The 72,089-nt window shown below is 36.6% G+C and overlaps 1 protein-coding gene across 1 annotated transcript; it reads left to right on the top strand.

Annotated features, from left to right (window-relative positions):
- The first annotated feature begins 20,979 nt into the window (after nt 1–20,979).
- On the top strand, nt 20,980–49,967 carry LOC116132319 (NADH--cytochrome b5 reductase 1-like). Its single transcript, XM_031417972.1, has 9 exons — nt 20,980–21,329; nt 31,496–31,637; nt 31,787–31,877; nt 31,987–32,064; nt 41,301–41,381; nt 41,495–41,584; nt 47,837–47,902; nt 49,490–49,576; nt 49,651–49,967. The coding sequence occupies exons 1-9, from the start codon at nt 21,215–21,217 to the stop codon at nt 49,741–49,743; spliced, it is 843 nt and encodes a 280-aa protein (XP_031273832.1). The 5' UTR covers nt 20,980–21,214; the 3' UTR covers nt 49,744–49,967.
- The last annotated feature ends 22,122 nt before the right edge of the window (nt 49,968–72,089 follow it).

The raw sequence follows: 72,089 nt of genomic DNA, 5'->3' as shown, positions 1-72,089 counted from the left end.
ATAATACAATAGCTACGAATGTTTCTAGAATGGGCACCATAAGTGATCATAAGGATCTCACAATTAAGACTTATCACTGCTTGAGTCATGAGAAAACCATACCTCACGAGCTTAAGATACATTCTACTAGACCTACGTAACTCCTGTGTAATCTGAGGTGGTTCACTTTCTTCCACGACCTGTGGAGTGACCTCCTCCTAATATTCCTCTATCTTAGGTGGTACATCTGCCTGTTCTTCATCAACCGTATTCTATGGAGTCTAAACTTCATTGAGTTCGACCTTTCTACCTCCTATACTATGTTGGAGAAATTTCTTTTCTAAGAATACCCTAGTTTAAGCCATAAAAACCTTTCACTTTTCTGGCTATAGAAATAGTATCCCATGGTTTTCCTAGGATATCCCACAAATATACATTTTTAGATTTTAGGGCAAGCTTATTTGACATCAATTTCTTGACATAAGCACTACAACCCAAATTCTCAAATAAGACAATTTGGGCTTTCACCTTCCATAGTTCATATTGAGTCTTATCCATGGATTTAGATGGCACACAGTTAAGTGTGTGAATCGAAGTCTCTAGGGCGTAACCCTAGAATGATGCAGGTAGATAAGAAAAACTCATCATTGATCAAACCATGTTAAGTAAAGTTCGATTCCTCCTTTCCAATACACCATTATGCTGAGGTATATATAGAGGTGTGAGTTGTGATACTATCCCACATTCCTTAGGGTACTATCCAAAGTCCAAACTTAAGTATTCCCCTCTTTGGTCCAACTGTATAGCTTTAATACTTTTACCAAGCATGTTCTATCCTTCATTCCTGAACTCTTTGAACTTGTCAAATGATTCAAACTTATGTCTCATCAAGGAGACATACCCATATCTACTATAATCATCAGTAAATGTGATGAAGTAAGAATATCCTCCTCTTGCCTGAACTGTGATTGGACCACATATATCAATATGGATGATGCCTAACAGTTCTGTAGATCTTTCACTGTTGCTAGTAAAAGGTGACTTAGTCATCTTGCCTAAAAGGCATGACTCGTATACCTCATAAGATTGAAAATCAAATGGGTCCAAGACTCCATCCTTATGGAGTTTTGTTATACGAGTTTGATTACCATGGAGTTCCCTGTCAACTAAAGGGGAGCGACATTGAAATGATTCAAAACATCGGCAATGAAGGTATGAGGTGGGATGGACATGCCACATCTCAAAAGGGTCTCAAAGATCACCACCCAGTTTTTTAGGGGATCTTTTCACAAGAGCCATTCTGAAATGCGAAGAGAGTTTTGGGTCCCATAACTCTTCTTTATGCGCTTAAGGTCCTCTAAGGTGATTGATGAAGTCGAATCTTTCCTTAACCTAACTAATTGCGAGGCCCTCGCGTCAATGGCCTTCTTGCTCATACTCCATGAGATTTTAGTCCCACTACTTGTGCCCCTTTCGAGGACTTCGGTAACGAGCTCTTTCCCCGCAAGCAACCAAAGCTGCCAGAAAGCCCTCTTCAAATAATTTCTCGATGCTGAGGTCAAGGGACAACATGATTGGTCAACTCGCTTTTAGATACTTGAAACATGAAAAAACAATTGTTACTACCTATCTCAATGACAAGCGACCTGTACACACTTGCCTCCAGTTCAAGTATTTGGAAAGCTCGCATACAGGTGACCTAAAGCTAAATCCAGAAACACGAGTGAACTACAATGACTCCCAGTAGCCAACCAAGAATTCTGGTAAAAGATTTTGGCAGCTACTCATCTAAATGCTCCTAAAACCCAACTTAGTGGGTTTAAACCCTAAAACTAATTAGGCCATGGCAATGGCCATCCCAATAACAAAATGCAAGAACTCAAGCAAAAAAACAGGAGAAAACAAGTATAAAGCACTTACTTGTTAGAAGATGACAGAGAGGTCCATCGGAAAGTCACCGTGAAAAGAGTGAACAAGGGTTTACAAAGACAAATGGAAATGATAGCCAAATAACCTCAGGCAAATAATTTTTGAGCAAGGATGAACTGAGGCTGAAAAAGCCCATTTTATAGTGTCAAGAAGGTAGTCAAAATAGCGGGAAGTGATCTAAGCCGTCTATTTGCAACGAATCTCAACCCTCCATTCGTCAAGCTATCTGGACCGTTCAACAGTGACACGTGGTGATGATCTATGATGTGATCAACCGTCAGATCGAGTAACCATAATCGTCGGTGCACGTCGCCTTGACTCCATCAGTGTCAAACGCATGTTGCTTCGATTCTGCCCATGGCTAGCTGTCACAATGCACGAGCGGCAAAAGTAACTGCAAAAGCTGGCCACATTCTAGCTCAAAAATTACCCTTATGTCCTCCATTTCAAAGTTCAAATTTGAAACATTGCAAGAGAAGCTAAGTATTGGCCAATAGAAGCTCGTCATAACGACCAATCTTGACAACTGTTTAACAAATCAGATGATAAGCATCAATCTTTGATATTTCAGAGAAGATAAGACTAGCATCGATTGCAATGCGATCTTAGCACACAATCGCAGAAATCACAGGATGCATACCAAGTCTAATCGTAGCCCCGAAATTATTTCTCTTTCATTGTGTATAAACACCCCCAAAATCAATGAGAAAGAGGTTAGCAAATTGTTTTAGGCTGAGATTACTATTCTTTGTAATTTCCATACTCAACAAGATAATAGTGGATATAGGCTCAAGATCAAACTTGCCAAACCACTTTAAAATTGTTCTGTGTTCTTATTTCATTGCTCTTTATTATTCCTTTGCTGATTTTTGTTAATCACACACACATCTGTTCTAATTCCATCACAGTCAATCAGATCTCTCTGGTTGGTATGATTTTCATATCAACCGTATAAAATAAATATTTAAAAAAATAATCAGAAAATCCAACCCATCGCCCCACTTTCCCCATTGCGACACTTTTCTCACCTTCAACTTTCTCTTACTAGTTGCGGCTGCTTCCCCATTTCCACCTTTTCTCCATTGTGATTACACCTTGCCTAACTTCCCCACCCATCACTAAAGGTGGAAAAGCTCCCGACCTAGCCTACGTCAGGCCTGGGCAATTTGCAGGCCAGGCCAGGCCAAGTTGGGCTCGCCAAGAGGTGTGGGCTGGGTTCAACCCGCCCCCTTTTCAAAAGGGCCAGCCTAGCCCAGCCTAGTAACCCGAGCCTAGTAGGTTTTTTTGCGGGTTGGGCTGGCCCACCAAAAAATTTTAATTTTTTAATGTTTTTGTCTGTTGTGTAATTTTTTTAGTTAACTTTTCAAATATCAATTCAATTAAATTAATTTTTTTTTTTGTTAACATTTCAAATATTAATTAAATTGTAATATAAGAATAATTAGATTTGTTCATTTATCAAAAAATAAAATAAGAAATAAGAAATTACAACAATTATTGCCTCATTAAAAACCTTACCAAGAAAAACCCAATTGGGCCAAAAACTTGGTAAGGAAAAAAGAGTGCAACAATTGACAGTTAATTTACAAATTACAAAGTTACAATTTACAAAACAATTAATTTGAGGGTTGACTAGGACCTCCCTTATCTGTGTCATGTAAATTACAAAATTGAAATAATTCTATTGAAGTATCGTTGACAACCTCGTAATGATTCTGATGGCATGACCGTTCCCAATCTCGAACACATGTGAGGACTTCAATCATATTTGGTGAAAGTTTAGTCCTCCTTTCTGATAAAATTCTTCCACTTGCACTAAATGTTTGTTCGAATGGAGAAAACATCCACGGCAAGTCTTGATAGTATCGGAAAAATATTTTTTTCTTGTTTTCCAATAATTTAAGACATCAAAGTTGGTTATTCTTTGTGGATCTTCTGGTAGCAAGTTAGGGGTTCCCAAATATTGGTGAAGCTCATTACTCGGCAACTACAGGGAGAGATTATATTCGTTGCTGATGCTTTTGAAGAGGAGGAGGAGGTTGTGTTTCAGGTTTGGGTCTTCTTTTGCCTATCAAGTGCACTTCATAGGTTGAAGTTTGAACTTGTGTCTTCTGCTGGTTCTTCCTCGAGTATTGCACCTCTTTGCTAATTCCCATACCTACTTTCATATTGCAAATATACCTCTCCAAGACACTCTCTTATCTATCCTAATTGATTAACATAGTCTTCTGTAATAGCCACTTTCTACTCAAATACTCATAATGAAATACATATAAAATAATATAAAGAAATTGGGCCCAAAATTTTCTTTTTATTAAATATATATATATTCTTTACAAACATATACATTTTTACACAAAATTATAATGTGTACAAAAGTCATCAAAAACATAATGGATAGTGCTTCCCCTCGAGCGCCGACGTCCATCCGACCGTGTCCTCACCTAGATCCTGCAAAACATAGAAAATAACGGGGTGAGCACTAAAACAATGCTCAGTAAGTAAGTCCTCTACTCATCTATCCCCGTAACTCTCTCTCTCTAATTCTTTCCTTACAACGTCTCATTCAATTTCTCTTTGGTACTTCTCTCTATTTCTCTTTCTTAGAATTCTTTTCTAATAACTCTTTAGTAAGTCATGGCCCCATCTTACCGGGGGCACGGCCGGGACTCGCTCCCACTCTATGTGACCTCTGCTCGTTCTAGCCGATCGGACTCGGTTGTGCATGGATTCGGAACCCTTGGCTATGTGAGTGTATAATCTCTCTCTCGGGTACTCGGGTATAGCCCTCATCTGTATGCACTCTCACGGGCTACACCACTTCTCTATCTCATACTCGCGCCGCTCTCTCAATGCGGCGTACATGCAGGAATACTCTACCCATTACTCACGAGTTCCCTATCGCACAACCTACTGTATTCTCTTTCTCTTAACTCTTAAAGTAGCTTATACTCAAATTCTCTACTATGTCTCAAGCTACTTCTTAAGTGTATAAAAAAATGTGTATAGATAGCTCATGCTTACTAGTGCACTAATGAAATGCCAAATACAAGATTTCATCAAAATAGTCAGTTTGCACAGGTCACACTAAAAATGACATAACTTGCGTTATATAGCTCAGATTGCTACGATTTTGGTCTCGTTTAAAATCTTAGAAACAGGGCTACAACTTTTATTTTTTGGTCTAAACCCAGTTCAATCTGTAACTTGCCAAAAAATCACTTAGAAAGTCACGGCAGTGACAGGGTAGATTTCACCTAGGTATTTCATCAAGCAACTCATGTGCATATAAACATTCTACTAAAATTACTACTATACTTCATTCTCTAGCCATCCAAAATGGGAGAAAACTCCCTCATATAACCATAATCCCTGTCAAGAAAAGCACTTCCAAATAGGTTTAAACAACATCTCTCAAACTTCATCTCAAGTTCCATGTCTCAATATACATTAAAACACTTCTCATACATGAAGTGTATCCAACAACCACAAAAATAGCTACTCATCTCAACTCAATTTCTCATCAAGCATGCTACATACTTATACATGCATACATCTCTACTCAAAAGCTTATTCAAATCTCAACTTGGTTGGATTTACTTACCTTGTGAAAAAGTGACTTCTCTAGCACTTTTCCTTTCCTTTGTTGTCTTGTCTCCTCTCTACAACTCAAAACAACAACAAGAACAATAACAACCAAATAAGACTTCACTATAACTATAAGAAAACTCACATCTAAAGCATTAATCCTTACCTTAGGATGCTTTAGATGAAATCTCTACTCAAAATTACTCAAAAGCTCTCTAAACTCCTTAGAAATCTTGGAAGATTGGATGGAGAAATTGAGAGAAAGTAGGCAATGGAAGAGGCGGTGGAAATGAATGAATAAAGGGTTTCTTTACACTTTAACTCTTTTTAGCTCATATTATAAGCATCGTTTCCCGTTTTGCCCTTGTCCTTCCTTGAAAATTCCATCTATATCCTTTGATTCTTTACAAATACACCCCCACACTAACCTATTCTCCATGAAATTTCCTTACATTTTACTCCCCACTTTTCCTACTAATTAGGGGTAGAATGGTCATTGTGCCCCAAAAGAAGAATTCTCTAGAAAACTCAAGAAACTTTTTATTAGGCTCGTCGCCGCGGCAAAGAACTTTCCGTCGTCCCGGCGAAACAGGGCAGAACCTACCCGTGGGTGCAGCTCCTCCTCGCCGCGGCAAAGCTTTTTCTTCGCCCCGGCGAAGATTGGATTTCCAAACTTCAACAAAACTCAACCAATTTCAAGGCAACCATTTCAATTAAAGACTCACCAACGAACCATGACAACATACAAACCCATTTGAAGCTGAAACAGTAAACTTTTAACTAATACAACAAATCTTAAGTACGTACCTCAAGTGGGATATTACATCTTCTTCTTGTAAATTTTCACTTAACATGTCTAAAACTTGTTCTAAACCCCCTAATTTAAGCCTAGGATCAAATATGGCAGCTAAACAATAAAGAAAAGGAATGAGTTTCCAATATTTTTTAAATTTAAATTCCATTGCTTCTATTGGTCCTGCTAAAATTTCATTTTTCTGTTTCGAGCAATAAATTTGAAATTTCTACAATTGTATGTAGTATCAATGAACTAGTGGGATAATACGCATTAGAAAGTTTTAAAGTGGCAACATAAAAAGTTTTAAGAAAAGAATGAAGTATTTGAGCTATATGCCAATCACTTTCTATCAAAATATGAGGACCCCTCTTATTTGCTACAAAATAACTAATTAAATTTGTATAAGGCAATTATGAATCAAGCATTAAATAAATACTATTTCACATAATTGGTATGTCTAATGCAAAAGTTTTAGGAGAAAAAATTGAAGTTCTACTAGTATCTTTAAATTCATAATTTCTTTTATTACTACTAGTAATTCAAGCTAAACAATCTCTAATACTATCAATATTATTTTTAATTTTTTTCATACCACTTTTTACAATTAAATTAATAGTGTGAATGTACAACGTTGGTAAAAAAACTTTAAATTGTCATAAAAGGGAAAACTTAGTTTAAAAAAATTTATAGTTCTATTGTTAGAACTTGCATTATTTAAAGTTAGACTTATTACTTTGTTAACCAAATTATATTCTTCAAAAACTTCAACACTTTTAAAATAAATTTGTTCACCATTATGATCTACATCCATTAATTTAAATCTTAATAAAGATTTATTTAATTTACATTCGTTATCAAAATAATGACTAGTCACACAAATATAATATTGTTTAGCTCTACCACTTCAAATATCGGCTGTTAGAGTCATACTAACATGATAACTATGTATTTATTTCTTAATTCTAATTTCATTTTGTTAAATAAATTTATTAAATCATTCTTAGTTGAAGTTTTAGAATAAGTTTTAAAATTTGGTAAAAATGAATTTTTAACAGATCTTTCAAAATATCTTCAACCATATTAATAGGTTGATCAGTTGTAACAATATATAAAGCTAATTGTTCCCTATATATATCAAAATTATAATGCCAAATATTACCTGTACTAGTTATTTGAGTTTGATTGGTTTGTTTATATCCATGATGATTTATATGTTTAGCTTAATGCTTTTTTAATGTATTAGTACCATTATCAACATCAGCTTAATAAATATTTCCACAATCCTTACATCTTGCTTTCTTCACTTGAACTCCGTTTTCTGTCCCGTAAAACTTTATGAAATGCATCCAAATGTCTTATGTGTGCCTATTGTTGGTTCCGGTAGCTATAGTTGATGAACCCACTTTTACTTCAGATGGAGTTGGATGAGGACAACGATTACAAGAACGACCTCTAGAACCACTGGGAGCTGCAATAGCATGGGGAGAAAGGGGAAATATTATGAGATGTATCAGATTCTGAGAATGGGAAAGAGAGACTGTTTGAATCTATTACGTTTGTGTTAGTAAATTCAGGGGGAGTAAGATAATCTTCTTCATCATCGAAATTGATGGTGGGATTATGTAAATATTTATCCATTCTAGTTATTAAAAAAAAAAAAAAATTGGATATAAAAGAATTAAAGAAGGAGAATTGGAATAAATTGCAAAAAGTAATAAAAATTAAAATAAGAGCAAATTGACAACTAAGATTTGAGAGATTTTGGATGTGAGGAAATATGAGAAGTTTAGGCTCTATTTATAGAGAAAAATGGGAAAACAAAATGACCAAAAAGACCCCTCCAACGACTACAAAATGATTATATTTGAAGAGTAAAACTGGTTTCTTAACAAAAAAAAATATACTTACAGATCGAAGAGGAAATAAGAGTGTTTGTGGATTCCATTCACAAAATGGCGAGTAACATGAAAATAAACTAGAATAAGATTAAAAAAAAAAAAAAAAAAAATTTAATTTTTTGTTGCCAACCTACCGGGTTGCCCTTTGGCAACCCACGGGCCAACCCCACCAAGCTCAGCGAATTTAAAAAAATAAAATAAACCCGTCGGACCTACGTAAGTAGGCCCACCTCGCCTAGCTGGGGATACCAGGGCCCGGTTTTAGTTAGGCTGAGTTTAGGCTGATTCATCTAACCCGACCCATTTTTTTCCACCTCTACCCATCACATGTAATGTCTCATTAGGCAAGTATTCACCGAGTATCCTATAGAGAGAATCCAGAGAATTGCTAGCTTAAAAAAAAATGTTCGTCTAAATTTTTTATCCTTAATCCAGTTATAACATACTATTACACAATGACTATTTCTCACATATATAAATCCACATTAAATTCTTCAACGAGATAGTGTGTGTAATCCTCTCGCCAGCTTGACATCTCTTGACCACTACAATCTAATACCTGTAAAAATAAGGAAAGCAACGGGGTAAGCTATAAATGCTCAGTAAGTAAACCAAATCTAACTATGCTCTTACTTCGCTGTCCCCCTTTTCGTTGTACTACTTCTAAATTTCTGCTTGCTTTTTCTTTTTATTCTCAGGCGTACTACTTAGCAGTCTTCCATTTTTCTCAAATCTTTCTAGATCCTTCTAGTGTTGTGCTATTCTTTATTATTTTATTTCTCTTCTCTACTAGATTATAACTTTTTGTTTCTTTCTCTACTCAACAAATCGCTAAGTTTCCTTGCTATTTGTCATGTTTCTAATTTCTATTCTTTTCTAGCATGTATCTAATTTCTATTATTTTCTTGTATATCTCTAATTTCTTTTCTATTCTCATAGGCTTCTATTTTCTTTTCTTCTCTGTTTCCGTGGCCTTCTATTTTCTTTTCTTCTCTATTTTCATGGGTTTCTATTTTATTTTCTTCTCTGTTTTCATGGGCTTCTATTTTCTTTTCTTCTCTATTCTCATGAGTTTCTATTTTCTTTTCTTTATCTATTCTCATGGGTTTCTATTTTATTTTCTTTTATATTCTCATGGGCTTTTATTTTCTTATCTTGGCTAGTCAGACACACAATAATAAAATAAACTGTTTAATCTATGCATAAATGCATGAGATGCAATGCACATAAAATGTCTGATGCATATGCAAATGATCATGTTTGTATTATTTTTGAAAATTCTTTCTCTTTCTTTCTGGAATTCTTTTTGTTTTCTATTTCTTATTCTATTTTTTCTGTCTTTCTGGAATTCTTTCTATTGTCTATTTCTTATTCTATTTTTATTTCTTTCTAAAATTCTTTTTGTATTCTGTTTTGGTTTGCCAATCGGACTGGGCTGAGGCATGGATTTGGAACCCTGGCCGTGTGAGTGTATTCTGAAATTCTTTCTGGGTACAGTCCTCATCCACATGCACTTCTAACGGACTGTACCGATTCTGTTTTTCTATTCTGAGGCCACTCACTGATGGCGGCGTGCATATAGGAAACTTCTGCATCTCTGTCGCCACTAACTAATGCAGTGAATGCTCATAGGTTCCCCATTGCAACAGCCCTCTAAAAACATGCTCTATAAATCTATAAAATAACTAGCTAGACATTTTCCAATAATTTTAAAATTTTTGAAATATATGCTATGCTATGTCATGCATTTATATGCTGTTTATGCATGATCCCAAAAATAAGTGTCTTGACTCTGGCATGTACTCTATTAATTCTAAGGCTTTTATTTCTATACTTTTCTGGAAATCCCAAAGTTCTATTATAATAACACGCTTAACTTAAAACATTTTCTATTTTATTCTTTATTTCTGAATTCTATGCATCATGTGTACGTATGCGATTATATAATTTCTACATAATTCTATAATTCTTCAATTCTATTATGCTATAAAAAATGTACACGTACACAAGTACATTAGCTCCCACAAATTCTACTCTTCTTTAATTCTATTAGTGAGATATTAAAACGGCTAAATTCAACTAGGGAATGAATTCTACATTTTGGGCAATCTAATTTCTTCTATAAAAATTTATGCCACAACTTAGATATTAAGTCTACTAATTTGCCCAATTATGCTACTAGTTTTTCTCAAACTTATATGTCACATAACCATGTCATTAAACAACTCTCTAATATTTTTCTAATGTAACAAGCATACCTTGTACAACTTTCTAAATACAAATCTTAATGCCATAAATTTTCATTCTCTTAACATGACCATCAACATTGTTATACATGCCCTTCTTTCTTCTTTTCTTTTGGCTACATTCTATACATTAATCTATATTGCTATATTAATCATTGTAAATTCAATCTAACATATGGCACAACATATATACTTTGGCTAAATTCTAATTTCTTTCTAACATTCTTAACTAAATTTTTGGCCAATACAACCTATTTTCAAGATCATCTAGCACAATTATATTGTAAAACCCCATTCCTAATTTAGTTATGTCATGAATTGTATTTAGTTCATTAATTCTCTTTCCAATTGATTTTATGGTATTGTTGTAAGAAAAGGGTTTTTTTGTCAATTTTTAAAGTTTGCATTAAGGGGTGACAGCAAAAGAAATAAATTCTGATGGGTTTGCATGTATCAAGGGGGAAAAATCAGGACACTTTTGTAAGGAGAGGCTTATGTGGCGGGGTTAGATGAAATTTTGAGAATTTGGGGGGGGGGGGGGGGGGATTTAAAAAAAATTAAGAAAAGAAAGATTTTTATTTAAAAAGGAAAGAAATGGGCTGTTCACCCAAATGAAGAAGAAGGAGACGAGAGTAGAGGGAGAAAGCGAGAGCAGAGCAGAAAAAAAAAAAGAGAAAAAACGAGAGGAGAAGAGAAGAAAGGAAGAAAAGAGAGGCAAAGGAGAGAAAGAAGAGAAAGGAGAGTAAGGAAGAAGAGTAGAGACCGAGAGGTAAAGAGACAGAGGATGAGTGAGAGTGTACTGCATGCATGGGGTTAGGAAGCTTTTTCTTTAATTGTTTCTTCTTTGTTGTGAGAGTGGGTGTTTGATCTTGAGTTTTTAGGTGTAGGTACGGAAGAGAAGAGTGTTTGACAGTCCATTTGAGTTGTGGTTGAGCTAGAAAGTGAGTGGTTTTAATAAAAACTTTCCTTAAAAATGTCATATCTATGCTTGCATGTTAATTGTGGTATGCCATGTTTGTGTTTTGATGAGGTTTGAGCTAAATGTGAAGCTTGCTTGATTTACCTTCTCTGCATGTTTTCGGACAGATTTTAGAATGGCTGATTTGATTTTTAAAATGGAATGTAATTTGCTTGCTAATTGAACTTGCATGCATTTGGTTGTTTCAATAAATTGTGATGGTGGCTGGATACTTTGATTACATGTAATCGGTTGGAATGCCTTTGTGATAATTGATTGAATGGGTTTTAAAATGATGGGAGTTAAGGTAATTTGGTTGGAAAGTGTATTGGGTTATTGAGAGGTTGTCAACTGTAACGCCCACATGGAGGTACTTAATTTAATTTATGCTCTTATACCTTTAGTTGATTTTTTTTTTTTTTTTTTTTTTTTTTTTTTGCTAAAGTTATTTGAGAAAATGTAAGAAAATGCCTTAACTTGCATCAAGGGTAAAATGTCTTTTCACTCAAATTATTGAAAAAGTGAGGAGTGAAAAGAGGCAGAATTCATAAGAAATGTATTAAAAATGAGGGCATTATGGTAATTGACTAAGGGACATAGATGGAATTTTAAAGAAAGTACAAGGGCAAAATGGGAAAATATGCATATTAATATGAGATATTAAGAGTTCAAGCAAAAAGACCCTATCATTCTTTACTCCCTCTCATTCTACTTCACTCTCAATTTCTTTCATCTCTTCATCAAATTTCCAAGGGATTTTAGAGGGCTTTTGGTTAGATTTTGGTAGAGATTTGATCATAAGCATCCAAAGGTAAGAATTCTTGCAATAGATGCGAGATTAATTTTTAAAGTGTTGAATTCTTATAGTATTTATGCTTAGGGTTTTAGAGAAAGAACAAGTCTACCAAAGAAAGAGAGATTCTAGTGGAATTACTCAAGCACAAGGTAAGTAAATCCTACCCTAGGTATGATTTAAGTTATGTTGTGTAGAGAACTTTCTTTATGCATATATATGTGTGTGTGTGTGTGTGTGTGTGTGTGTGTTTTATGTAAAATTGTTGATGGATTTGGTGTTGAATAATAATTAGAACCTATCCATGAGAAGTTGTGTTGGTGTAGTTGTTATTTGATGAATGCTTGGATGAGATTTGGAGGAATTGAAGTGAAAATTTTGAAGCGTGTATTTTGGGCAGATTTGGTGTTAATTATGGAGGAGTTTATTCCAAATTTTTGGTGGTCTAAATTATAGATAGAAGTTTAGCCAAATTAGTGTTGATTTGTGCACATGAATTGTTTGATGAAATGCCAAGAAGAAGTGCATGTATGAGAATGATTATGTGTTACTAGAGGTAGGCATTTGGGACTGGGCCCAAAAGCCTAGCCCCAAAACCCGGTCCTAGGATCGGTCCTAAGAGGCTTGGTCCCCGCCCTCCTCCAAGCCCGAGCCCAAAATTTTTGGGTTTTTTTAAATGTAGTCCCCTGCCAAATTACATAAAACCCCTTGCCAATTTTAAATAAACATAAATTACGAGGGCTAAAAAAAATTTTACAAAATTTATAAAAAAAAAAAAAAAAAGTTTTACTAACCGTGGGCTATATTTTATTTTTTAACCGTTGGCTAGCAACGGTCACATGCCAGCCAACGGTTATAATATAAATTATAACCTTTTTTTTTCCATTCCCCCCCCCCCCCCCCCTACAACTACACTATAAATAACCCTAAAATCTTTCATTTTTTCCACACCAATCAATCTCTCATTCTCTCATTCTCTCAATCTCTCTACTCCAAATCTCCAATCAATTTCTCATTCAATTTATTTATATTTATATTTATAATTTATTCATATTATTTATTTATATTATTCAATTTTTTTCTATTTTTCAATATCATCATAATTTCATATTATTATTTAATTTCTTTTCATTTTAATTATTTATTATTTTATCATAAATTTATAATGGTTCCAAAATGAAGTTTATGTTCCACACCGAAGAAATGGAAGGCTTCAACCATTTTCACCATTTCCTCCAGAGGAAGAGTGTAATTCCACAACCACATTCGATCGGGACAAGTTGTAGCCAAACACATGCGAGCTGCGAGTCAACGAGCAGGGCATAGCCTAACCCCCTCGACCGTCAAAGGGTCGTGTCGATGTATGGCGATACTTCCCAAATCAAAACGGCCAAAGACAAAGGGGAAGGGGAATAATCATGTGGGATATGTAATTTCTGTGGAACCTATTGGCGAGAGAGGGACTTCGACGATGCGACGACACGTGGAGAAGAAGCACCCCCAAATAATGCAGTTGCCCAATGTATCTTCAAGCGGATTAGGTAGACAAATTCAAACTCAACTTAATTTTAATCCACAATCCTCAACTCTCTAATATGGCAATACAATACACTGTTGCACAAGAGGAAATAGCAAGATATATAGTTGCTACGGACTCTCCCATTTGTTTCTCTGAAAATCCTTTTTTTATTCATATGGTAAAAACTGTATTTTGTCCAGCATATACCTTGTTAGTAGAACTACAATAGAAGAGATTACTAAAACTTTATAACAAAATAAATAATAAACTTAATAACAAATTTCAAAATTTTAGGAATATATCTTGCACTTACATCAGATATAGGCTTGTAGATCAAAAACCGATTTTTTAACTGTCACAGTACATTTTTAGATCATAATTGGGGTTACAACAAAAATTGATAGTTTTTAAACCATTATATGAAAAACATAGTACTAAAACTATTTATTTACAATTCTTGAAGTTTTGCAAGAATATTTATTAACTGATAGAGTTGTAGCACTAACGCTTGATAATGTAGCTGCTAACACCGCGGCAATCTCTTTATTTGAAAAGAGATTGGATCCGCGTGGTGAATGCAAATTTTTTCACCAGAGATGTGCTTGCCACATCATCAATTTGATAGTTAAAGCAGGTTTAGATGTTATACATTCGAAGATCAATAGGTGCGCAGAGCATCAGATTTATCGTCAGTGGTAGCAAAAAAGAAGGCAGGAGTGCGTCAAATATTGTAAGCGAGGACCCACCGGTTCGACCTTTGAAGTTATGTACAGCCATGCATTCGTTGGAACTCTACCTACTTGATGTTGGAAAAAGCTTTGCCAACCGCTAAACAAATTACATATTTCGTCAACCGGAGACCGTCCAGAGGAAGTTGTCAGCTATGATGATTGGGCAGTTGTGAACTTTTATTCATTTCTTCAAATTTTTTATGATGCTACTAATACATTAAGTGGGATTTATTATCCAACTACTAATTTAGTGTTAGATATTTTACTTCAAATTGCTAAACTTTTGCTCAATATAGATATAATAACATTTTAAGTGAAATTGTTTTAAATATGGAAGAAAAATATAAGGGATATTGGTTAGATATTCTATTCTTTATGGATTAGGCCTGTTTCTAGATCCTAGGTTTAAATACACGTAGTTAACTGTATAATATTGAGATAGGCTAGCATTTAAGATATCATTATACGTCTTATTTGACTGACTTTAAACAAAAATTGGATAGCTTTTTTTCTTTATATGAGAACAGGTACAATGGAATTGGAAGTGGAAGTGGAACGTTCAGGAGAGAGGATCCAGACCTTAATGTAGCCCTCCGTCAAGGATCGAGCAAGTGGACGTATGTGGAACGTGGCGGAAGTAGCAGCTCCAGCTCATAACATAAGGACCAAATAAGCTGAATCGTTACCTACTAGTGGACTTGTCCTTTATAACGATGAAGGAGTAACATGATATGGATATTCTTCAGTGGTGGGACCAACATGAAAGTCGATTCCCCATTGTAGCCCAAATGGCACGTGACATTTTATCTGTGCCGGTTTCTACAATTGCATTCGAGTCAACATTTCAACGAGTGGTCGGATTGCTGAAGACAGAAGATGTTCTTTAACCGATGACATGACTGAAGTGATAACATGTTTACGGGATGGACTCATGTAGAAAGAAGACTACAACAGCACCTTGAAGATCCCAAACTACTCGAACTCTTTAGAATACAGATTTGAATGTTGTAAATATTGGTTGACTGAAAATGAATAATTTAATTAAAAAATATTTAATTATTTATTTGTGAAGCGTGAATGTGTGAAATGGAATTTATGTTAAAAATTAAATTAACTATTAATTAATTTATTATTTTTTAAATTAATTAAATTTTTAGAAACTTAGTAATCTACCCCTAAAAAAACTAAAAACCCCCTAAAAATTTTCATTTTGCCCCAAAATATAAAAAAAGATTAAGGGGGAAAAAATTGTCCAGGCCCATAGGACTGGTCCGGGTCCTCATTTTGCTCATGGGCTTGGGACCGGTCCCAGGCCCAGGCCAGGCGGGCCTGCTTGGGACTGGTCCCTGCCCACCTCTATGTGTTACTTTGGGATGAGTTTGTAGATGGTAGACAATGACATGTTTTTATTCCATAATGCATAATTGCATTAATATTGTGAATTTAGAAAGAATTATAAGCATGAAACCATCAACATGCATACATATTCAAAAGAGATGAAAAAGCCCTAAAATAGTTAAGAGAAAATAGAAAAAAGTGAGAATATTAAAGATATTCAAACTGAATTTTTCTTAAAGAAGTGTAAAAAAAAAAAAAAAAAAAAAAAAAAAAAAAAAAAAAAAAAAAGGTTGTTGCGATGGGGACCGTGAGTGACATAGTCCACATGTACGCCGCCTTTAGTGAGCGGGCTCAGAATTCAGAAAGAAGAATTGTACAATCCGTTAGAAGTGTGTGTGGGGCTAAGGACTGTACCAAGAATTAGAGAATTCACTCACACGGCCAAGGCTCCAAATCCATGCCTCAACCGAGTCCGATCGGCAAGAATAGAAAGAAAGAAAGAAAGAAAGAATAGAAAGAAAGAAAGACTAGAAAAGAAATAAAGAAACAGAAACAAAAAACAGAATAAGAAAAATAGAAAAGAAAATGCATAATTTATGCATTTGTGCATTTGCATCCTGAATATGCATAATGCCATGCTCATTATCATGGGTAGTGAAAAAAATTAGAAAACAGAGAAAGAACAGAGAGAAGAACAGAGAAAGAATAGAGAATACTCGGGAAATGAGTTGTAAGGAAAGAAAATTCAGGATTTAAGCAACGAAGAGAGAAGGGTAGCATAGCAGATTTACTTACTGAGCCATTAGTGCTCACTCCGTTGTTTTTAATGTTTTGCAGGTAATAGGTGAGTTACGGTCGCTCGGAACGTCATGCAGTGGAAGGGTTGGGCTACATTGTCAAGTTGCTATTTTTGAGAACATTTTGTAAATATTTGTATATAAAGAAAAATTAAATATGGGCCCATACTTTATTACTCGTATATATATGTGTATTTTCTTATATATATTTTTAATGAGTTTTAGCGATTATTTTACGAGTATACTAGCTAGAAAGAAAGCATTACATCAACTGAGTTATGTTTTGGGTAAACTTTGCTTGTCAAATGCTTGGAAACGTTAGTCTTATCTTGGTAGAGATGAATGTAATTGTTGGTAATTAGTTGAAGGAAGGAAGTGAATGGTTAGAGAAGGGATGTTGACGTGTGTAGTAAGCGAGTTTTAAATGTGCTTTTTCCTTTATTTTGTCAAAAACATGCATGTGTCTTTACCATTAATTGTCTTGTCTTGTTAAAAAAGAATCGGAAGAGAGGAAATGCATAATTAAAGGGAGGATTAGTGCATAATTTTTTTTTTTTTTTTTTAATGCGAAGTGTTGAGGCTAGCTGTCAAATTGTTAAATGGGTATGTTTGTATTAAGATGAGATATTACCATAATCTTAACCCCTTTTTTTTTCTAGAGATTAAATTATTGTTTTTGGTGATAATGAAATCGGGGCTTCATAATTGTATTGATAAACTTCCTAATTTTGGTAAAGGTTTCATGGTTGTGACATTTTTTTAATTTGGGAAGGTAGAAGCTAAGTAAGCAATTAAAAAGGGTTGAACTGTCAGTTTTTGAAACATGTTTAAAAGATTGCAGTTTAACCCCTATATGTGATTTTTGAATATTATGTCATATATTCATGATTTATAAGCACATATGTAATGTGTTCTTGACTTATATGTTACTTGAGATTATGCATGAGATACTTGTGGTGCTAAAACCACCCTATGAAGTACCCATCCCCCGGTGATACAGATTTTTGGCTCTACGCATGTGTATGACAACTATCAATGCTCTGCCTAGGAGTTGAGTGGTCTGCAGGTAAGACAGTTTCAGAGGCTCTGCCCGCACGATGATAGATCTTGTCAGGGTATGACAGGTACGTCCCTTGCTCTGCCTGCGTGTGGGACGCCCACCAGGTATAACAAATTTTCCCTAGGGTACTAGTTGTGGTGAGAGTTTCTAATACCAAATGTTGAGATTTTATTCAGAATCCGATACAGTTAAAGGAAGTAAGTCAGAGTATAGTTTACTGAGTGCAGGATGCTTAGAAATAAATCACATATTGCATACGTGAATGGGGTGGTTGTCTTCTTTGCACATTCATATAATTATGTTGTCATTAGGATTTGCTTAAGAATTGTTGTATGTTATCATTACTTCTTTTTTTAAGAACTTTTATAAACCTCCCATTTCCCCTACTCACTGAGTATTTCAGCTCATCCCTTTTTAAATGTCACCCCCCCCCCCCCTCCCCCTTCACCAAGACCTCCCAAAGATCATGCCGAGCAGTGACTCTTCGCTCAGGGTTCTACCACGAGTCGACATCTTTTTATGTGGGTTTTATATTTATGTTGTATTGTATTTTGGACTTCTGTTTCAAAAACTCATGTTTCCCATCATGTATTTCCTTGGTTTATGTTTTGGAATGTGTAGTATAAGTGGAAAACCTGATACCACAAGTTTCCCAAAATCTTTTCTTTTGTAAAACGAAAGATGGTTTATGCTTTTTTTTGAGATGTTGGAAATGGAAATACTTTGATGTTATTCAGGAAAAGTAAGTCTTTTAACAGGTTTCACAGTTTTTCTACATGGCACGTCTCGGGTATCTGAGTCTTGTCGGAGCGCCCGGATCCTACAAGATGAGAAAATTCGGGACGGGTCGTGTCATCTGTAGCGTGTATAACAAGGCATGAAAACTATACTCATATGAATCAATTTCTAAAATGGTCATGTAGTTAATACATAAACCAAACTTCTATTTCTTTGATGTTTCTTTTGATATCTATACTTGTGAAAGCTTTTCTATTCTTTATACAATAAAAATCACCTATTACATATTGTTTGTAATTAATCTCAAAACAAGAAACAACAATATACTCATTTGGCCAAGCCATTATTTGAATGATCTTTCTAAATTCAAGTACACAAACTTGAGAATTCATTATGGCATATTGATATGTCATGATATAATCTATCATTCTCTACTATCAACAATGCCATGTCAAAGTAACAATTTAACATATAAATCCCTTCTAACAATTTCCCAACGTCACAAGTTTCACAATTTCTAATTGAATAACTAAATAAAATGTGCTATTGAGGAAATACTAAAGGTTTAAGTAACTTGAACCATACAGTACTAAAAGCCATTTATCTCATTGAACTAACATGACCAAGTGATATTCTAAATTTTGGCATAACAAAATACACTCTTGAATACTAAAATTTACACTTGGTTAAGCCTAACATAACATTTCAACTCCAATTCTTTCATTTTTCTAATAATTTCTGCAATAAGATTTAACAAACTCATGCATGCATTTCTCTTTGAATTTTCATCAAACAATTCTCATGCACATGCAAATACTTGGTTGGCCACACTTCCATATCTCTCCAAATCCACCAAAATTGGAGCAAAAACTCACCAAACTTAACTTCAAATCTGGCCGAATTCAACACTTCCAAATTCCAACACCAACTTATTAAAATTTCATCCAAAGTTCAACCAAAACATCACATTTACATAACTACTCATCTTGGCTGTACTTCTACACATTATTCTCCATCAAACAAGCATCTAAACAGCCAATACTTCTTATCATACATCATACACAAACACTCAAAAATCAACTTACACATATACTACTCAAATTAAAGCTTAGATTGAGTTTACTTACCTTTTTTTTTGCAAGAATCATTTTCTTTGCTTCATTTGCTCACTTGCTCCATTGATTAATGCTAAAACACATAAATTCATGAGAACTCATACTTATAAAACACAAATCACAAACTTTTGCCAAAATTCTTACCTTAGAAAGCCACAAAATGAACATATATTCACTTAGGCATGAATTCTCATGTAATTTATATATTCCCATTTTGCCCTTGCACTTTCATAATAATTCCAATTATGCCATACATGCATTTACCGATATACCCTCACTTTCAACGGATTTAACACATGTTCTTGGTCATTTTCACTCTCCACTTTTTCATCTAGTTGTGAGTGAAAAAACCAATTTACCCTTATTTTTTACTTTCTTTTTATTACTTTACAAACACGTATTTATCTCGACATCACATCACGTGTATTGTCCATAACCTTTCTACCACTCTATTCTCATGGCTAGCACACTTAATGCATTATATCATATTCACTTTTCTCTTGAACACATGATTCTGTGTGAAATGACCATTTCACCCCTATTGAAACTTTTATAGAATTCCTCTATAAAACTAGTTAAATATATTCACTATGACTAGAAAATAATCCCTATTATTTTTCTGAATGTGGGTATTACATCACAACCCTATTCCACCTTGTCCACCTCATCCTCTCCCCCACACCAACAAATTTGGCGCACCCCGCTGTCACTGCTGCTCCCCTAATGGGATGGATGAGAAAGATTTTACATCTACTTAATTTCTTTATTCTTCTCATAAATCTTTGTTATATAATTTTTTTTTTTTTAATGGATTTGCTGTGGTATTTCGGGTAATGGTTGTTTGTTGGAATTGAGGTTTTGAATAACGGAGAAAATAAAAGAATTTGCTGGCTTGTATTTTACATGGGTTCGAAACTTTTTCAATGAGGGAGAAAATAACAAAGAGATGATCTAAATTGGAAAGATTTTACAGGGTTAGGATTAATGGAATCGAAGAAACAAACAATAAGAAAAAAGTTATGGAATGAAAGAGAAAATAATTGAGAAAAAAGATTTTTGGGTTAAAAATTATGAATTGATGAAGAAAAGATTAGAAGGAAAAGAAGATTTGGGTCTTGGAATTATCTAAAATTATAGAGAAGAGCGGAAGAGGAGAGTTGACGGTTCTTGTTAAAAAAAAATTATTATTTTTTAAAGAAATTATTTTATTTTAATAAATTTTATTAATTTTTTTTATTAAAAGGTACACTTGTACCCTTATTTTATTGAATATGTCATTTGGGGTTTTTAGTTAACCTAAAATTTTAATTTACGGGTTTGTGAAAGATTGAAATGTAATGAAAAATAAGTGTAATTAACTTAAAATGATAATTACAGTATTTTTAAGAGACATTCTATACTTTTTAATAATCTTAAGTATGCTTAATAATAATCAATCTTGTAAGGTTAAATTTAAAGAACTCACGGGTACGGAGACGTTACTAAACCCTACCTTAAGTTTGGAATTGAAAAATAAAATTGGGCAAAATGCAGAGCTCATCCGTGACGCCAGAAAGACTATGAAGCGTGTCAACCCATTACATGCTTAGGCTATTATCTTATGCTACCGAGAGAAACCAGTAGTTGCTGCAACCGAAAGTTTATATTGACCAAAGAGAAGAGACGGTTTAGTAACAAGCTGCTTCTTGTGATAAATAACCTCCATTCAATTGGCTGTTAGAGGGCGAAAATGGACGCATTACAGTCTCACAGAGTGGAGATGCTGAGCATAGCGGTGGCTCTTGTTGCCATTGGAGCTGGTACAGCTTACTATTTCTATGTCACCAGGACCAAGAAACCTAAAGGTTTTATTTTTACCTTTTATTCTTTATTTTCGATTTTTTTTATAATACTTCGGAACAATTATTACGACTTTGCAATTCAATTATGTCTTAATATGAAAAGTGATACTTTGTGTGATATATGTTGCACTCTGAATGCCGAATTTAGTTTGATGGCTTCGCATAATGAAAATTTCTTTTTTGCTCTTTTTCCAATTTTCACTAATTAATATAATTGTTTTGGGAGTACCAAGTGCACTTTTGAGAAGCATTTTATAGGTGCTTTTGCAAAAGCACTTTGTAGATATATGTATTCATATATGCTTTTCCAGGAAGTGCATCTAACTGTCTAAGTGTTTTTGTGGAAAGCTGTTCTAAGCTCTATTGCTCTCTAAAACACTTGCAATAAAAGGTCTCACAACTGCTCCTTAAGACTAGTTAGCCAGGTTTCAGTTCTAATTCTTTTCAATTGTGGGAAAGAAATTTTGCAGCCAGTATGAATTTTTCCGTAATCAAAATGATGTAAGTAGAATAAGCGGTAAGAATCTTGGTTCTTCTGTTTAAATCTGAACAATTGGATGCTCAGTATTTCTTAATAAAGAAACCCAGTTTTATTATGGGTGAAAGAAACAACTATTTGGAGTTCGAAGTTCTGCTTTAGAAATGTTTTATTATGCATTGTAGAGAAAGAGTGACAAGTTTTATATTACAATTCTCATCTAATACTATCAATTCTCATCCCTTTGCGTCACGTATGCTACTCCTTCATTATAACAATATAACAGATACCGCTGCCTAAACCTGAATTAGCTTCTGTGATTGAGCTGTCTCAGTTTTGCTAGTGTGTGGATTTCCACATCATTCTCATCTGTGTTCAAATATTGCATATATGCATGTGAACCCACTAGTAAGAATTTGGGTCCTTTCTATCCTTCAAATAACCAGTGGAGGTGCCAGTACTCTAGAATAGGAATGCGCCACAACATTGACAACTATTGAGATGCCTCTGGAATCAACCAGTTGCAGAAAGTAATTGTAGTTATTTTGGTTTATTACATAATGCCATTTGATTTTTATTCCAGTCTTCTTCTGTTTTTTTGTGAATTACCACCATTTCACAGATTCAAGAGATCATCACCCTCATTCTTGTATCATGTTCTTGGCATATATATCTATTTGTTAGTGTTTTATTTTCTGTTACATTTTTATTTTCAAAGGTTATGATTCTGCATATGCCTATAGCTACCTGCAAGCAAAAGGATTTCATGAATCAAACTTTCTCTTCCTCTCTATTAAATCTGGAGAGAAATTGTCTATAGGCTGTATATCTTCAAATGTTGCGTTTTAGGGGGGGAATTCTATTGTTAATGCTGCAGAAAAGTGATATCCCTCATTGTCTCCATGTGCATTACTGCCACAGGTGTAGTGGTATTGAATAGTCTGTTGGGCAGTAAGTTGGAGGAAAAGTGAAATCAATCACATATTGTTTCAGATAAAATGTTTAATTATGATTTTACCAATAAATAAATTAACATTTCAACTTAAAAACCATTATATTTATTTCAGTTGAGCTAGAGCATTGCTGTTTTAGTTGGAATGGCACCTCATAATAACTGAACAGGAACTCCACCTTGTCAGCAACTTTTTACTTCATACATCTTTCTTTTTGCTATTATGAATTTCCATTTCAGTGTCATACTACCTTCCAATTTCGTAATCAGCTCAGTAGGTTCTTCTTTTATGGTTTCTGGATTTAAAAAAACTTGTGGTTCATATGGTTTCTTCGAAACTTTATCATTCCCTATTGCCTTTGAAGGAGTTTCCTATTAGAAAAGCCTTGGGGGTGTTGATATAAAGCTTATTGTGTAATCAACAAAAGTTTAATACTTGGATTACACTTAAACCAAAAAAAAAAAAAAAAAAAAAAAAAAAAAAAAAAAAAAAAAAAAAAAAAAAAAAAAAAACAAACCCAATATGAAATAAAAATTAGATAGAAAAGGGAGAAGGAAAAGGGAACTTCTCCAAATCTAAAGAAACTGAAGCAAAATTTGATTGGGCCATAACAGCAAGGCCTTCGATCCACTGACATCAATAAGTTCTTGTTTCTTGTTAAGATCCCCACGAATGGTCATTTCATTTTTCTCTGAAGCACTAAAGCTTACTTTCTAGACCTGAAATCAGAAAGCCTTTCAACCAATAAATTTGAGATGAATCGAGGCACCGCCAAGAAATTTTTAAGGTTGAAATCTGAGTCTTTCCAAATTCTTATTTTGTTCTCCTACCTACAACTAGCTTCGTATAAGATGAAAAATTTTAAGCCTTGAGAATGTAACTTTTATGAGCAGTTGCCTGACCTCATGATCTTGTATGGAGTCTGACCTTTTTTGAGGAGCATAATCTAATAATGTCATGCCAATGAGGATTTTACCAGTAGAAATCACCAAAACCTTTTCAAGAAGAGCCAAGTTCTCTTATAAGGGGCTTGATGCATATGACAACAATATTTGGTAGTGATCAGTTTAGGCTATCTTGGAGAATTGAAGTAGCATATCCGTCATATCCTGGTCTTACTGTTATTTCCTCTCTTTTTTGACAGTGAGATATTGTTACTTTACCTAAGGTGTATTCAAGATGATAAGTTATTGAAGTTGTGCAAAAGGAAACAGAATCTCCTGTCAACTATCTGAGCTAAAGGTAGCTCATGCTTTTTGCCCTGGATGCTTATTTAATTATTATTTTTTTTTGTGCTTCTTGCTCATTAAGTTCTGTCTTTTGCATACGGACACATACACGTACACTTATTTGTGTGTGGAGTGGGTATGTATTTATGTAAGAATAGAACCCTAAACTGCCAACCTTCTATTTAGTTAGTATCCTACCACGTTGTTTTGGATAAAAACTCCCTTGTTTCAATGTCTATAGTTGAGGAAAATGATGTAATCCTTCTACACACCTTGACCATATGTTATTCATTTTCAAATGGACTACCTCGTTTGTGCAACTACAGCTATTGGTTAACAGCAAAACCAGTTCTTTTTCAATGATGTTAACTCGAACTTGCCATAGACCTTGCTAGTTTCCTTCTTTGTTATTTTTTCTTTTTATTGCTAAATAAAGTCGAATCTCTTATTTGAAGAGGGTGTTTTCCATACAAGCTTATTTATTTATTTATTTATTTTGAATTTCACAATATCAGGTAAGTTTTCTTTGCTTAATAGCTTATTGGTTGGCAATGACAAGTTTGCTGTAAAAAGATGTAGAAAAGTAAAAAATTGCCAAATATCAGATTTATTTATTTTCTTTTGTGTAGGATAAAATAGAAATCAATGATTTAATGTATTTCTTTGGGATTTTTTCTTTATTATTTGGTATTTTGTTTATTTTTATTCCTAGCCTATATGAACACATTGGATGATCTTCCTGGAGACACCTTTTAGAGGATGATCTCTTGCCTTTTAGATGGTAGCATTCTCTAGGATATTTGATTATCATTTTTACTTTTGGTCTTGCTAATTTAACAAAGAGAGACACTGAATCCATTTCAACCCTGTTTCCGAGATTTGTTTTCACATACTTACATGTTTATAAACTTTTACTTTTCTTCCAGTTATGCTTTTCAATTGATGTTTCTCTTTTTCCTCTCTTTCTATATGATTGAATCTAAAGACAAATTAGGAGATTAGCTCTTTATGTTTGCTACTTGAATAAGACCTTGATATGCATTTACAGGGTGCTTGGATCCTGAAAACTTCAAAATTTAAACTGTTAAACGTATCCAACTCAGTCATAATGTTGCTAAGTTCACATTTGCCCTTCCGACACCAACTTCAGTGTTAGGGCTTCAATTGGACAACATAGAGCTGCAGGTTTGTTTCATGGTTGGCTTTGGTTTCTACTATTACATCAGAATACAATCCCAATGCTCCTTTTTGTATTTGTGTTATATATTTTATTGGGTTCTTTTATGGTCCACAATGGAATATGCTTATAAAATTATTTTCTCACCCAGAGGAAAGGTAGTTTCGGTGAAGAAGTTATCAAAGCATACAATCCGACAACTTTGGACTCAGATCTTGGCACTTGAATTGGTTATAAAGGTTCACCACTTCTAGACTTCTTTGCTGCGTTAATGATAGCCAAGAGTTAATTTCTTCTTTTCAAATATTAGCACTGCAATTAAGATTTTCTTTCATATTTAATAGAGGATCCACAAGGAAGAATGTCTCACCACTTCCGTGAGATGCGTGAAGGTGATTACCTTGCTGTGAAAGGACCCAAGGTGAAATCTTTGACTTGAGTTATACTACATATTTAAGTCAGTTATTTTCTCATTTTGATCTACACAATTGCGTAATAATAGGTGATTAAAAATAAGTTTTGGTCCCCTTTCCCATCCCCATTTATTGTTATGGCTAATGCAAATGCCACCAGTGGTTATTGTCTACTACTAGACCGCTTGAGCTTTGGGTTTCTTTTTTATCTTGGGGTAGAGCAACTGGAATTCACTAAGGGTGTGTTTGGTTGGGGTAATCTTCCATTACCGAGGAATGTCATCTCTTAATTACTTGAAGTGCATGTTTAGTTGTCAAGTATATAATTTCGGTAATCTTTCAAAACCAATATTAGTTACTGTTGATAATATAGGAGGTAATTTGATAATCTCTATTTTCTTAGTATTTTAAGATTACTTGGTAATCTTATTTTTGTTACAATTTTACCCTTAACTATTAAAATTTTGGACAATAATGCCTTCAATTTGAAAACAATTTACAAATATATTCATGGATTATTTTATCCTCATATACAAAATTTTTAGGACATAAATACCCTTGGACTTGAAAAAAATTATCCAAGGGTGAAGGTCAAATGTGGCCACCACCGCCAGTCATCGGCCGGGGTCGAAAATGGTCAGTCGTGCACCGATCTGGTCGTTTCTACCCAAATCTATGGCTTCTGGCCATTAATGAAGGCTAGATCTTTGGCCGTCAATGACCAAAGTTTTGGCTCTTGATGGCTAGAACTGATGTAGGGAACTAGGGGTAAACTTGTCTCTACACAAGGCAGCGCATTCAACGGAGCTAAAATGGCGACCAAATAAACAATAGGATAGACACCTACTAAGGACAGCGTAAGCCCACTAAGGATTTACGGCTTGATGAATGCCCGCAAAGGACAGTAAACTCACAAAGGATTCTAGTTTTAGAGACCACGAAGGTTTCTGAAAATATTCTTTGTATATTTCTTCAAAAGCTGTGTTAACAATGTGAAAAATGCCCTTATATAGGCGCACAAAACCCTAACAGAAATCTGGCACTTGCCTTAAATCTTATCAACTTTAATGACAAGTGTCCCTACCTTTGAATCCCTATATACACGTATACTATTCTAGAATGAAGCAAGATAAAGCATTTATACGTAATTTTCTCTAAGTTATTCACTTCCTTAGTTGACCACATTCAGCTCTTTATAGCTCGCAGGTCGTTTCTTAGTCAGATTGCTTAACACTCAGGTCGTTCCTCTGTCAGATTGCTGATCGTTGTAACGACCTGTCACGATGCTCCTATGTCATTATCCCCTTCTTGAAAAAGATTCGACCTCGAATCAACGTCGTCTTCTTCTGTTCGTTCTTCGACGTTCTCTTCCTGGTATGGTGATAAATCAGACACATTGAAGGTACTTGAGACTCCATAGTTACTTGGCAACTTAATCTTGTAATCATTGTCATTGATCTTTTCGAGCATTATGAAGGGTCCATCAGCTCGCGGTTGTAGCTTACCAAATCTCCTTGCTCGAAATGTTTCCTTCCTCAAATGAATCCAAACCAAGTTTGCAGGTTGAAACACCACTTTCTTACAATGACAATCTGCCTTCTGCTTATAGACTTCATTTTGCTTTGAGATTTGTTGCTTCAATTGGGCATGCAGATCCTTGATCATCTCAGCCTACTCTTCTCCATTTGAAATGTAGTGATGTAGAACTGGTAATGACGCTAAGTCAAGGGGTGTAGATGGATTCCTCCCATTGACACGACCTCAAATGGACTTCTCTTCGTGGTTCGGTTGGGCGATCTGTTGTATGAGAACTCAGCTTGTGGCAACACCAAGTCCTACCATTGCGGACTATCACCAACTAAACTTCTCAATAAATTGCCCAAACTTCGATTTACAACCTTTGTTTGTCCATCTGTCTGGGGATGATAAGATGAACTAAAATGTAACTTCGTTCCCATCTTTCACCACATCGTCCTCCAAAAATGACGCACAAACTTCACATCACGATCTAAAGTAAGCGATCTTGGAACTCCATGCAAACAAACAACCTTTTGCCGGAATAACCTCGCGATTTGTGATGCATCAAAGGTCTTGTTACATGGAATGAAATGTGCCATCTTGGAAAAACAATCTACTACCACCGTGGTCAAGTCTTTGTTCCTCTGTGTCCTCGGCAATCCCAACACAAAATCTCAACTTAGATCTTCCCAAGGTGCCATAGGAACTGGTAAAGACCGCTATTGGTGCTCTGAGTCTTCGCTAGTTGACATGTCTGACATTGCTCGACGTATCTCATCACGTCTCTTTCCATGCGAGGCCAAGAGAAGTGTTCACTGATTAGAGTCATCGTTTTGGTGACCATCTAGATCTCCCCCATGAGTCTCCTCAATGATTGCTCCCCTCAAAGTTAGGAACGCAAAGCTTGTTTCCCTTGAAGAGATAACCTTCCTGAATCAAGAACTGTTGATAAGGTCGCTCTTGACATTTCTCCCAAATCTCTCCAAAATAAAGATTATCGTGATACAGCCCCTAAAACTCGTCAAACCTTGTCACCTGAACTTCCATAGTTGCAAATAGAGTATGTCAGTGACTTAAAGCATCAACAACTTTGTTCAGTACTCTAGACTGATGTTTGATAGCAAATGTGAAAACCTGCATAAATTCTACCCACTTTGCATGCCTTGAATTGAGCATGTGCTGCCTGTTAATATACTTCAACGATTCATGATCAGACTGTAGCACGAACTCTTTGGCGTAAAAGTAGTGCCTCCAATGTTCTAAGCTTCTTACAATCACATAGAACTCTTTATCATAGGTCGAGTACCTTCTCTTTACATCATTGAACTTCTTGTTGAAAAATGCTATTGGTTGGGTATTCTGACTCAGTACTCCCCCTATTCCCACTTCTGAAGCATCGTAATGTACTTTGAATACCTCTTTGAAGTCTGGCAATGCGAGTACTGGTGCTTTTGTTACCTTTTCCTTTAACAGACAAAAGCTTTTCTAGCCTGTCTGGTCCACTCAGATTTTCCACCCTGTAAACATTTGGTGATTGGTGCGATAATTGTACTAAAATTCGAATAAACCATCTATAACATGATGCCAACCCGTGAAAGCTTTTGACGTTGTGGATACTCTTCGGAACTGACCAACTTAAGATCGCCTCTACTTTAGTTTCATCCGTTCTAATTCCTTTGTGGACATTACATACCTCAGAAATGTTACTTCGGTAGAGCAGAATTGACACTTTTTCAGATTTGCGAACAACCTTTCCTTTCACAAAATCTCAAACACTTTCTTTAGATGCTCCAAGTGTTTTTCCTAGTTACTGCTATAAATGAGAATGTCATCAAAATATACAACTACAAATTTCCCAACGTCACCCTTCCCATCCCCATTTATTGTTATGGTAATGCAAATGCCACCAGTGGTTATTGATCTACTACTAGACCTGCTTGAGCTTTGGGTTTCTTTTTTATCTTGGGTTAAGCAACTGGAATTACACTAAGGGTGTGTTTGGTTGGGAGTAATCTTCCATTACCGAGGTATGTTACTTAATACTTGATTAGCATGTTTAGGTGTCAAGTAATATAAGATTTTCGTAATCTTTCAAAACCAATATTAGTTACTGTGATAATAGGAGGTAATTTGATAATCCTATTTTTTAGTATTTAAGATTATTGGTAATCTTATTTTTGTTACAATTTACCCTTAACTATTAAAATTTTGGACAATAATGCCTTCAATTTGAAAACAATTACAAAATATTCATGGATTATTTTATCCTCATATACAAAATTTTTAGGACATAAATACCCTTGGACTTGAAAAAAATTATCCAAGGGTGAAGGTCAAATTGGCCACCACGCCAGTCATCGGCCGGGTCGAAAATGGTCAGTCGTGCACCGATGGTCGTTTCTACCCAATCTATGGCTTCTGGCCATTAATGAAGGCTAGATTTGGCGCGTCAATGACCAAAGTTTGGCTATGGCTAGAACTGATGTAGGGAATAGGGGTAACTTGTCTTACACAAGGCAGCGCATTCAACGGAGCTAAAATGGCGACCAAATAAACAATAGGATAGACACTACTAAGGACAGCGTAAGCCACTAAGGATTTACGGAGGAAAAGGGAACTTCTCCAAACTCTAAAGAAACTGAAGCAAAATTTGATTGGGCCATAACAGCAAGGCCTTCGATCCACTGACATCAATAAAGTTCTTGTTTCTCTTGTTAAGATCCCCCACGATATGGTCATTATCATTTTTCTCTGAAGCACTAAAGCTTACTTTCTAGACCTGAAATCAGAAAGCCTTTCAACCAATAAATTTGAGATGAATCGAGGCACCGCCAAGAAATTTTTAAGGTTGAAATCTGATGTCTTTCCAAATTCTTATTTTGTTCTCGCTACCTACAACTAGCTTCGTATAAGATGAAAAATTTTAAGCCTTGAGAATGTAACTTTTATGAGCAGTTGCCTGACCTCACTGATTCTGTATAGGAGTCTGACCTTTATTTTGAGGAGCATAATTCTAATAATGTCATGCCAATGAGGATTTTACCAGTAGAAATCACCACAAGCCTTTTCAAGAAGAGCCAAGTTTCTCTTATAAGGGGCTTGCATGCATATGACAACATTATTTGGTAGTGATCAGTTTAGGCTATCTTGGAGAATTGAAGTAGCATATCAGTCATATCCTGTGTCTTACTGTTATTTTCCCTCCTCTTTTGTTGACAGTGAGATATTGTTACTTTACATAAGGTTGTATTCATAGATGATAAGTTATTGAAGTTGTGCAAAAGGAAACAGAATCTACCTGTCAACTATCTGAGCTAAAGGTAGCTCATGCTTTTTGCACCTGGATGCTTATTTAATTATTATTTTTTTTTTGTTTTGCTTCTCTGCTCATTAAGTTCTGTCTTTTGCATACGGACACATACACGTACACTTTATTTGTGTGTGGATGTGGGTATGTATTTATGTAAGAATAGAACCCACTAAACTGCCAACCTTCTATTTAGTTAGTATCCTACCACGTTGTTTTGGATAAAAACTCCCTTGTTTCAATGTCTATAGTTGAGGAAATTGATGTAATCCATTCTAATACACTTTGACCGATATGATTTATTCATTTTCAAATTGGACTACTCTCGTTTGTGCAACTACAGCTATTGGTTAACAGCAAAACCAGTTCTTTTTCAATTGATGTTAACTCTGAACTTGCCATTAGACCTTGCTAGCTTTCCTTCTTTGTTATTTTTTCTTTTTATTTGCTGAAATAAAGTCGAATCTCTTATTTGAAGAGGGTGTTTTCCATAACAAGTCTTATTTTATTTATTTATTTATTTTGAATATTCACAATATCAGGTAAGTTTTCTTTTGCTTAATAGCTTATTGGTTGGCAATGAACAAGTTTGCTGTAAAAAGATGTAGAAAAGTAAAAAATATGACCATAATATCAGATTTATTTATTTTCTTTTGTGTAGGATAAACTATAGAAATCAATGATTTAATGTATTTCTTTGGGATTTTTTCTTTTATTTATTTGGTATTTTAGTTTTATTTATTCCCTAGCCTATATGATACACATTGGATGATCTTCCTGGAGACTACCTTTTAGAGGATGATCTCTTTGCCTTTTAGATGGTAGCATTCTCTAGGATATTTGATTATCATTTTTACTTCTTGGTCTTGCTAATTTAACAAAGAGAGACACTGAATCCATTTCAACCCTGTTTCCTAGAGTTTGTTTTTCACATACTTACATGTTTATAAACTTTTACTTTTCTTCTAGTTATGCTTTTCAATTGATGTTTCTCTTTTTCTCTCTCTTTCTATATGATTGAATCTAAAGACAAATTAGGAGATTATGCTCTTTATTGTTTGCTACTTGAATAAGACCTTGATATGCATTTACAGGGTGCTTGGATCCTGAAAACTTCAAAGAATTTAAACTTGTTAAACGTATCCAACTCAGTCATAATGTTGCTAAGTTCACATTTGCCCTTCCGACACCAGCTTCAGTGTTAGGGCTTCCAATTGGACAACATATGAGCTGCAGGTTTGTTTCATGGTTGGCTTTGGTTTCTACTATTTACATTCAGAATACAATCCCAATGCTCCTTTTTTTGTATGTGTTATTATATATTTTATTGGGTTCTTTTATGGTCCACAATGGAATACTGCTTATAAAATTATTTTCTCACCCAGAGGAAAGGATAGTCTTGGTGAAGAAGTTATCAAAGCATACACTCCGACAACTTTGGACTCAGATCTTGGACACTTTGAATTGGTTATAAAGGTTCACACATTCTAGACTTCTTTGCTAGCTGTTAATGATAAGCCAAGAGTTAATTTCTTCTTTTTCAAATATTAGCACTGCAATTAAGATTTTCTTTCATATTTAATAGATGTATCCACAAGGAAGAATGTCTCACCATTTCCGTGAGATGCGTGAAGGTGATTACCTTGCTGTGAAAGGACCCAAGGTGAAAATCTTTGACTTGAGTTATACTACATATTTAAGTCATTGTTATTTTCCTCCATTTTGATCTTACACAATATGCGTAATAATAGTGTGATTAAAAATAAGTTTTGGTTCCCCCTTCCCATCCCCATTTATTGTTATGGCTAATGCAAATGCCACCAGTGGTTATTGATCTACTACTAGACCTGCTTGAGCTTTGGGTTTCTTTTTTATCTTGGGTAGAGCAACTGGAATTACACTAANTCTATTTTGATCTCACACAATTTGCGTAATAATAGCGTGATTAAAAATAAGTTTTGGCTCCCCTTTCCCATCCCCATTTATTGTTATGGCTAATGCAAATGCCACCAGTGGTTATTGATCTACTACTAGACCTGCTTGAGCTTTGGGTTTCTTTTTTATCTTGGGTAGAGCAACTGGAATTACACTAAGGGTGTGTTTGGTTGGGAGTAATCTTCCATTACCGAGGTAATGTCATCTTATATTACTTGATTAGCATGTTTAGTTGTCAAGTAATATAAGATTTTCGGTAATCTTTCAAAACCAATATTAGTTACTGTTGATAATATAGGAGGTAATTTGATAATCTCTATTTTCTTAGTATTTTAAGATTACTTGGTAATCTTATTTTTGTTACAATTTTACCCTTAACTATTAAAATTTTGGACAATAATGCCTTCAATTTGAAAACAATTTACAAATATATTCATGGACTATTTTATCCTCATATACAAAATTTTTAGGACATAAATACCCTTGGACTTGAAAAAAACTATCCAAGGGTGAAGGTCAAATCTGGCCACCACCGCTAGTCATTGACTGGCGTCGAAAATGGTCAGTCGTGCACCGATCTGGTCGTTTCTAGCCAAATCTATGGCTTCTGGCCATTAATGAAGGCTAGATCTTTGGCCGTCGTTGGCTGCCAAAACTAACGACCAAAGTTTTGGCTGTTGATGACTAGAACTGATGCAGGGAACTAGGGGTTAACTTGTCTTTACACTAGGCGGCGCATTCAACGGAGCTAAAATGGCGACCAAATAAACAATAGGATAGACACCTACTAAGGATAGCGTAAGCCCACTGAGGATTTATGGCTTGATGAATGCCCACAAAGGACAGTAAACTCACAAAGGATTCTAGTTTTAGAGACCACAAAGGTTTCTGAAAATATTCTTTGTATATTTCTTCAAAAGTTGTGTTAACAAAGTGAAAAATGCCCTTATATAGGCGCACAAAACCCTAATAGAAATCTGACACTTGCCGTAAATCTTATCAACTTTAATGACAAGTGTCCCTACCTTTAAATCCCTATGTACACGTATACTATTCTAGAATGAAGCAAGATAAAGCATTTACACGTAATTTTCTCTAAGTTATTCACTTTCCTAGTTGACCACATTCAGTTCTTTATAGCTTGTAGGTCGTTTCTTAGTCAGATTGCTTAACACTCAGGTCGTTCCTTTGTCAGATTGCTGATCGTTGTAACGACCTGTCACGATGCTCTTGTGTCATTATCCCTTTCTTGAAAAAGATTCGACCTTGAATCAATGTCGTCTTCTTTTGTTCGTTCTTCGACGTTCTCTTCCCGGTATGGTGATAAATCAGACACATTGAAGGTACTTGAGACTCCATAGTTACCTAGCAGCTCAATCTTGTAAGCGTTGTCATAGACCACATTTTGCTTTGAGATTTGTTGCTTCAATTGGGCATGCAGATCCTTGATCATCTCAGCCTGCTCTTCTCCATTTGAAATATAGTGATGTAGAACTCGTAATGACGCTAAGTCAAGGGGTGTAGATGGATTCCTCCCATTGACGACCTCAAATGGACTTCTCTTCGTGGTTCGGTTGTGCGATTTGTTGTATGCGAACTCAGCTTGTGGCAACACCAAGTCCTACTATTGCGGACTATCACCAACTAAACTTCTCAATAAATTGCCCAAACTCCGATTTACAACCTTTGTTTGTCCATCTGTCTGGGGATGATGAGATGAACTAAAATGTAACTTCGATCCCATCTTTCACCACATCGTCCTCCAAAAATGACTCACAAACTTCACATCACCATCTAAAGTAAGCGATCTTGGAACTCCATGCAAACAAACAACCTTTTGTCGGAATAACCTCGCGATCTGTGATGCATCAAAGGTCTTGTTACATGGAATGAAATGTTCCATCTTGGAAAAACAATCTACCACCATGGTCGAGTCTTTGTTCCTCCGTGTCCTCGGCAATCCCAATACGAAATCTCAACTTAGATCTTCCCAAGGTGCTATAAGAACTAGTAAAGATGTGCATAGACTGCTATTGGTGCTCTGAGTCTTCGCTAGTTGACATGTCTGACATTGCTCGACGTATCTCATCACGTCTCTTTCCATGCGAGGCCAAAAGAAGTGTTCACTGATCAGAGTCATCGTTTTATCTTTCCCAAGGTGACCATCTAGATCTCCCCCATGAGTCTCCTCAATGATTGCTTCCCTCAAAGTTAGGAATGCAAAGCTTGTTTCCCTTGAAGAGATAACCTTCTTGAATCAAGAATTGTTGATAAGGTCGCTCTTGACATTTCTCCCAAATCTCTCCAAAATAAAGATCATCGTGATACAACCCTTGAAACTCATCAAACCTTGTCACTTGAACTTCTATAGTTGCAAATAGAGTATGTTAGCTACTAAAAGCATCAACAACTTTGTTCAGTACTCTAGACTGATGTTTGATAGCAAATGTGAAAACCTGCATAAATTATACCCACTTTGCATGCCTTGAATTGAGCATGTGCTGCCTGTTAATATACTTCAACGATTAATGATCAGAATGTAGCACGAACTCTTTGGCGTAAAAGTAGTGCCTCCAATGTTCTAAGCTTCTTACAATCACTTAGAACTCTTTATCATAGGTCGAGTACCTTCTCTTTACATCATTGAACTTCTTGTTGAAAAATGCTATTGGTTGGGTATTCTGACTCAGTACTCCCCCTATTCCCACTTCTGAAGCATCGTAATGTACCTTTTCCTGTAACAGACAAAAGCTTTTCTAGCCTGTCTGGTCCACTCAGATTTTCCACCCTTTAAACATTTGGTGATTGGTGCGATAATTGTACTAAAATTCGAATAAACCATCTATAACATGATGCCAACCCGTGAAAGCTTTTGACGTTGTGGATACTCTTCGGAACTGACCAACTTAAGATCGCCTCTACTTTAGTTTCATCCGTTCTAATTCCTTTGTGGACATTACATACCTCAGAAATGTTACTTCGGTAGAGCAGAATTGACACTTTTTCAGATTTGCGAACAACCTTTCCTTTCACAAAATCTCAAACACTTTCTTTAGATGCTCCAAGTGTTTTTCCTAGTTACTGCAATATATGAGAATGTCATCAAAATATACAACTACAAATTTCCCAATGTAAGCTCGAAAAACTTGATTCATCAACCTCATAAATGTGCTCGACGCATTTTACAACCCAAACAGCATGTCGATCCACTCATACAACCCATCTCGCGTTTTGAAAGCGATATTCCGTTCATCACCAAGTCTCATCCTAATCTGATGATAACCACTTTGTAGATCTATCTTTGAAAAGACAATGGCTCCATGTAACAAATCTATCAAGTCATCGAACCTTGGAATGGGGAATCGATACTTGATCATTATTTTGTTGACAGCTCGACTGTCAATACACATTCTCCATGAGTCATCTTTCTTGGGTACTATAAGTGCGGGCACTACACACAGACTCAATACTCTCCTTGATAACTCCCTTAACAAGTAATTCTTGAACTTGCTTCTTAAGCTCGTCATGCTCCTTAGGACTCATACAATAAGCAGCCTTGTTAGGAATGGTCGCTTCTAGCACAAAATCAACACAATGTTAGATGTCGTGCATTGGCGGCAAACCTGGTGGCATCTTCTTCGGAATCATATCGCTAAATTCCTCTAACACTAGTCGCACTTGTTTTGGCACTTTGAATTGTTCTTCGTTCTCTTCAATAACGACCGAAGTAAAAACCTCTACTCTGTTGTCAATCTCTTCTACTATGTCGGCCTTCGACAAATAATGGTTTTCTTGTGAATCTCCAACATGCTTCAAATCTGTTAGTGCTAGAGTAATCTTCTTTTCGTCCTTTTTCAACGAATAAGTATTCTTGTAACCATTATGCATAGCTCGATGTCATATTGCCACAATCTTTCAAACCAAATGTGGCATGCATCCATTGGAGTGACGTCACACTAGACCTCGTCTTTGTAACTCATCTGATTGAAAATTTTACAAGGCATCTCTAGTTGACTCATACTTCGTTACCCTTCTTAAACCATGAAAGTTTATACAGCCTCAGTTGTTCTTATGTCTGCAAACTCAACTTATCAATCATACTTGATGCGATCATGTTCTCACAACGTCCTTCATCAATGATAATGTTGCACACTTTACCATATGCTGTGCATCTTGTGTGAAAGATATTGTTGTGAAGCCAAGAATCACCTTCGCCCAGGACCTCCACATTTAATGTCCTTTTGATGACCAAACATTCTCCCTGATAGCCATAAACAATCTCTCTCTCTTCCAACTCTCTTGACACTTCCTTGTCATAGATCGGTTCATCTTCTCATTCTTCAATTAGAGTAACAACTTGTCTACCAATGCCTGATACCTTGACATTTGTAACATCCCTTATAGCTCACTTGTTCCACTTGCTTTCCTTTATCAGTGGGCTTAGACTTTTCCTTGAAATTCTGCTTGGTGTTCTTCTGTGAGCTTGAGCCTTCCCTTTCTACAAACTTTTTCGTATAACGTGAAAAACTTGTGTTTCTTGTTTTCAACTGCTTTTCCACTCTCATCGCTAAACGACAAACATCGTTGTACCCATAGTACTATTGTAGATACACCATATTAGACAAACTATCAAGCAGTAGTTTGTGATATTCAATATAGGCCTCTTTCCTATAGTTTGTGATATGCATAGCTCGACGATCATATTCCACTCTCATTCGCAAACCTTCCAAAAACCTTGTGATTGTCTGTCTTCCTCCACAACATCGCATTGCATTCTCATTCAATCAAACTTAGCGATGCAGTCTTCCACCAACAAACTACCTTGCGATGGGTTGTGATATTCAATGTAGGCCTCTTGCCTATAGTGCTTGGGCACAAACTTGCGCACTAGTAGTTTCTTCATCTTTTCCCACGTCGTGATCTTAGGCTTTTGTTCTCGAGCTCGTTGCTTCTTGACATGTTCCCACCATGTAGAAGCATGTTTTCTCAAGCGAATAGCGATCACCTTCACCTTTTGTTCATCTGTGAACTCTTTAATATCAAAGAGTCTCTCGACTATATGCAACCAATCTAAAAAGTCATCTAGGTGTGCTTTCCCATCGAACTTCGGAATCTCCACCTTCATACCAACGTTCAATGATAACGTCCTTCGCCTTGGTTCATTCTGATAACCCCTCTCACTTAACGACTCTCTGAATGGGTTATCGTTCTCATCATTCTCACCACCACTTTTAGTCGCCTCATCTGACCCATTCAAATGATTCCAGTCAGTTGAGTCCTCCAACTGTAAAACCCTTTGCCGGAGCTGCTTATTTTGCACCTGGGTTTCTTGAAGCAATCTTCTCAACTCGTTATTTTCTTCGATTGGCACAAGCCTCTTCCTCCAACTTTGGACCACAGACTCTTCCCCGACTGCTGTGTCTTCCATGGCCACAGACGTTACTGGTTTCTACCATTTCACAACTTAACACACAACTCTTTGAACTCAAAACTGAACAAAAGAACTTGTTTTGACCAAAAATCTCTCCCAAAACCAAAACTTGCTCTGATACCAATACTAATGCAGGGAACTAGGGGCTAACTTGTCTCTGCACAAGGCGGCTTGTTTAGTGGAGCTAAATTAGCGACTGGACAAACAATAGGATAGACGCCCGCTAAGGATTTATGACTTGATGAACGCCCACAACGGACGGTGAACCCACAAAGGATTCTAGTTTTAGAGACCACAAAAGTTTATGAAAATATTCTCTGTATATTTCTTCAAAAGTTGCGTTAACAATGTGAAAAGTGCCTTTATAAAGGCGCACAAACCCCTAATCGAAATCTGACACTTGCCCTAATCTTATCAACTTTAATGACAAGTGTCCCTACCTTTAAATCCCTACATACATGTGTACTATTCTAGAATAAAGCAAGATAAAACATTTACACATAATTTTCTCTAAGTTATTCACTTCCCTAGTCGACCTCATTCAGCTCTTTATAGCTCGCAGGTTGATTTTAGACAGATCGTTGATCGCTATAACGACCTGTCATGATGTTCCTGCGTCAAGAACTCTGGCCATTAACTATGGCTAGAACATTAGCCGTTAATGACGGCCAGTTCTGCCTGTAGATATGGCCATTTCCTGTTATATACATCATGAATCTGGTAAAAAACGGCCAGATTGACGTACGACTGATCAAATACGACCGGTCATGCGCCGTTATGGCCACTGTCGATAGTTGCCTGTAGTGGCTTGGGGTGAGTAGGGTGTTTTTGCTAAGTTTAAAACTTTTTTGGTTGTTGGGGTGTTTTAGCTGAATCTTTAATGTAAAGGGTTAAAAAAATGATCTACAAAATAATAATAAAAATAATATTATATTAATATTTAAAAAGAACGGCAATTTAGTCAATTATATAATATATCTACCAATTTATTCTTTCCAACCAACCAAACATATTTTTTGAAACGTTCCCAATAATCTTCAAGATAATTGAACTTTTCATTAATATAACATTCTCAGTAATATAACATTTCTTGAACCTAACACACTCTAAATTATTAGTAAATGCCACCAATGCTAACATGTAATTCACCAAAGTTTCTTTTAATTATTTTTTATATAATAAACTTACATGTGTCAAACTTAAATTAAATTAATTATGGCTTCGTTTGGTTAGATTTTGGGAATACTACTTTTAGTATTCCCAAAAAAGTTAAACAGTAAAATACCCAAAAACTCACAATATTATTCAATATTTTTTAAACCCTCTAAATTTGTTAATTCAATTAAATACCCCTAAATATTTTTAATGTTTTTGTTACGGCGACTCCGGCCACCCTCCGGCGGTGGTGGCCGGCTGTCCGTATTTGAGGGTAGATTGGGGGTGTTTTTGTTAACTTTTAATTTTTTATTATAAAGGGTGTTTTGTAAAAAAACAAACATAAGGGGGTATTTTACAATTTGTAAATCCTACATCATAATACCCACCCAATTCAACTTTTTTTTTTAACTTTTTTCAAAAAACTTTTCTCAAAAACACAAAATTGTGAACCAAACGGAGCCTATACCTTCAATTTTTTTTTTTTTTTTTTTTCCACATTTTAAAAATTGAATTTGTTACCTTCAATTACCTTTTACCTATTAGATTGACGTATCAATCTAAATTGGATTATTTATACATATAAATTATTTTATCATTTTTTTAGTACTACTACTGAACGCTTTCCCCATTTTCATTTCCAAATACTTGTTTTAGAAAAATGATGACTAACAGAATCTTAAATTTTAAAAGTTAAAAACCAAATTTCCTATTTTCATTTTCGGGTTCAATTTTTTAAGCAAAAATAAAGAGTTCAATAATGAATGGGCCCTAAGTTTTTCGGAGAATTGTCTATAGACCACAATTTGTTTAGACTATCAAATGGGAGATCAGTCTCTTTTGGTTTTCTCGCAAGGGGTTATTTGATTTTAATGTCATCACGTGTGACTTCAATGATGTAGAATTTTCACATGGAAGTATAAATTAAGCTCCTATGTAATTTCCCCTCTTTGGTTCGTCTTTAAACAAGGAAGAAAAGTTTTTTAATGTACAATCTATAATATACTTTTCATAGAAACTATCTCACACAAACTAATGTGTTGTAGCATGATTGAATGATTTAAATTAAAGATAAGTGAAGCAGATTAAAGTGGATCTATGAAGGATTGCTACTTCAGTGTGCATAGATTAATTTGTATGATGAATCTCTCTCTCTCTCACTCTATATATATATATATATATATATATATATGAGTAATATTACATTGACAAACACTTTTCATTAACTTTTTTTCACAAACACGATATGTAAACTCGTAATTGGTCAGCTCGCATGGGTCTCGTTTACCCAACAATGGGTTCCACTTGATCAAGCTAATTGCGAGCTGTCACATCGCGTTTGTGAGAAGTGTTTGTCAAGCTATTTTTATTATATATATATATTACTCTACAATATTTTACACATAGCATATTCCTATTGGACCTTTATCGTTTTATTTAAACTTGATTTGTTACTTTTCCTCTCTTGTCATTAAATGCTTATTGTTTTTTGACTTAGAAATCCTTTCTATACTTCACTTCTTGCCATAAAATTTGCGTCTCTATGCCTTGGGGAAAGAATACTTCATTTTTCGTTAGAACTCTTAGTGGTAGGTGTCAATATTATATCAAGATTTATCTTTTGTGCAAGAGAAAAGACTTTCTTTCCTTTTTTTCTTTTTTCCTTGTTTTTAACTTTATGCCTTTCGCTCTTTATTAATGCTACAAATATTCCAAAAATTTGCACATGGCAAAACTTCTATCCTCAATATTTCAAGCATTTTTCACCTCTTAACAATTATTATCACTCTTTTCAAACATTTTAGAAAAATAAAAAAAAATCTTTCTGCTTCAAATTTGTCCTCCCTACTCATATTCTCTTTTATTTGTCATCTTTGTTCTCAATTTTTGTTTGCACTGAAAATGTTCAATGCAAAAAGTAATTTTCAAGAAATCTCTGGAGCTTATGGTGAATAAATACAAACTTTCCAAAGAGTCGTACTTTGAGAATTCTATTAAATGGTCATATTTAGTCAACTTTGATTTATGAGATTTAGAGCTTAGGGTGTGTTCATTGTAGTTTTCGTTTTCATTTTCTGTTTTCTTGAAAAAGGTGTAATATTTGTTCACTCTAAATTTTTCTTTCCTTTTTTTTTTTTTTTTTTTCCCCCAAATAGCAAAAGAAATAAAACCACAATTCACATGTACAATAAAAAATTTGACATGCACCAAAAAAATAAATAAATAAATAAAATAAAATAAATACTGTTTTTAAGGGAAATTATTTTATCTAACCCCTATTTTTAAGAAAGAAAATTAGAATCACATGTACAAAAAAAAAAATTTGACATACACAAATGTTCTTAAAATGATTGATATGACTTCTATATTCATTTTAGGGACGCTTCAAGTATCAACCAGGACAAGTTAGAGCTTTCGGGATGCTTGCTGGAGGCACTGGCATTACTCCAATGTTCCAAGTATGTATTTTGAAAAGTGCAACAGACCAATAACTTTGCACTTTGCCTTTATTTTTCTGTTGCTTAAATAATCATTTTTATTTTGTAATTGCTCATGTTTGATGTTTCCTCAGGTTGCTAGAGCCATCCTAGAAAATCCTATTGACACAACCAATATACGTCTTATCTATGCCAACGTAACATTTGAGGATATTCTTTTGAAGGTAATGTTCCTTGCTTTCTCTCTAGCATGCATTCTCTTTATTTGATTTACAGTGCTACAAACCCTAATCTCCTAGGCAAAAAGAAAAATCAAAAGAAGAAGGATTTATTTGTTGAAACGATAAACCAATTAAAGAACAAATTGTGAGTCGCAAGTTATACTTTCCCCTTTAGTGACCAAAAGAATTTATAACATTCTATGAAATAAGAGGTTGGAAGTGGATAGCAAATTGAGTTTATGAGAATTAGAAATGTACCAGAGTACAATGACTATAGTAATGAGAAAAAATGATATAATTTGTCCTAAACTAGAAAGGATGTACTTTATGCCAATGGGATAATGATAGCAATTTTTAAAGTGAGGTATAAAACCATAAATAGTTGGATAAATTTTATTAGTTACATTATCATGTGGGGCTAAAAACAGTTGGATTTCGTAGTATTAGAGCGTAAATACCAGGTGATGATAAATAGCCTCCATTAATTTGATCAATAGCCCCATTCTTCTATTTCACGGAGGGTAAAATTGTAATCTTATTTTATATTTAATTAAAAATAATTTTATGTTTTAAAATTATTAATTGACAGGTATTCTCAAAAAATGATGAAGAACCCTATGAATCCATCAATTTAATAAATGAGGATGATATAATATCAACCAAATATGAGAAAGGGAGATCTATTTCAATTATGTTATTCTATTTCAAATAAATGGTATGTTGTAGCAAATATTTTCCTTATGGAAGAAAATAATTTATTTTTTATTCATTGAGAATATTGCAAATGATTCTGAAAATTTTCTCTAATTATTCATGAGGAGAGGAAAAAATTTTGAGTGCACCAGTAATTTATAAAAGAAAAAAATAATAAAAAGAAGGTGATATGTAGGTGGCATAAAAGTGAAGAGGAGGTTATAATAAGTTTTGAGATAAATCCATTAAATACAATATATTATATTGATGAAGAAATGGTTGATCTCGTGATTGGAAGGGAAGAAAGCTAGATATGAGAGATTTCAATGAATTAAATTGAAAAACCGCAATGGTGGTTATTTTTTCTACAAAAATAATTGATGCACACATACTCTTTTACTAAGCACTATTTACCAAAAATTATTTCAAATTTATCTCTAAAATGGGAGCAACTAATAAAATAGGATGTTCAAAATTATCATACAAACTATTTCCTACAAATGGATGTGGTAACCTTAAATGTTTACAATAAGTTATATAAGTTGGTTTATAAAAGGAGATTGTATAGATATTATTAGGGGCAAGATTAACAGTCCTTTTAACTTTACACTATTTTTACATCAATTCCTGTCTTTTAGATTAAAGGACAATCTATACTTAGAAGTAATACTATACTTACAAAAACTTTATAAAAAGCCGTTCATATAAAGTGAGATGGCATTATTCATGCATTGCTATATTGGATGAGTTGGAACTACCATATTAATTGTTAATTATGTCTCTTACTTTTCTTTCTTCTCTTAACTTCTCTTTCCTCTCTCTTCATTCATCAAATTATTTGCAAACTTATTAATAAATATCTTAAGTCCACAAGATAAACAATATGTTAGCATCTTCACCTTCCGGTCTGCATTAGTGTGAATAACATTGCATAAACAATTAATGGTGTATGGCAATATTGTGGTTTTTTTAATTTAGAAATATATGTTGTTAAAAAATTATACATAAAAAGAGATAGAAAAGTATATAGGAATTTAATTCTCTCATCAAATATATCTACATAAATTTAAAAAAGGAAGTCTTGAATTGATTTAGAATTATAGGGTTGATTCGGCATATCTAAGCTCATGAAAGTTTTCATGAACATATAGACCTAAGTCATAAAATTACTGCATAAAANAGTGACCAAAAGAATTTATAACATTCTATGAAATAAGAGGTTGGAAGTGGATAGCAAATTGAGTTTATGAGAATTAGAAATGTACCAGAGTACAATGACAATAGTAATGAGAAAAAATGATATAATTTGTCCTAAACTAGAAAGGATGTACTTTATGCCAATGGGATAATGATAGCAATTTTTAAAGTGAGGTATAAAACCATAAATAGTTGGATAAATTTTATTAGTTACATTATCATGTGGGGCTAAAAACAGTTGGATTTCGTAGTATTAGAGCGTAAATACCAGGTGATGATAAATAGCCTCCATTAATTTGATCAATAGCCCCATTCTTCTATTTCACGGAGGGTAAAATTGTAATCTTATTTTATATTTAATTAAAAATAATTTTATGTTTTAAAATTATTAATTGACAGGTATTCTCAAAAAATGATGAAGAACCCTATGAATCCATCAATTTAATAAATGAGGATGATATAATATCAACCAAATATGAGAAAGGGAGATCTATTTCAATTATGTTATTCTATTTCAAATAAATGGTATGTTGTAGCAAATATTTTCTTTATGGAAGAAAATAATTTATTTTTTATTCATTGAGAATATTGCAAATGATTCTGAAAATTTTCTCTAATTATTCATGAGGAGAGGAAAAAATTTTGAGTGCACCAGTAATTTATAAAAGAAAAAAATAATAAAAAGAAGGTGATATGCAGGTGGCATAAAAGTGAAGAGGAGGTTATAATAAGTTTTGAGATAAATCCATTAAATACAATATATTATATTGATGAAGAAACGGTTGATCTCATGATTGGAAGGGAAGAAACCTAGATATGAGAGATTTCAATGAATTAAATTGAAAAACCGCAATGGTGGTTATTTTTTCTACAAAAATAATTGATGCACACATACTCTTTTACTAAGCACTATTTACCAAAAATTATTTCAAATTTATCTCTAAAACGGGAGCAGCTAATAAAATAGGATGTTCAAAATTATCATACAAACTATTTCCTACAAATTGATGTGGTAACCTTAAATGTTTACAATAAGTTATATGAGTTGGTTTATAAAAGGAGATTGTGTAGATATTATTAGGGGCAAGATTAACAGTTCTTTTAACTTTACACTATTTTTACATCAATTCCTGTCTTTTAGATTAAAGGACAATCTATACTTAGAAGTAATACTATACTTACCAGAACTTTATAAAAAGCCGTTCGTATAAAGTGAGATGGCATTATTCATGCATTGCTATATTGGATGAGTTGGAACTACCATATTAATTGTTAATTATGTCTCTTACTTTTCTTTCTTCTCTTAACTTCTCTTTCCTCTCTCTTCATTCATCAAATTATTTGCAAACTTATTAATAAATATCTTAAGTCCACAAGATAAACAATATGTTAGTATCTTCACCTTCCGGTCTGCATTAGTGTGAATAACATTGCATAAACAATTAATGGTGTATGGCAATATTGTGGTTTTTTTAATTTAGAAATATATGTTGTTAAAAAATTATACATAAAAAGAGATAGAATAGTATATAGGAGTTTAATTCTCTCATCAAATATATCAACATAAATTTAAAAAAGGAAGTCTTGAATTGATTTAGAATTATAGGGTTGATTCGGCATATCTAAGCTCATGAAAGTTTTCATGAACATATAGACCTAAGTCATAAAATTACTGCATAAAAGTTATTCAATATGGAGAAAATATATTGTAAAAACTGAAGTCTAAGATTAACTATTAATAAATTTGTGTTTATTAATAAAAGACCGAGAGAGAGAAAAATAGTGAGTGAGGAAAAGAAGGAAAATAATCATCAATTACTTTGTTGGTCTCATTTAATCTTAGCCATAAATTATCCTTTAATCTAGTGGATAAAAATTGATGTAAAAGATAGTGGAAATTTAAGGTGTTGATCTTGCCCCATATTATTATCTATATAAGAGATGGAGATTGATTCACATAACTCTAGATACTATTTGTTCTGGGCTTTACCTATTAGTTCAAGTTTTTGGATCAAGTAGTAATTTAATGTGGTATCAATGTAACGTTAAACTAGACGTCTTGTGTTCATTTGCCCTATTATATAGATATAATAATAAGTTGCATTTGTTCTTTTGTTAGCTGTGCTTGTCAGTGTATCCAATTCACGTGTCTTGTATTTGAGGGGTTGTTTTAATGCATAAATACTATTGTTGGGCCTTTACCTATTTAACTTTAGTTCTTGGGTCAAATTTTTCTTACTACAATTGTGGCTTTGCTTTGAATGGATTGAATACCAAATTATTAAGCGATTCCTAAATTAGAATGAATATAAATAACATAAAAGAGTGATGCTACATATGACATTATATATCCCAAAATTCACATTGCAAGTGATGTGTCATCTTATTTGGCATTGTCATATCATTAACCAAATTACCACTTCATTTACATCTCAACAGGACATAGGATTACATATCATTTAGACTAGGAATTTCATGACAACTTTTGGGATGTGTACCATAATTGAACATAAAAAGTAGCTTTGGTTTTAAATTAAGAGTAATGTTCTTTGAGCCCACCTATTTGATAAGGAGCCCCCAACATCACTTTAAATAAGGATAAATTTGTAATAACATTAATATAAAATTGAAAAAGAAACAAAAGATCTGAGGAAAAATTCACCATCCTCAACCTCCATTATGAATCTCCATAATTACAAAATAAATTTTGTTTGGTTATTAATTTCAATTTAATTAATAATAACGATGTAGACCTTTTGAATTAACTTGCTGGCCCTGTTTTTTGTTCTTAAAAATACTTATCGAAAATGAAAAATTGATATGAATGGTATAAAAATGATGGAATTGATAATCAAATACAGTCATGAAGGAACAAACCTCTTTCTTGCATAAGATGAATGGTGTCATAAACTATATGCAATTGGCCATTTAAAGTGATTTTTATTCTAATTATATTTAAAAAAAATCAATTTTCAATATAATGACTTATATTCAACATTCTTGACTTTTTTGGAATAAAAATAGTATCATTAAAGGGTGAAACACAATTGAGGAAGAAAGAAGAGAGAATTATTGTAATCCCCCCGCCCCCTTGGCCATTCTTGAATATGATTGTTTGATTGAATTTTCGTTTTATTTATTTTAAGCAATTTTACCCTCATTTGGATATGAAGATTGGGGGCTGTGAACAAATTGGTGGGAGCTTAATAAAGCAACTCTTTGGTTAATTCCACTCCCATAAAAAAAATGATAAAAAAGATTGTAAATATCTCAAATTTCTTATGGGTCCATATAGCTTATGGAACTTAGATGTTATCAGATTGCTAGTGAGTTTTGCTTTGTGTTTTGAAGAGAATCAAGAAACATTGCCTTCTGGCTTCTGCAATTTTGGTGGATAATTGATGTTGAAATAGATTGGATGATGTGGACTGAAAACAGATTGATTTTAATCTTGCTAATTCTTTCATTTGTCACTTCTCAAAAGACTTTCCCAAAAACAAGGTAAAGAGAGAAAAAACAGGAAGAGAGAAAAGAATGAAACAGATTGTGTAAAGTATACCAAAACAAGGCAAGACTTCTGACGAAGAAGATATTGATGAGATATGGACTTTGGAATCGACTCTGTTTTGGGTGTTTAAGTATGTTGCTAAAGGGATATGGTTGATACCACTGGATTAGTATTAGAAACCAAAATATACTTGTTGCACTCTATAAAATTTGAATGATGTGTAAAGATGCATTTTTTGTGGTCAATTGGTTCAATAATAGAATGGCTGTGTGGTGCAGAAAATAGTGATTAGGACTGAAATACATATTAAATGTTAATTATTTCCTGTCCGAACTTGCACTAAACACGGGGCATTTAATGGTGCATATCATATTATACCAATCAAGGGAAAATGTTATATAAAATCTAGTCCAATCCATTTAATTCCCAAATATTTGCAGTCCTGTCCAAAACACTGAACACTTACGATTTGTTTATTTACTATTACAATGATATAATTCACATTTATTTCTTTTGTCATCTGATAAGTTAACTATTTAACTGGGTTTTAGGTGACCCCAACTGTTAACGGTCATACTTTTCAATATCACTGATAATTTCTTTTATTGAATTTTTTTGACAAAAACATTCTTTTGTCGGTTTTGTACATCATAATTTTAATTTAAGTTTTTTATCTCTATATGTATGAAGTGATACTTTACATCTATGGAATTGAAATTTGAAAAAATATGTATTACAAGGATACCATCTATTTGCTTAATGAGAAAATTATTTTTATACCTTCCTGAATGCTTGATCTTGGAATTGGATTGCTTGATGGTAGCATTGGTAACTCTGTTTGAGCTGTATCTTTGCAGGAAGAGTTAGATAATCTAGCAGCTAGTTTTCCTGACCGCATCAGTGTCTACTATGTTTTGAATAAGGTATTAATCATTTCGTTTGTTGTTATACTCCATGTTCAATCTCAGTGTGTATTATGTTCAATCTCTTGATTTTAGCCATCTTTTCTTTGAAATGGATGACTCTTGTGTTTGAGCTTTCTTTTTCATTTGAATTTAAAATGAGAATTTGCTTCCCGTAAGATATTTGTTGTTTTACTTTTTCTTGTGATCTTTTTGTAACTCCATTGAAGCCGTTTTCTTTTCTTTCTTTTTCCAATTTGAAATACTATTGAGAATATTGTTGCTTTGCTCTATTTAAGTTTGAAATGGCTTTTGACAATGCTTAATGAAGTAGAATAGAAAAGTTATAGTTGTACATGCATCATGAATACAGTTGTCTCCATGTTATTTCAACAAAAAATAATATAAATTCTCCTTGATTAAGGATTCTGAATGTTGTTCTGTATTTGTACATTTCTTTTTTGTATCTCAACCTGACATGAATTTGTATTTATTTTATTATTTTTTGTGAAATGTTGATCCAATTGCAAAGAGTATTTATATTGGGTTAAAATATTAACAGGAAGAGCTTATTATTCAGAATTAAAAATATATTACCAGACTAAATGTAGGAGAAAAAGGAGTGGATGCTAGGGTTATTTAGTCTTTACTCTTTATATTTAATGTTTTAGGGTTGATGTCAAAGTTCTTTTAGTCCTTATTTCCTTATTCTATCAGAACTAATATTATGTTTTCATTATTGTATTAGGATTATAATTATATTTTAATTAAAATTAGGTTTCTTAGAGCCTGTTTGATTAGGTTTATTTACAAGCCAAAAAAGTTTATTTAAAGTCATAAGCACTTCTGAAATTTTTTTAGGTTGTTTGGTTGCATCTCAAAAGTGCTTATAAAATTATTAAAAAGAAAAAAAAAAAACTATTTTACGCTTTACGAAAGAAGTTCAAATTTTGAGCTTTTCCCATAAGCTCTTTTGTTACTTATTTAAAGTGTTGATATTTAAAAAATATCCTTGTTCTGCTTTATAAATTTGACTTGATTTATGCTTGTATACTAAAGCCCTTTTGGTAAATTAATAAAAGAAAACTCTTTTAAATTTTCTTGACCAAACAATTGAAAGCTTTTTCATAAAAACTATATTTTCATAAGTTTTACTTTATTAAGTTCTACTCGAATGAATCGTGCCTAAGCTTGTAATTAAAGGATTCTTTATTAAGTTCTGGTTATCTCTACCTCACTCTATTCTTCTAGTTTTCCCCTTTTCTTCTTGTTTTCCCTAGTCTATCATTCTCTCTCTCTCTCTCTTTTTCTATTCTTTATCTGTCACCTGCCCCTCTATCACAAAAACTCCTAAAATCAATGAGGGAACTGAAATATATTAGAACTTACTGCTATTAAGATGCATGGAAGTATCAAAGTACTATTGCCTGTTTATGTTTATTTTTGGTGATGTCCAAATGATCCTGAAATGTTGCAGAAGTAAAAGGTAGATTGTAATTTCTAAAATATATGTAGTTACTGCCCACTGCCAAAGACTTATTTGAAAAGCAAGTGAGGCTTACCTTGTTCTTTTGTGTTTTCCTGTTAATGTTAATATATGTACTTCAGCCACCTGAAGAATGGAATGGCGGTGTTGGGTTCGTCTCGAAGGAAATTATTCAAAGCAACTGCCCAGCTCCAGCATCTGATATCCAGGTAATTTTGTAATGCCAGTTACCTTAAGCAACTCCCCGTCTAACATTGCTTGATGATATCTTGCCTTTCTGTAGATATTGAGGTGTGGTCCACCGCCAATGAACAAAGCTATGGCCGCCCATCTGAATGATCTTGGATACGCTCCCAAAATGCAGTTCCAGTTTTAAAGCTCGCAACATTACACTTATTCGCAGCTAGCATGGGCATGATTTTTGTTCAAGTTATGAAGCATTGACAGTGCAGTTTGGCATTCTTGATGTCGCCCATGAGGTCCAGAAATTATAATTCAAACTATTGGACTCAATTAATTTTTGATGTAGCATAAGATATAGAATAAATCCAGGTAATTGATTTCAATTAAAGGTGATCATAAAATGACTCTTGGGCTACCTTTTAAGGTATTCATTTTTACTAAAGTTTTTAGTTGAAGGGTAATACTACATTTACAACTCAATCTCACAAATTTTTTCTCACAACCCCTAGATGGTGGCTCTCGGTTTTTTACTGGTGTATTTCTCAAAATTCAAAATTCATCAATAAAAAATTGAGAGTTGCCATGTAGAGGATGTGAGAGAGAGTTTGTGAGATTGGATTGGGAGTCAATCTTTATTGTTAGTCGAAACAATAAATATTACTATGAAATTATAGCCATCCAAAGTTGTAGTTCTATCTTTTTATTTCAACTTTTTCTTTTTCTTTTTTATCACAAAAAGTAACTGAAAACAAAAATTAAGGTACATAAAAGTTTGTTCTCTCAAAAAATAGAGTATTTGGTTTTTATATTTGGAAATAATTTAAGAAATGTATTTGATATAACAGTATAAACTATATTCAATCTTAAAAGATTATCAAACTTAAAAATAAATAAATAAATTGTTTGCAGATTTTTAAATTCATTTTCAGGATTGCATGTGAAATGAGTTTTTTTTTCTTTTTTTTTTTTTCAACAATATATATATATATCAACAAATAATTGTTTTCAAATTCTATGTAAACGGTTCATCAGCATTTTATTGATAATAGTTGAGTGTTTCTTGTAAAGGTTTGTATTCAACAAGAATAATATCAAATTAGAGTAGAGTAGGTGATATGTCAAAATGTGGAGTTGTCACATTAGTTTATAAGTAACAATTTGCAAAGAATAATTTGTATATGTAGTGCAGATATTGAATTTAGGGGAAATATAGTAAACGTTAGGTAATGAAATATTCTTATATTACTTCAAAGTGATATATGGCTGCTATCCTAAACTCATAGAGATCCTATATTAAATGAGTATTTTTATATAGAGATATTAATTATTAACAAGATAATACTCCCTAAGATCATAAACTAACCTAAAAGGGAAAGAATATTTCATTATTATTGAACCCAAAGATCTCTGTAAAGAGGAAACCATATTAAACTAAACCTCCTAAAGTTCACCTATATAAGGAACAACATAAAATATAACACAGGTTTGATCACTCAATGCTTAATTTAAGCCTTGTGAGATCATTGTTGACTTGAGTGCCTACACCAGTAATCTCGTTCGTTGTTTGTTTGTAGGGACATTGGGACTCTATAGCAAAGGCATCATGACTATAACAGACGCATCGTGACTATATAATAGAGACCACCATCGGACAACAAAATCGGACAAGACCACTTGAACGAAAGGAAAGGCAGAAGAGGTGCATCAACTATTAGTATCTAATAAACTAATTATTATAGACATGGAAGATTTATGGCTTTCCACATGTCAATCTTTCAAGTATTCTTTTGCCTCAATGCTTATCTATTTAACTCAAGGATTAAGGCTATTGATGCGTGATTTTGACACCAACGAAACGCACATGTGAAATGTTGGGTTGGCCCAAAAGACACACGTGAATGGAAAGGAAAATGACACTAAATGCAATGAGAAATGAGTTTTAAAGTGGTTCGGATGCTAAGGAAGCACATCCTACGTCCACTGATGTTTTTATTAATGATAATGATCAGGTCGCTTTAGACGACTGACTTTACACAGATGATACAAGATATCAAAGACTGTCTTTTCTAGAGAGAGAGAGAGTTTGTCAAGAGTAAAATGTGCGAATCCCCTTAATGAGAGAGGAGCTCCCATTTTATAGTGGGATGCCTTGAGATAATGATCACTGAATTTGTAAGTTGGTGGAATGATCCGTGCAAATCCTTCTTTTAGAGTAATTCACGTGATTTGCTGTAGGGATTGGACACGCAGGATCATCACAACTCCTGGCTGGCCTGACGTGCACCCATTATTCTGACGGAAGCAAGTTGTGGGTGTTACCATGATCACACGACGCAGCTGCGCTAGAATGCCAGTAAGCTCTTCCTGAGGTCTGACCTTTCGCACTTAACTGGGCGCCACGTCAGCCCTATTTTCCGAAGCATAACAGAAGTCCCCTAGTTTTTAAGGTTTGAGAATCGAACCTTGGAAACTACAAGTCATGCCGCAATTGGATGATTCCTGGAGATTCTGGAAATTCTGGTGATTTCAACCTATCTGAAAGTAGGTCGGGAAGGCACTTTTTCGAGAACGACCTTGCACGTTCATTGTTTGTAGAGGACGAGCGACTTGATTTCGTCAGACGTCACCTATTGTCCTTTTGATATGGGTGCATTTAATGAAGCAGTCCCTACGCTGACAGATGTGCTTTGTGCGTGATAAGTGCCAGCCAGATGTATTAAATGCGTTGTGCGTTGACATAGTACGCCTTATCAAGACATTAAATGCGTTGTACGTTGGAACGACGCCCTTTATCAGAGCATTAAATGTAGATTTGAGATGCAATTAATGCTCTGAGGAAGAGAGATGACCGTCGTTTGAGCTTTTCAATGGAAGAGATGAAGGTTTGACTTTATCCAGTCGTGACGCTCACTCTTCCCTGCTGATGCGCGACACGTGGCCGTGATCAACGGTGAGAAACCTTTGCCGCTCAAACACCGTTTCGATTTCAAGAAATTGAAACGCCGATTCATACGCTATAAAAACCTCGAGTCGTTCTCAGGTAATGTCACCAGAGCCTTTTTCTTAGAGAGTAAAAGATTTTCGCAAACTAGGAACCTCTGTCTTTCAAACCAGCATTTTTCCAGTATTCGAAGCAGAAGCTATTCTCATACTCCGAGAGGTAAGAGCTTTTCCTTGTTTTTGTTTCATTATCTTCCATGGCTGAATGGCGTCTGTCTTCCGGTAGCCTATCGGAGACGAGATGCTTAGGTCGGGTTCGAGCCATGAATGGCGGCTCGAATCATACCGTTAGGGTTTCCTTTGGAATTTAGGGAGTTTGTTTCCTCCTACATCATCGTACGAAATAGCGTACGGTGGCTAAATGATCTTTCTACTTGTCGCTTTTGCAGACCAGCAAAATGGACCCCTCAACAACAAGATCCGAACAGGGAACCGGTTCGTCCTCACAGGGTGCTCCAAGCATCCCTATCGAGGTCTTCTCGGTTCTTACTGGGGATGAGCTAGAGAGGGTAATAAAACAGTATGGCATCGAGGTGGATGTTTTCCTCGATGTGGCACACTCATCGCGGTTCCCGCTAAGTGGTCTGGCCGCGGTCTCCGAGGAGATCATCAAGGGTGGGGGACTGATCCCCTTCCACCCTTTCATCAAGTCGCTTTTAGACCACTTCGGGATCGCGCCGATGCAGCTGACTTCGAACGCGTACGTCATTGCCGTTGTAATGTACATCACGTGCCAAGAGAACGGGTTAGGCGAGCTGACCGCAATGGAGGTCGGCTGCTCGTATTATTTGAAGAAGAGCAAGGATAAGGACTCTTATTACTTGCCAGGAGACCTACTATCGCCGATGGGATACACAGCAACCCGAGCAACGCGGGGGCTTATGAAACGAAGTTTTTCTTCTTTCATTATGACGGCCATTGCGCTTCCAGGAACCGAGTAGGCTTTTTTTTTTTTGACAAATTCATTACACTCGAAATATGCTTTTCTAACGACCCGATTCCTTTCTGACAGTTAACAAGACGATCGACCTAGGTCTGCTCTTCGATAGAAGTAGGATCGTGCATTTCGGATCCCTACCCGAGGACAAGTGCAACATGAAGAAACTCGTGACAATTGCGAGTTTGCGGAAATACAGTTTCTTTAACGCAAACACGTCGTTAGAGCCCCCATTGAGTAAGTCCTGCTAACTGGTCCCTTTCTGGTCGTGTAAAGTGATATCTTGGCTAATGATGCTTTGCATGCAGTGACCATGCCTCCCAAGGAGTCAGAGTAGCCGCGACGAAGGCCGCTTGCTTTCCCTCGGACAAGAAAAGCCAAAGCGGCCGAAGCTGCTTCGACCGTTCCACCGGCTGAAGGCGCAACATCGGGCCCACCGGTGCGACCTTCCGAAACTTCTCAAGCGCAACCTTCAGAGGACATGCCAATGCGAACCACGAAGGTCTCCCAGTCGTCGCCTGCTTGCCCGAGGCTGAAGACAACAGCCCAGCGAAAGAAGAGGAAACAGATTTAGGTCGAGGAGTCAGAGACTGAATCTGAGGGCGATCAATCAAAGAGGTCATGACCGGACGCGAGCAGGTCGGGCAAGGAACCTATGGATGACACGACGACTATTGAGGCCGCAAAGAAGGATACTCCAATGCTGGACTCGCTGGGGAACCTGCCGGAGTACTTGCAGCCGGTGGTCTACGCCCTATTGGAATGCAGACTCTCGGAATCGTTCAAGCGGTTTGCAAGTTCCAGCGATGTGGACCTAATGTCCACCTCGGTCCAACACTTAAGCAAGGTGAACGAATTGTCCTCGGTGAGGACTTCCCTTAGCTTCTTTTGATTAGCTAACTCTGTCTTTCTTTGTTCGCAGGCTATTCTTTCCATGCGAATGTCCATGGAGAAGGTTCAACTGGGAGTCGCAAAGGGAGGTGTTGCTCTGAAGGAAGAGAACACAACGCTCAAGCGAAGCCTGAAAGTTGTCGAAACAGAGTGAAACCTATCTTTTGAGTTGGCGAACAGGTACCTGAACGAAAGAGACGCGACTCTTCGTACGGTGGACTTCCAGAAAGCGCAGCTCGAGAAGCATGCAGAGGAAGTATAGGAGCTACAAAGGACCATAGCCAGACTCTCCAAGGAGGCCGGGGAGAAGGACCAGGAGCTTAGAGCGGTTTATCTGCAGGCCTCGCAAACAGAACAAGAGAGGGACGCCTCCGAGAAGCGAAGGCAAGCTCTCGAAGTTGAACTTCAGGAAAGTCAAGAAAAGTTTGCTTCCTTAACACAAGAGATGCAGGATTAGACAGCGGAGGTCGAGGAGAAGGCTGCCAAATGGGCAACCGACTCTATTTATGCCTTGCGACTGAAGAATCCGCGACTTGACTTGTCCGACCTCTTGGAAGACTGGCAAGATACACTTATGTCCATGGCGCGGGAGGATGATAAAGTGGCGGCCTCCCGAGTAGGAGGTTCGAGACACGCCTCGGATAAGCCCTCAGCTGATCATCCCTAGGACGATGAGGTTGGCCCTCTAGGAGCCAGATTAGGGCTTATATTCATGTCATTTTGCCTGTTGTACTCCATATTAATGAAATACATTTCTGCTTTTACAATTTCTATTTGCTTTATTATACATGAGCACTTCTTGATTGCTTACATTTACTGGAACAAGTGTGATGACATAACATATTCACACGAACAGGATTACATGCGAAGATTGTTACAAGCGCACAAAATGACACTTTACAAGGAAATTATTTACACAAATCGCAAGTTAATTTACAAGGAAAATCGAGTTCGAAATTACTGATAGTATGGTCGAAGGTGCTCAACATTCCAAGCTCGGGGTACCTTGGAACCGTTCAGCCTTTTGAGATGATAAGTCCCCAGTCTTATCACTTTGTCGATGCGGTATGGACCTTCCCAGTTTGGTCCTAACACTCCCGCATGTGGTTCCCTAGTACCGAGAAGAACTTCCTTTAGCACAAGGTCGCCGACCTGGAAGTCTCTTCGCCTGACCTTTGAATCGAAGAATCTCTTCGCGCGTTGCTGATAGGCTGCTATCCTTAGCAAAGCCTTGCTGCGATGTTCTTCAACAAGGTCTAGGCTTGCTCTCATAAGTGCTTTGTTGTCAGCGTCATTATACAAGTCCCTCCGAAGTGAACCAGTTCCCACCTCTACAGGGATCATTGCTTCACATCCGTATGCTAGTGAAAAAGGTGTTTCTGAGGTAGAGGTTCTTGGAGTAGTTTTGTACGCCCATAGGACTTCGTGGAGGTCGTCGGCCCAACTCTCTTTGGCTGCGCCATGTTTGGCCTTCAGAGTGTGCTTGATGGTTTTGTTGACAGCTTCAACTTGGCCATTTGCTTGTGGCCTTGCTACTGAGGCGAATTTTTTATGGATGCCCAACTCGTCACAAAACTGTTTGAATTCCTCGTTGTCAAACTGTTTCCCGTTATCCGAGATGAGGGTATGAGGAATTCCGTAGCGGCACACAATATTCTTGAAAACGAAGTCCTTGAGCTTTCTGGTCGTGATCGCAGCTAGCGGTTCGGCTTCCACCCATTTGGTGAAGTAATCTACCGCGACCACGGCATATTTGACTCCCCCTTTATCGACTAGCATGGATCGATGAGATCGAACCCCCACATGGAGAAAGGTTAGGGGCTAGTCATGGTTACTAGTTCGTGGGAGAGAGCTCGCGGTATATTCGCGAACCGTTGGCACTTATCACACCTTTTGACAAAGTTGTAGGCGTCATCTTGGATTCGGGGCCAATAGTACCCCTGACGAACAACCTTGTTCGCAAGAGATCGCACGGCGGTGTGACTACCGTAGATCCCTTCATGTATCTCCCTCATGATATAATCTGCTTCTTCGCTGGTCACACATCGGAGGAGAGGGGCACTAAACCCTCGCCTGTAAAGCTAGTCTCCGATGAGGGTGTAGCGAGCAGATCTCGTTCGCAGAACCCTTGCCTCGACTTTATCGTCAGGCAAGATCCCATCCTTGAGATACCGAGTAATGGGGGTCATCCATGAGTCCATACCTGTTACATTCATGACCTGTTCGATTGGGCTGATACTGGGGATTTCGATGAATCGAACAGGAATGCTCTCTGGTGCATCCGAGTCTAATGATGAGGCTATCCTTGCCAAGGCGTCCGCCACAGAATTGTTTTCTCTGGGGATCTGAGTGATTGCGAAGTGATTGAACGGCTTGAGTGCGGCCTTAGCTTTCTTCAGATAATTGATCATGTTATCTTCCTTGACTTGATACTCCCCCAAAATCTGGTTAACGACCAGCATGGAGTCACTGTGGACGCTGATCATGGTTGCGCCCATTTCCTTGGCCAACCTGAGTCCAGCGAGCAGAGCTTCATACTCGGCTTCATTATTAGTTGTTTTGAAACCAAACCGGAGAATGCCATGAATGCAGGCCCCTTCGGGACTCAACAAGAGAAGGCCCGCTCCTGCCCTCTTTTTGTTCGATGATCCATTGATGTAGAGGGTCCAGGTCGAGAGATTTTGAACAGTTTTCTGGGTGACTTCGTTAGGCTGTTCTGACTCGTTCGCTGGATGATGCGAGAACTCTGAGATGAAGTCAGAAACAACCTGCCCTTTAATAGCTGCTCTTGGTTTGTAATGTAGATTGAACTGGCTGAGTTCCATGGCCCATTTGAGCAATTTTCCCGACGCCTCCGGTTTTTGGAGGACCTGCCTGAGTGGGTAATTAGTCAATACGTGAACTGTATGGGCATGGAAGTAAGGTTGCAACTTTCGGGAAGCGATCAGCAGGGCATAGGCTAATCGCTCCATTTCCGGATACTGCATCTCGGCATCCAACAGACGCTTGCTTGTGTAATATACTGGCCATTGCATTCCATTCTCTTCTCGAAACAAAGCTACACTGACCATGAACTGCGAGACGGACAGGTACAAAAGGAGGATCTCTTGTGGGAGAGGTTTCGACAGAAGTGGTGGCTTGCCGAGGTGTTCCTTTATTCTTTGGAAGGCCTGTTCGCACTCTGGAGTCCATTTGAACTTCTTATTGGCCCTGAGTACATTGAAGAATGGCAAGCAGCGAACTGTTAGCCTCAATATGAAGCGACTTAGCGCCGCTATATGCCCGTTCAGGCTCATAACCTATTTTTTGTTGGTCGGGCTCTTCATATTGAGGAGAGCTTGGATTTTTTCGGGGTTGATCTCAATTCCCTGCTAGTTAACCATGTACCCTTGGAATTTTCCCGAGGATACTCCGAATGAACATTTGAGGGGGTTCAACTTCATTCGGTACTGCCGGAGGATGCCGAACATCTCAGCGAGATGTGCTACATGGTCTGGAGCGACATGGGACTTCACCAGAATGTCGTCTACGTAGACCTCCATCGATCTGCCTATCTGTTCAGAGAACATCCAGTTAACCAGTCGCTGGTAAGTTACACCAGCGTTCTTCAGTCTGAAGGGCATAACTGTGTAGTAGTATAGTCCTCGATCTGTAATAAAAGATGTATGCTCTTCATCTGGCCCGTACATCAGAATTTGATTATACCCCGAGTACGCGTCCATAAAACTTAGCAACTCATGCCCTGAGGTGGCATCCACGAGCTAGTCAATTATTGGCAAGGGGAAACTATCTTTCGGACACGCCTTGTTGAGGTCAGTGAAGTCGACGCAGGTCCGCCATTTGTCGTTAGGCTTCTTTACTAGAACTGGGTTGGTAACCCAGGTCGGATAGAGTGCTTCTCGGATGGACCCATTTCGGAGGAGGTTATCCACCTCAAGCTTCAAGGCAGCATATCGCTCCGGGTCCATCGCTCTCCTCTTTTGATGAACTGGGTTGGCTTCACTGTCGATGTTTAATGCATGGCAAATAACATTCAGGCAGGTCTCGACCATATCTGCGTGCGACCATGCGAACACATCGATGTTTTGCTGGTCAGGTCAGTAGCGAGCTGGGGATTGAGATTTTTACCGATCCTTAGCACCCTGCTTGGTTCAGTCTGGTCGACCAGTACTTCAGTCAGGTCCTCAACTGGCCCACTGGAAGGGCAATCCTGAATGCGAGGATCTATATTATCCTCAGCTGGGCCAGGCTGTGGCTCTATCCGGTTGATCACCATTGTCTAGTTGTGATCGTCGCGCGAGGTGCCTTTGCCTTTGCACGCCATCTGAACTGCTTTCACATAGCAGTCCTGAGCTGCGCACTGCGACCCGCTAACTTCCCCAATCCCCGTCGGGGTGGGGAACTTCATTTTCAAATAGTATACTGAAGTGACCGCCTTGAAGTGTCTCAGTAGAGGTCGCCCTAGAATTTCATTAAAGGCGGATGGGTAATCCACTACCAAGAACTCAATTACTCTGGTCACTTCGTCGAAGTCACCCAACGTGATTGGGAGTGAGATCGTGCCCTTGGGGAGTAGGTGGTCCCCTGTGAAGCCATATAGAGGGAACGAGGCAGGTTTCAGGTCTGCCTCGTCCAAATTCATTCCTTCGAAAGTTGAAGCGAACAGGATGTTCACAGCACTTCCGTTATCCACTAACATTCTCTAGACATTATGGCGCCCTATAAGGGGCGTTATCACAAAGGCATCTTCGTGAGGATGATACAGCCGGGCCGCATCTTTTTCGAAGAAGGAATTTTCCTCCTCCCGGCGAACCTTCTGTGGTCGCTGTGCCACACTCATCGCTCTGATGGGCTCGTGATGTGCCTCGCGAGCATACCTTTCTTGGGCACCTCGCGAGTTTCCCGCGAAGTGTGGTCCCTTGAAAATTAAATTGAGGGTGCACACTCCTTTTTTATCTCGGCGCTTCTTACTTGACTCCCCTTGATTTTTCTCTTGTGAAGGAGCAGAGTCATCAATATACTCCTTGAAATGTCCCTGCTTGATAAGGTTTTCGATCGCCTACTTGAGAGCTCGGCATTCATCGGTATGGTGCCCATTGTCCCGATGATAGCGACAATATTTTTTATTATTTCTGGCTATCACTGGAGTTTTCATGGGCTCGGGCTCGGGCTCGGGCTCGGGCTCGGGCTCTCCGAGTAGGCTGGCCTCCTCGGATTTATCGAGAATAGCCGATACAGATGCATTCAGTGGAGTATATTGGTTTCTATCGCAATCGCGACGAGGGACTGCAGCATAGTTCTTTTTGGGCTCGCAACGAGGTTTCTTCCCTCTTCGCTGATCGTCTGCGTCCCCCTTGTGATCAGCTCTTCTACTATCCCGCCGACCAAGTGCATTGCCCAAAGCGCCGTGGTCGCGACGGCAGAGTGCCGCCATTGAATTTTCTATTCGAAGTATTTCTTTGCGAGATTATAGAATCCAGTGAGGGAAACATCATCCTTAGCCTGTAATTCTTTCCACAGGTCGGTCTGTGGACGAACTCCGGCTATGATGAGACTCTGAAAAGACTCTTCAGGAGTATGAGCCACCTTGTTGAGTTCTCTATGGAAACGGTCAATGTAGGACTGGAGGGATTCATCCCTTTCTTGCCTTATATTGCTAAGGTAGCTCAAAGGCATCGAGAACTTCCGATTTGCTTGAAAATGCCTTAGGAATGTCGTGCTCATCTGAGGCCACGAACTGATCAATCCCGCTGGGAGCGAACTGAATCACCGTTTGGCATGGGAGGTCAAAGTCATTGCCAAACAACAACATTTTGCTAGATCTGAGACCTGGTGAAGCTCCATCAGGTCGTTAAATTCATACAAATGATCCTGCGGATCGAAGTTCCCATCGAACACCCGCATGTTGGGCATCCTGAATCCTGGTGGGAGTGGAGCAGCTAACACTTCGGTAGAGAAGGGGGACGTGGATACGACCTGGCCCTGCTCGTTTTGCTGAGCTCGTAATCTGTCTAGAGCTCGCTGCAGCTCCTTAATTTGCTACAATGGAGCCGCTTGGGGATTGCTTTCACCCATGTGAGTTCGACCATCGCGATTACGGTTGAGGAAAGTCTAGAGGTCAGGTTCCTCTTCGCCTTGGCCAGCGGTTCCGACCACTCTCGACACATGCCGGCTAGAGGCGTGTGATGGTGATGAAAGGTGTGGGGTATTTTCATGACCTTCGCAGTGGTAAGAGCCGCCCCGCAAAGTGTGGGACCCTCTCACATGGTGACGATCAGGATCGTTTTGCTGGCAGTGATAGGAATCACCCCGTCCAGCACTTTTATGGGTGTGCTCTTGCGACGTGGCATGGGTAGCTCGGGCTGCGTCCTTTCACTGAGTCTCAACGAGACTGGTATTCTGCTCGGGACGCGGTCGAAATTTGCTGGCCCTTTGGAGCCTGTGGGCTTGCTTTTTGCCACTTGTTTACCCTTTCGTCTACGCGCTGCAGTGCTCGCGGCACGGGCTATTTCCCTTTGTCGCGCTTTAGCGCGACCTGCAGGTGTTTTTGGTAGTTGCACCGCCGTAGCTGACTTGGATGACACGCCTTGGTCCAAACGGTCCAGCCTTTGGTTGACCGTCTGGAGAGTATTGTCAAACCTCTCCAGGTAGCTTCTAATAATAGGGTCAAGCTGTGAACTTGACGGGATATCTCCTATAGCATTTTGCGAAGCCGAAGGTTTTTTGGAAGAGGTGTCCCCTTGAACTTGGGGGAGCCTCTCAGCGCCCTGGTTGGTTTGCTCAGGTTCTGGTTGGCGGGCCATTTGTTGCTGTAGAACCGGTAGGTTGGAGATTCTCCTGATGAAGGATGAACACTAAATCCCCCCTCCTTTTAGCGCCAAACTGTTGATGCGTGATTTTGACACCAACGAAATGCACGTGTGAAATGTTGGGTTGGCCCAAAAGGCACACGTGAATGGAAAGGAAAATGACACTAAATGCAGTGAGAAAGGACTTTTAAAGTGGTTTGGATGCTAAGGAAACAAATCCTACGTCCACTGATGTTTTTATTAATGATAATGGTCAGGTCACTTTAGACGACTGACTTTACACTGATGATACAAGGTATCAAAAACTGTCTTTTCTAGAGAGAGAGAGTTTTGTCAAGAGTAAAATGTGCGAATCCCCTTAATGAGAGAGGAGCTCCCATTTTATAGTGGGATGCCTTGAGATAATGATCACTGAATTTGTAAATTGGTGGGATGATCCCTGCAAATCCTTCTTTTAGAGTAATTCACGTGATTTGCTGTAGGGATTGGACACGCGGGATCATCACAACTCCTAGCTAGCCTGACGTGCACCCATTATTCTAACGAAAGCAAGCTGTGGGTGTTACCATGATCACACGACGCAGCTACGCTAGAATGCCAGTAAGCTCTTCCCGAGGTCTGACCTTTCGCACTTAACTGGGTGCCACGTCAGCCCTATTTTCCCAGGCATAACAAAGGCCATTAATTTTTGCTTTACAAATGTTCTAATTCATCCTTGTCTCTTTTTTTAATCTCTTTCATATAGCCTACAGTATAAGAGATGTATACATGAAAAGAGAGAAATACGAAAGACACGTCGAGACTTCAAAGTTTATCTCTAATACTTTGTCTCTAAATATCAATCTAGCCCTCATATTTCATAATCTCTCATCTTACCATTTTGGCACAACTTCATCCTTTAACTGTTATTATATATTTCGATATCAGTACAAATAGCTACAGTCAGTTTATATACTATTACATGTTTTATTTATTTATTGTAACTATCCTTGTGAGTATTTTCAGCCACATCAGAAAACAAGGATACTTTTTACTGTTATTTTATTTTGGGAGTTATAATTTCTATTAAGTTTTGTAACCTATTGTTCACAATAATGAGGTAATATTTAAACCTGGAGTTCTAAATCAACCTCAAGAAATTAAAGAAGAACAGAACCTTACGTTTTGTTTCAAGAATATAAATTTGAAGTTTATGAAAAATAATGTTATGAACTATTAAAACCAAAACCTGAAGTTTAATTTGTGTTTCCAATCAGGACCAGAAGCTCCAAATCTATTTTATTCAGAATATGTCATAACATATTTGAATGTGATACATATACAGTATATTTATTTGACATATTCTTTGCTATAACACTAGTTGTGTTATTTTATTATTAATATACGGCTATTAAAATGTCAAACCTTGTAAAGCATCAATATGCCGCTCTTAGACCTGATGGCGACAATTATATCACAAGGCTCTTGATTTTACTCTTCATCTTAAATCAATGAATCTTGAAGAGGCTCTCAAAGATGACAATAAAACATCCCTGCATGATCGCTCAAAAGCCACTATCTTTCTCCGTCATCATATCCATGAAGGTTTAAGGTTTGAATATAGATATGTCCGAGATCCGCTTGAACTAGAGAAAACTTTTAAGGAAATATTTGATAATTGGAATTCAATGGTGCTCCCTAAAGAATTATATGATTGGACACACCTAAGACTGCAAGATTCTAAAACAATTAGTGAGTATAATTATGTTTTATTTCGGATTGTATCCACGTTGAGGTTGTGTGGAGAAAATGTCACTAATGATAACATGCTATAGAAAACGTTCTCCGCTTTTCATTCTTCTGATACAGTAGCAATACTTGAGAATGCAATTTCAAGAAATATTATGGATTAATTTCTTGTTTATTTGTTGCTGAACAAAACAATGAGTTGTTATTGAGACTCGTACCACTAGTGCACCATTCCCTAAAGTGATTGTTGCTAGTCATGATTATAATCGTGGACGAGATTGAGGTTATGGTCGAAATAATTTTCAACCTCAAGGCAACCAAGAACATATCCTTAGTCTTCTTCAGGTACTTAAGAATATTCTTGACAGCCATCCAGTGATACTCACCTGGATCCGATTGATATCTACTACAAGTGCTCAAAGCACATGAGACATCAATCCGAGTACATATCATGACATACATGATAGATCCAATTGCTGATGCATATGAGATCCTCTTCATCCTATCTCTCTCATCTTGTGTTTTAGGACACAATTCCTTAGAGAGATAAACACCATGTGACATCGGAAGAAATCCCTTCTTGGATTCTCCCATACTGAATTTTTTCAGTACCTTGTCAATATACGCACTCTGACTTAGGCCAATCAACCTACGTGATCTAACACGATAGATCTTTATACCAAGGATGTAGGCTACTTCTCCTAAGTCCTTCATGGAGAAGCACTTGGATAACCAAGTCCTTACAGACTGCAAGTTCGGTATATCATTCCCGAACAAAAGTATGTCATCGACATACAACACTAGGAATGCTACTGCGCTCCCACTCACTTTTTTGTAAACATAGGGCTCATCTTCGTTTTTGATAAAACCGAATTCTTTTACGGCCTCATCAAAACGAATGTTCCAGCTCCTTGAAGCTTACTTGAGTCCATAAACAGATCTCTGCAACTTGCATACCTTATTAGCTTGACTATCAAGAACGAAACCATCAGGTTGTGTCATATACATATCCTCCTCAAGGTTACCGTTCAGGAAAGTAGTTTTGGCATCCATTTGCCAAATCTCATAGTCATGATATGTAGCTATTGCAAGCATAATCCGGATGGATTTAATCATGGCAACTGGCAAAAAGGTTTCTTCATAGTCAATACCATGAATTTGTTTGAAACCTTTGGCAACCAGCCATGCTTTATAAGTATGCATGTTGTCATCTATGTCAGTCTTCTTCTTGAAGACCCATTTACACCCTATGGGTTTTACCCCTTCAGGTGGTTCCACCAGAGACCACACTTAGTTTTGGTACATGGAGTCCATCTCAGATTTCATGACTTCAAGCCATTTAACGGAATCTGGATCCGATATAGCGTCTTCGTATGGGTTCATCGTCTTGGTAGACTAGTACATCACCATGTTGAGTCACGAGATAACTGTATCTCTCGGGCTCATGGCGTACTTTCCTAGATCTACGTAGCTCCTGTGCTACCTGAGGTGGTTCATTTTGTTCCACAAGTTGTGGAGTAAGCTCCTCATGATGTTCAACCACTTCCTGTGGCACATTATCCCGTCCTTCGTCTAGTATATCTTGTGGTTCTAGAACTTCATCGAGTTCTACTTTTCTCCCACTAGTACTTCTTAGAAAATATTCCTTTTCTAGGAAGACACCAGATCGAGCAACAAAAATTTTGCTCTCTTCTGAGTGGTAGAAATAGTATCCTTTGGTCTCCTTTGGATACCCCACAAATATACATTTATAGGATTTTGGGCTCCGCTTGTTCGAAGTCAATTTCTTAACATAAGCTTTGCAACCCCAAATCCTTAGATAAGACAAGTTGGGCTTTCGCCCACTCCATAGCTCATATGGAGTCTTATCTACAGACTTTGACGGGACACGGTTTAAAACGTGAGTCGCAATCTCTAGGGCATAACCCCAGAACAATGTAGATAAATCACTAAAACTCATCATGGACCTAACCATGTCAAGTAAGGTCCTATTCCTCCTTTCAGACACTCCATTGTGTTAGAGCGTATAAGGAGGGGTGAGTTGTGATACTATCCCACATTCCTTCAGGTACTCTGAAAACCCTAAGCTTAAGTATTCACCTCCTTGATCCGACCGAAGAGCTTTAATACTTTTGCCCAACATCTTTACTTCATTTCTGAATTCCTTGAATTTATCAAAGGCTTCAGATTTATGTCTCATAAGGTAGACATAACCATATCTATTGAAATCATCAGTAAATGTGATGAAGTATGAATATCCACCTCTGGTTTCAACTGTTAGTGGACCACATACATCACTATGGATGATGCCTAGCAGCTTAGTAGCCCTTTCACCTTGTCCTATGATAGGAGACTTGGTCATCTTGCCTAACAGGCATGACTCACATACCTCAAATGACTGAAAGTCAAAAGGGTCCAAAACTCCATCCCTTTGAAGTTTTTCATTGTTTTTCTTATTAACATGACACAATCTACAGTGCTAGAGATATGTCTGGTTTTGATCGCTATGTTTAGCTTTCTTGGTTTCAATGTTGAGAATATCTTTTTTGTTTAAATCAAGAACATATAATCCATTATATAGCCTTGCAATTCCAAATAGAATACCATTCAAACTAAAGGACAACAATCCATTAGATATCTCAAAATGATACCCTATATTATCCAAAGCGGATACTGAAATAATATTTATAGAAATAGAAGGTATGTGATAACAATTATGTAGTTCCAATAATAAGCCCGTAGGCAAAGATAAACAATAAGTCCCTACAGCTACATGTGCTCCATTTCCAACTCGTAGGTCCACCTCTCCTTTGGCGAGCACTCTACTCTGCCTTAGTCCTTGCACATCAGTACAAATGTGAGCACCACATCCTGTGTCAATGATCCAAGATGTTGAGGAGAGAAATTAATCTCAATTATAAAAATACCTAAAGTCGTAGCCTCTAACTTCTTCTTGCTTGTGAGGAAAACCTTGCAATGTTTTCTCCAGTGGCCAAGCTTGCCACAAAAGAAGCAGACTACCTTTCCCTTCCCTATGCCACTCTCAGGCCCAAGAGCAACCTGTACTTTGGGCTTGGGCTTGGGCTTTGGTTTGGCCTTAGCCTTTCCCTTGCCGTTACCCTTTGCTTTACTGGCAGCAACTAGTAAAATAGGCTTGGACTTTTTCAAGTCCTGCTCTGCAGTCCTCAGCATGTTCAGAAGTTCTGACAGGGTTTTCTCCATCGTGTTCATATTGAAATTCATTATGAATGGAGCATAAGAGTCAGGCAAGGATTGTAGAATTAAATCCATTTGTAATTCCGCATCCAAGCCACATCCCAAAGTCTCAAGCCTCTCTATGTGCTTGATCATCTTGAGTACATGAGGACCAACTTGGGTACCCTTAGTCAGATGACTCCTAAACAGTGCTTTCGACACCTTGTACCTCTCATGTCGAGCATTTGTTTCAAATAGTTCCTTGAGGTGTAGAATAATGGAAGAAGCATCCATATTCTCATGCTGCTTTTGTAGCATAGGTGTCATCGATGCTAACATCAAGCATTGAACGCTATCAGCATCATCAAGGAACTTTTGATAAGTATCCTTAACTTCCTGAGTGGCATCAGGATCAGGCTCAGCCATGTATGGCTTTTCAAGGATATACAATTTCTTTTCTGACTTGAGTATAATCCGAAGATTACGATACCAGTCTGAGAAATTGGATCCATCCAACCTGTTTTCTTTTTCGATTATTGGTCGCAGGTTCATAATGCTTATTTTGGTGAATCTACAATTGCAGAAAAGATAAAGTTATTATAAAGTTCATTATTATTTAATATGGTCTTTTATTAAACGATGCTCCCACTATTTTACTCAAGCCAATAGCCCTCACTATTAACTCGGGAAAGCCTGTTGGCTTTCCTAGTGGACCGAGATCCCATCCTTCCCATTTCAAACCTTCACTTTGGCGAACAAGCAAAATGAGTTGATTAGGTAGGCCAACAAACTTAATCCACACCAGTTGATAGCTCCCACTATCAACCTCAAATGTGAAAAAGCCAACAAGCCAATCACACAATCCAATGGCTCCAACCATTGTCCTTAAGTGTGATTCTCAGTATCAGTAGAGTGGACACTATATGTCACCACGTACACATTATATGTGTATTGCTCTACTATGCCTATGACGCGTTTATCAACCTTCGCTTTGATGAACAAGCAAAACCGTCATTTTAAAGTCGACCCATCACCATTAAGGAAAACTCCAATGCATTTTAACCTCCCACTGGTAGAAGTGTACCCTTCGCTTTGGCAAACAAGCAAAACTGTCATTTTAAGTCGACCCATCACCATTAAGGAAAACTCCAATGCATTTTAACCTCCCACTGGTAGAAGTGTACCCTTCGCTTTGGCGAACAAGGTTTCGATGAACAGTGGTTTGATTAAAACCATAGTGATGGAAGGCTTACGTGACTTAATATACTTTAATTAAGGGTTTGTTGTTTTAATGTCTCGTCAGATTATTATCTTTGTTAGAATGACATTGTTTGGCATGTTATTCAACATTCAACCTTAGCATGCATTCTAAGCAAAAATTTAAACGTGCCGGTACATGGCCCAACTAAAACCGATTTCTTCGAGCCTAGAGGAATCGATGGGTCACCTAGGGGTCATGTAATAAAAACTTGAGTCTTCAAGTATGGTTGTGTAGTCCTTTGTTCTGTCTTCAATTACATTACAAAAACATCATTCTAAATTTAAAATAATAATAATTATATAAAAAAAAAATCTTTACATCAATAAATTTAGAAACCTCGATTTACATTCGAGGGGAATGAAATAAGAAAAGAATGTACATCGAGAAGAGAAGAGAAGAGAAGGCAAGACACGCAAGCCCTATTTAAAATATTACAACCATACGTACCCAAAAATGATTTAAAACATTCACCGTTAGGTCTAAGGCTTATGTACCGGATACCATGCAATATACAAGCAAGTACAAAGTATATATTTAAAAAACAATCAATTTTTGAATCGAGTGGGTTATATATTAATTATCCTCTTAAATGTGTAGAATGTACATTGGCTTTACAGGTTATTAAAAACTGCAGATTAGTCCCTTTACGGAAAAATACAGAATTTGGGAAAGCTACTGACTTCGCCGCGGCGAGAATTTCCAGAGGCACTTCGCTGCCATAGACTTCGCCGCGGCGAGAATTTCCAGAGGCACTTCGCCGCGACGAGACTTGGAAATCCCCAATTCGTATAGTTAGCATTTTTTGCAGTTTTTGTATAAAAACAGGAATCCAAATCAAATCAAACACACATACGTTCAACCAGGATATTAACCAACCAATATAACATTCATCAACACATTATTAAACCAATTTATCAATTGATTCATTCAATCAACAGTAGATTTACAGATTTTTCAGATTTAACAAAATCTAGGTTTTTCATGGCAGATTCATTAAGGCAACATGTTATCAACAAACACATGTAATCAACCATTCATAAAAACTGTAAAATCTAGTACCCTAGGCTCTGATACCACTGTTAGGAAACGACCCGATTGCGCAGCGGAAAACAAAATTTTTTACAACCATGGATCATTCCTTAGAACCCAAAATCAAGGCACAAATTTTACAGTTTATGTATAATATCAAGAATCTGTAGAAAAAGTAAATCTAAGGTTTAGATTCATACCCACGTTGGAGGTTCCACCAAATATTGTCTCTGAACGTGTTTGCTACCGATCCAAGTGTAGGATCGAACCGTAGAAGTCCACACGAAGACAATCACAAGGAACCAAGGAGGGATTTGCTAGTTCCTCCTTGGCCTTAAGATTAAAGAAGAAAAATCAAATGTATTTGATTTTTGGCAACAACCAAAACTGGCGTGGGAGAGTATTTGGGACTGCTGTAATTTTTCTCTTTTCAATCAAAATGAAATAATAAAAACTCTTTTCCTTTTTTTTCAACTAAAACTTTTCTTTTATAGTAAAGTTTAATTGCCTTATTCCCATATGGAATAGGCTAGGGCTCCAACCCAAACACCCCGTGTTACCAAACACTCCCAATTAGATATTTTATTTTTATTTCATCATTATCTCAATTAAAATCAATTAATATATATTTAATACATATATTAACATTTAACAATAATGATAATTTATTTAAATATATACGAGCACATATTTAAACGTAATTTCACTTATTTAATTTTTCTAACAAATTAAATAAAGGCTACGATCTCAGCAAATTTAATTGCACTGTGAAATTACCAAAATACCCTTTCGCCTAAAAAGACGAAAACACCCTTCTTTCTTCCCGAGTCTTAAATTATCTTCTATGTGTGTGACCCATAGGCTCCTCATCATACCGGCAGTGTATAATATCGTGATTAACACCAATTAATCGTCTCACTTATACACAAACCAAGATTGGCCCTTAGCAAGGTATCATGGCCACCCGATAGATTCGGATTTAGCAAAGTAGCTACCTATCAATGATATGGTTACCGTACAATTCGATCCTTTCATCATACGTTATCTCGATGAGACGAAGGCATATAAATAGTGTCAACCTTCGGTTACTCTCGATATTATATATATTCAGTTTCTGGACCAATGACCTGTATTATAATCTGGATAGAGCAACAACTCAATCCCACTGTGGCCACAGTTTTAGTGTCATTGCCATATATTGAATTGCACCGTGAGATAACTTCTCCTATACCCGGGAGTGATGAATCCTATGTCAATCCACCATAGTCTTGATACACTCCTTGATGTAGCCAATCACCACTGTATTGACAGCTCTGAATAGAACTGCGTTAGGCTAGTGTCAAACTGCACCAATTTGTGCACAAGGCGCTCCGGTGATCTCAAGTCTAAGGATCACATGCACCACCATTCGTTAGAGGATTTGTTCCATAGACACTGGGGTTACCATCCATATGGAATCCTCTGGTGGGTCAGTCCAGTGAACTTGCTGCGGTATATCTGCCTACAGCAAGCACCCATGTGTTGTACCAGGTTGTCACCAAACAACCTTGACAAGTGAGATCAGTCACTGCCTTTTGACCGGGTCGTTCAACACTATGATAGCCTTACCATATTATCCGTGCCCTTACTTCAGAATAATACTAGAGCTATAGACGTTTCTAGAATGGCCACCATATGTGCTCATAAGGTTCTCACTATCAAGATTTGAAACACTTGATACCCTCGTCACGGTCTTACCATTCTAAGGACATATATCAATACATATTGCAATAATAATGATTTACGCGATATAAAATAAAATGCCTTCTATTATTGATTAATGAACATTATTACAAAGAGTCAATTTTACAATAATTGATTGGCTCTAGGGCATCTACTCTAACAGATCCACCATAGTCTCGACACAGTTCTCAATATAGGCAATCACTACTATATTGATAGCTCTTAATAGAACTACATTGGGCTAATGTCAAACTACACCAATTGGTGCACAAGGCGCTCAGGTGATCTCAAGTCTAAGGACCACATGCACCACCATCCGTTAGAGGATTTATTGCAAAGACACTGGGGTTACCATCCATAAGGAATCCTTTGGTAGGTCTGTCCAGTGAACTTGCCTCTAACAAGCACCCATGCATTGCACCAGGTTGTTAATAAACAACCTTGACAAGTGAGATCAGTCATTGCCTTTTGACAGGGTTGTTCATGTTAGAGTAGATGCCCTAGAGCCAATCAATTATTGTAGAATTGACTCTTTGTAATAATGTTCATTGATCAATAAAAGGCATTTTATTCTATATTGCGTAAATCATCATTGTATGTATTGATATATGTATTGATATATGTCTTTAGAATCATAGAACCGTGACGAGGGTATCAAGTGTTTCAAATCTTGATAGTGAGAACCCTATGAGCACATATGGTGGCCATTCTAGAAACGTTCGTTGCCCCAGTATTGTTCTGAAGTAAGGGCACATACAATACGGTAAGGCTATCATAGTGTTGGACGACCCTATAGAAATGCAGTGGCTGATCTCACTTGTCAAGGTTGTTTGGTGACAACCTAGTGCAACACATAGGTGCTTGCTGTAGTCAAGTTCACTAGACTGACCCACCAGAGGATTCCATATGGATGGTAACCCCAATATCTATAGAACTAATCCTCTAACGAATGGTAGTGCTTGTGATCCTTAGACTTGAGATCACCGGAGCGCCTTGTGCACCGATTGGTGTAGTTTGACACTAGCCTAACACAGTTATATTCAGGGCTGTCAATACAATAGTGATTGGCTACACTAAGGGGTGTATCAAGACTATGGTGGATAGACAGAGGATTCATCACTCCCGAGTATGGGAGAAGTTATCTCACAGCGCAATTCAGTAAATGGCAATGACACTAAAACTGTGGCCACAGTGGGATTTAGTTGTTGCTCAATCTAAATTATTATTCAGGTCATTGGTCCAGTAACTGAATACATACATATCGAGAGTAACCGAGGCTGACACTATTTCTATGCCTTGGTCTCGTCGAGATAACAGATGATGAAAGGATCAAATTGCATGTTAACCGTATCCTTGATAGGTAGCTGCTTCGCTAAATCCGAATATATTGGGTGGCCATGATGCCTTGCTAGGGGCCAATCTTGGTATGTGTGTAGTGAGACGATTAATTGGTGTTAATCGCGATATTACACACTACCGGTATGATAAGGAGCCTACGGGCCACACACATAGAAGATAATTTAAGAACAAGTTTGTAAGAAAGGCATTTTCGTCCTTTTAGGTGAAAGGGTATTTTGGTAATTTCACAGTACAATTAAATTTGCTGAGGTCGTAGCCTTTATTTAATTTGTTATTAAATCAAATAAGTGAAATTATATTTAAATATGTGTTTGCATATATTTAAATGAATTATTGTTTTTGTTAAATGTTAATATATGAAATATATATATTAATTGAATTTAATTGAAATAACAATAATAATTAAAATTAAAATATCTTAAAGGGGCTGTTTGGATACAAGGAGTGTTTGGATTGGAGCCCAAGCCTATTCCATGATGGAATAGGGCAAAGTGTGCACTATATAAGTGCAATACTTTGTGAATTATTAATTCATTCATTGAAAGCAAAATATTCCATCCCCTTTTCTTCTCTCTGACGCCATATTTCTTTTGCTAGAAGAAAATATT

Source organism: Pistacia vera, unplaced genomic scaffold (assembly GCF_008641045.1).
Source record: "Pistacia vera cultivar Batoury unplaced genomic scaffold, PisVer_v2 Contig250, whole genome shotgun sequence".
Lineage (NCBI taxonomy): Eukaryota > Viridiplantae > Streptophyta > Magnoliopsida > Sapindales > Anacardiaceae > Pistacia > Pistacia vera.
The sequence above is the reverse complement of the archived record's forward strand: the minus strand, read 5'-3'. Positions and strand labels throughout refer to the sequence as shown.

Coding starts and splice junctions, on each gene's coding strand:
- LOC116132319 (XM_031417972.1), top strand. CDS start 21,215: ATGGACGCATTACAGTCTCACAGAGTGGAGATGCTGAGCATAGCGGTG. Junction 32,065..41,300: donor TTGCTGTGAAAGGACCCAAG/GTGAAAATCTTT, acceptor TATTCATTTTAG/GGACGCTTCAAGTATCAACC. Junction 47,903..49,489: donor TCTACTATGTTTTGAATAAG/GTATTAATCATT, acceptor TATGTACTTCAG/CCACCTGAAGAATGGAATGG.